Consider the following 57,332-nt stretch of genomic DNA (forward strand, 5'->3'; position numbering starts at 1 on the left):
CAAAAAGGGGGGAGAAAATGGGATAAAATTTAAAAAAATTAATAAAAAAAAAGGAAAGGAGCATCAAGCTCATCACCTTCTACTTTCACCACCCTGTGAAGTTCATAACTTATTTTATCTGTAGCCTAATGAACTGCATGCTTTTCCGAGTTGTAGTGGGTGAACCACACTACAAATTTACTTCGAGATGGTTATTTTATCAATATTTGCGCATTTACACTGCCATTTCTCGCATAATTAGTTTTACAGATACAAAAAGATTCCACCTTGTCAGACGAACAAATTGTCAAACTGTCTGTCTGCATTTATAAAAGTGTTCCAGCATTTCATGTTTCCATTAACCCGGTCGTTGGTTATTGGTTTAAATGAACAGAATCTCACACTTAGAGAATTCACACCCTCCCATCAACACCTTCAGAAGGTCAACTTCCTGTAAATTACTGGCCTCTGTTCCGTTGAAGTCCACATAGAAAGTCCCCACACTAGGAAATGTCCTCCTACACTTATTGAGCAGAGAAAAATGAATTCATAAGGGAGATTAATACTATATTTCATATATGGAGTAATACAGTCAGAATAATAGTCAGAATAAAAAAGGACCAACATTACAGATACAAAGCTTAGTGAAATAATGTACAGGAATTCTCAATTACCCACAATCCTCAAGCAAACTTGCTACAATATTGTTTGTTTTACAGAGCATGCTCATCCATAAAACCAGTCAACATTGCAGTCTGAGCTCGGACTGGGCTGTGCCAACTAGTAACCATGAATTCCAGCCTGGTCTCATAGACTAGACGTATAACATGGTAAAAGTAAATCCGGGAAACTCAAATTAGTATAATATGTTATGTTTGGTATGGTTACATAAGACAGGTAACTTGAGGCAAAATCGAAAGGAGGGTGGTTGTTCGGAGTGGATTGGTGGGCGTATAACACGAACATCTAGCAAATCAAAGGTTGCGTGTTCGAATCTCATCAAGGACTACTTTAGAATTGTAGCTAATTCGCTACTTTAACCATCAGTCATTGTTCTTCATGAATCTTTGCCACACTTGATGTTCTGACTAATTTTCTGTGTTCTGACACGTTATGTTCTGAGTTCATCTTCTGTCTCACTTTGTAAAAAAAGCAATTCTGCAATCCAGAGACGTCTAGAGACGTCGCTCGTCTTTTCAGTTCGCTGCAGCTAGCGACTGGAACGAGCTGCAACAAACACTCAAACTGGACAGTTTTTTCTCAATCTCTTCATTCAAAGACTCAATCATGGATACTCTTACTGACAGTTGTGGCTGCTTTGTGTGATGTGTTGTTGTTTCTACCTTCTTTCCCTTTGTGCTGTTGACTTTGCCCAATAATGTTTCTACCATGTTTTGTGCTGCTACCATGTTGTGTTGCTACAATGCTGTGTTGTCATGTGTTGCTGCCTTGCTATGTTGTTGTCTTAGGTCTCTCTTTATGTAGTGTTGTGTTGTCTCTCTTGTTGTGATGTGTGTTTTGTCCTATATTTATATTGTATATTTATTTTATTTTTAATCCCAGGGCCCGTCCCCGCAGGAGGCCTTTTCGCCTTTTGGTAGGCCGTCATTGTAAATAAGAATTTGTTCTTAACTGACTTGCCTAGTTATATAAAGGTTAAATAAACATTTAAATTAAAAAAAATAATAAGCAACATATACTGCCTGTCATACAATACGGAAACTATAGCCATACAGCCTGTCATACTATACATAACCTATAGCCATACAGCCTGTCATACTATACATAACCTATAGCCATACTGCCTGTCATACTATACGTAACCTATAGCCATACAGCCTGTCATACTATACATAACCTATAGCCATACTGCCTGTCATACTATACGTAACCTATAGCCATACTGCCTGTCATACTATAGGTAACCTATAGCCATACTGCCTGTCATACTATACGTAACCTATAGCCATACTGCCTGTCATACTATACGTAGCCTATAGCCATACTGCCTGTCCTACTATGCATAACCTATAGCCATACTGCCTGTCATACTATGCATAACCTATAGCCATACTGCCTGTCATACTATGCATAACCTATAGCCATACTGCCTGTCATACTATACGTAACCTATAGCCATACTGCCTGTCATACTATCCATAACCTATAGCCATACTGCCTGTCATACTATACGTAACCTATAGCCATACTGCCTGTCATACTATACGTAACCTATAGCCATACTGCCTGTCATACTATACGTAACCTATAGCCATACTGCCTGTCATACTATACGTAACCTATAGCCATACTGCCTGTCATACTATACGTAACCTATAGCCATACTGCCTGTCATACTATACGTAACCTATAGCCATACTGCCTGTCATACTATACCTAACCTATAGCCATACTGCCTGTCATACTATACGTAACCTATAGCCATACTGCCTGTCATACTATACGTAACCTATAGCCATACTGCCTGTCATACTATACGTAGCCTATAGCCATACTGCCTGTCCTACTATGCATAACCTATAGCCATACTGCCTGTCATACTATACGTAGCCTATAGCCATACTGCCTGTCCTACTATGCATAACCTATAGCCATACTGCCTGTCATACTATGCATAACCTATAGCCATACTGCCTGTCATACTATGCATAACCTATAGCCATACTGCCTGTCATACTATACGTAACCTATAGCCATACTGCCTGTCATACTATCCATAACCTATAGCCATACTGCCTGTCATACTATACGTAACCTATAGCCATACTGCCTGTCATACTATACGTAACCTATAGCCATACTGCCTGTCATACTATATGTAACCTATAGCCATACTGCCTGTCATACTATACGTAACCTATAGCCATACTGCCTGTCATACTATACGTAACCTATAGCCATACTGCCTGTCATACTATAGGTAACCTATAGCCATACTGCCTGTCATACTATGCATAACATATAGCCATACTGCCTGTCATACTATACATAACCTATAGCCATACTGCCTGGCATACTATACATAACATAACCTATAGCCATACTGCCTGTCATACTATGCATAACCTATGGCCATACTGCCTGTCATACTATATATAACCTATAGCCATACTGCCTGTCATACTATACATAACATAACCTATAGCCATACTGCCTGTCATACTATACATAACATAACCTATAGCCATACTGCCTGTCATACTATGCATAACCTATAGCCATACTGCCTGTCATACTATACGTAACCTATAGCCATACTGCCTGTCATACTATACGTAACCTATAGCCATACTGCCTGTCATACTATGCATAACCTATAGCCATACTGCCTGTCATACTATACATAACCTATAGCCATACTGCCTGTCATACTATACGTAACCTATACCCATACTGCCTGTCATACTATAGGTAACCTATAGCCATACTGCCTGTCATACTATGCATAACATATAGCCATACTGCCTGTCATACTATACATAACCTATAGCCATACTGCCTGGCATACTATACATAACATAACCTATAGCCAGACTGCCTGTCATACTATGCATAACATAACCTATAGCCATACTGCCTGTCATACTATACATAACATAACCTATAGCCATACTGCCTGTCATACTATGCATAACCTATAGCCTTACTGCCTGTCATACTATACGTAACCTATAGCCATACTGCCTGTCATACTATACGTAACCTATAGCCATACTGCCTGTCATACTATACGTAACCTATAGCCATACTGCCTGTCATACTATGCATAACATAACCTATAGCCATACTGCCTGTCATACTATATGTAACCTATAGCCATACTGCCTGTCATACTATGCATAACCTATAGCCATACTGCCTGTCATACTATAAGTAACCTATAGCCATACTGCCTGTCATACTATACGTAACCTATAGCCATACTGCCTGTCATCCTATACGTAACCTATAGCCATACTGCCTGTCATACTATAAGTAACCTATAGCCATACTGCCTGTCATACTATACGTAACCTATAGCCATACTGCCTGTCATCCTATACGTAACCTATAGCCATACTGCCTGTCATACTATAAGTAACCTATAGCCATACTGCCTGTCATACTATACGTAACCTATAGCCATACTGCCTGGCATACTATACATAACATAACCTATAGCCATACTGCCTGTCATACTATACATAACATAACCTATAGCCATACTGCCTGTCATACTATACATAACCTATAGCCATACTGCCTGTCATACTATACGTAACCTATAGCCATACTGCCTGTCATACTATACATAACCTATAGCCATACTGCCTGTCATACTATACATAAACTATAGCCATACTGCCTGTCATACTATAAGTAACCTATAGCCATACTGCCTGTCATACTATACGTAACCTATAGCCATACTGCCTGTCATCCTATACGTAACCTATAGCCATACTGCCTGTCATACTATAGGTAACCTATAGCCATACTGCCTGTCATACTATGCATAACCTATAGCCATACTGCCTGTCATACTATACATAACCTATAGCCATACTGCCTGTCATACTATACGTCACCTATAGCCATACTGCCTGTCATACTATACGTAACCTATAGCCATACTGCCTGTCATACTATAGGTAACCTATACCCATACTGCCTGTCATACTATGCATAACATATAGCCATACTGCCTGTCATACTATACATAACCTAAAGCCATACTGCCTGGCATACTATACATAACATAACCTATAGCCATACTGCCTGTCATACTATGCATAACCTATGGCCATACTGCCTGTCATACTATACATAACCTATAGCCGTACTGCCTGTCATACTAAACATAACATAACCTATAGCCATACTGCCTGTCATACTATACATAACCTATAGCCATACTGCCTGTCATACTATACATAACCTATAGCCATACTGCCTGTCATACTATGCATAACCTATAGCCATACTGCCTGTCATACTATACGTAACCTATAGCCATACTGCCTGTCATACTATAAGTAACCTATAGCCATACTGCCTGTCATACTATACGTAACCTATAGCCATACTGCCTGTCATACTATACGTAACCTATAGCCATACTGCCTGTCATACTATACGTAGCCTATAGCCATACTGCCTGTCCTACTATGCATAACCTATAGCCATACTGCCTGTCATACTATGCATAACCTATAGCCATACTGCCTGTCATACTATGCATAACCTATAGCCATACTGCCTGTCATACTATACGTAACCTATAGCCATACTGCCTGTCATACTATCCATAACCTATAGCCATACTGCCTGTCATACTATACGTAACCTATAGCCATACTGCCTGTCATACTATACGTAACCTATAGCCATACTGCCTGTCATACTATACGTAACCTATAGCCATACTGCCTGTCATACTATACGTAACCTATAGCCATACTGCCTGTCATACTATACGTAACCTATAGCCATACTGCCTGTCATACTATAGGTAACCTATAGCCATACTGCCTGTCATACTATGCATAACATATAGCCATACTGCCTGTCATACTATACATAACCTATAGCCATACTGCCTGGCATACTATACATAACATAACCTATAGCCATACTGCCTGTCATACTATGCATAACCTATGGCCATACTGCCTGTCATACTATACATAACATAACCTATAGCCATACTGCCTGTCATACTATGCATAACCTATAGCCATACTGCCTGTCATACTATACGTAACCTATAGCCATACTGCCTGTCATACTATACGTAACCTATAGCCATACTGCCTGTCATACTATGCATAACCTATAGCCATACTGCCTGTCATACTATACGTAACCTATAGCCATACTGCCTGTCATACTATACGTAACCTATAGCCATACTGCCTGTCATCCTATACGTAACCTATAGCCATACTGCCTGTCATACTATAGGTAACCTATAGCCATACTGCCTGTCATACTATGCATAACCTATAGCCATACTGCCTGTCATACTATACATAACCTATAGCCATACTGCCTGTCATACTATACGTAACCTATAGCCATACTGCCTGTCATACTATAGGTAACCTATACCCATACTGCCTGTCATACTATGCATAACATATAGCCATACTGCCTGTCATACTATACATAACCTATAGCCATACTGCCTGGCATACTATACATAACATAACCTATAGCCATACTGCCTGTCATACTATGCATAACCTATGGCCATACTGCCTGTCATACTATACATAACCTATAGCCATACTGCCTGTCATACTATACATAACATAACCTATAGCCATACTGCCTGTCATACTATACATAACATATAGCCATACTGCCTGTCATACTATAGGTAACCTATACCCATACTGCCTGTCATACTATGCATAACATATAGCCATACTGCCTGTCATACTATACATAACCTATAGCCATACTGCCTGGCATACTATACATAACATAACCTATAGCCATACTGCCTGTCATACTATGCATAACCTATGGCCATACTGCCTGTCATACTATACATAACCTATAGCCGTACTGCCTGTCATACTAAACATAACATAACCTATAGCCATACTGCCTGTCATACTATACGTAACCTATAGCCATACTGCCTGTCATACTATACGTAACCTATAGCCATACTGCCTGTCATACTATACATAACCTATAGCCATACTGCCTGTCATACTATGCATAACCTATAGCCATACTGCCTGTCATACTATACGTAACCTATAGCCATACTGCCTGTCATACTATACGTAACCTATAGCCATACTGCCTGTCATACTATACGTAACCTATAGCCATACTGCCTGTCATACTATACGTAACCTATAGCCATACTGCCTGTCATACTATACGTAGCCTATAGCCATACTGCCTGTCCTACTATGCATAACCTATAGCCATACTGCCTGTCATACTATGCATAACCTATAGCCATACTGCCTGTCATACTATGCATAACCTATAGCCATACTGCCTGTCATACTATACGTAACCTATAGCCATACTGCCTGTCATACTATCCATAACCTATAGCCATACTGCCTGTCATACTATACGTAACCTATAGCCATACTGCCTGTCATACTATACGTAACCTATAGCCATACTGCCTGTCATACTATACGTAACCTATAGCCATACTGCCTGTCATACTATACGTAACCTATAGCCATACTGCCTGTCATACTATACGTAACCTATAGCCATACTGCTTGTCATACTATAGGTAACCTATAGCCATACTGCCTGTCATACTATGCATAACATATAGCCATACTGCCTGTCATACTATACATAACCTATAGCCATACTGCCTGGCATACTATACATAACATAACCTATAGCCATACTGCCTGTCATACTATGCATAACCTATAGCCATACTGCCTGTCATACTATACGTAACCTATAGCCATACTGCCTGTCATACTATACGTAACCTATAGCCATACTGCCTGTCATACTATGCATAACCTATAGCCATACTGCCTGTCATACTATACGTAACCTATAGCCATACTGCCTGTCATACTATACGTAACCTATAGCCATACTGCCTGTCATCCTATACGTAACCTATAGCCATACTGCCTGTCATACTATAGGTAACCTATAGCCATACTGCCTGTCATACTATGCATAACCTATAGCCATACTGCCTGTCATACTATACATAACCTATAGCCATACTGCCTGTCATACTATACGTAACCTATAGCCATACTGCCTGTCATACTATAGGTAACCTATACCCATACTGCCTGTCATACTATGCATAACATATAGCCATACTGCCTGTCATACTATACATAACCTATAGCCATACTGCCTGGCATACTATACATAACATAACCTATAGCCATACTGCCTGTCATACTATGCATAACCTATGGCCATACTGCCTGTCATACTATACATAACCTATAGCCATACTGCCTGTCATACTATACATAACATAACCTATAGCCATACTGCCTGTCATACTATACATAACCTATAGCCATACTGCCTGTCATACTATACATAACCTATAGCCATACTGCCTGTCATACTATGCATAACCTATAGCCATACTGCCTGTCATACTATACGTAACCTATAGCCATACTGCCTGTCATACTATACGTAACCTATAGCCATACTGCCTGTCATACTATACGTAACCTATAGCCATACTGCCTGTCATACTATGCATAACCTATAGCCATACTGCCTGTCATACTATACGTAACCTATAGCCATACTGCCTGGCATACTATACGTAACCTATAGCCATACTGCCTGTCATACTATACATAACCTATTGCCATACTGCCTGTCATACTATACGTAACCTATAGCCATACTGCCTGTCCTACTATAGGTAACCTATAGCCATACTGCCTGTCATACTATACATAACCTATAGCCATACTGCCTGTCATACTATGCATAACCTATAGCCATACTGCCTGTCATACTATACGTAACCTATAGCCATACTGCCTGTCATACTATACGTAACCTATAGCCATACTGCCTCATACTATCCTTTCAAAATATCCCAGGTTTCCCATCTCATCTTTTATTTTATTTTATTTCTTTATTTAACCTTTATTTAACCAGGTAGGCCAGTTGAGAACAAGTTCTCATTTACAACTGCGACCTGGCCAAGATAAAGCAAAGCAGTGCGACAAAAACAACAACACAGAGTTACATGGCGAGGTTTGTAAATGTCTAACCAAGATGCCTGGACAAGTGAATACATTATGGCTCCTATAAATGGTGTCTGAGGGAAGCGGTGTTGGCAGATAAAAACAAATGACAGGACTCTAATGGAGGCCTATCCTTCCAACTGTTGCAATGACGTTGAAAGCTGAATGGAAAAGAGAGACGGGGAGGAGGAGGGAGGGGTGAGTGATTAGATGGGGAGAGTGGGTGAAAGAGACTCAACGCAATTGTTAAAATTCTATAAATAAAAAATGTAATTCATGATTTCCGAAAATAAAAGTTTGCTCAGCCACAAATAGGACAGGCTGCCTTCTCTTGCCTTCTCATACAATGAGAAGATTTAGTTGAAAAGTTTGTTTTTAAATACCTCACCAACGTCTCTCTACCTCACTGTCCATACCCTGACACAGGAAGCAGCAGATTTTACAGCGTTCCTAAAACAGCTGCCAGGAAATGGAACCTATGATGTCACCATCAGGGTATCTATTCAATAGCCAGGTCCCAGATCTGTTTGCGCTGTCTTGCCAACCCCTATGGTCATTGTCACGCCATTGGCACAAACAGATCTGGGACCAGGCTATCTATTCAGGGGCTGGTTAACAGTGGGACCAGGGTCGGTACCCTTTTGCCTACATACTGTATAGCCAACAGTACCACGTTGTTCACACACTAGTGAAAGTTCTGAAGCTGTGATCAACCACCTCAGACTGGTGTTAGAGTGTCACTTTCCATTGTGGACAGGCAAGGAGCTCTCATTGTAAGATATTTTTTCCATCAAGAAAGTCATCAAAACATAATCTATGCAGTGCAGTTTATCAGCTATATGATGGTGCTGCTGTAATGCTTGACATGATGCAACAGTTCTGTTTATGTTTGCAACGCAACACTTCATTGGTTGCAAAGCAACAGCTTGTGTTTTATAAAGGGATGTGGTTATGAGAGGGTGGTTTTCAGGGTTGAGTTAAATATATTCTGCTTTATAAAAGGCTGGCGTAGAGTAAAAGAGCAAGGAAGTCACAGAGCGAGCTGTGAAGAGATGATCTACACTAGATATTAGATCATTTTGATATCTTGTAATGACTTTTGATTGATTCTGCTCCAACTAAAACAGTTTGCGTATGTTATGTTATTGGAACAGTATGTCATATTCTTTATATTTTATGTGACTATGTGGGTCAAAAACACTTGTTTTCATTTTCCGTTTGCAAAAGGTTTTCATGGGGTGTGCCCTAATGAACACAACCATTTCCTCTCCCAATGCTGCGCCGGCTCCAGTCAGGCCTCTGGTCTGGTCCAGGTCAGGTAGTAGTTGAGACAGGCAGCCCATGTTTGAGGGTTGTCTCGATTGTTTGAGCCTTTAGAAGAAACACAATAAAAAATAAATAGATCCGAAATAAAGCCCAAACATTTGTCTAATATATTCATCCTCTGCATGAACAGGAAAAGGGGTGAGGAGACAACAGGATGAGCTGGAACCGTGCCAAGATCATATCTATTGGCCTGTGATTGGCTCGCTAGCATATAAAGGGACTGTGTGGAATTGTGTGTGTTGAATGGCTAGAGGAGGAACTTCGGGACAGAATGAACTGGTCTGTGAAGTGAATGTACATTGACCCATAAAAACCACTCCAAGATCAGTGACAAACCACTTACACACTGGGCAAAAACTGGTTGAATCAACGCTGTTTCCATGTCATTTCAACCAAAAAAACAGATTAGGTTTGCAAAAATTAATCAACGTAAGGGATTTTTTTTATTTTTTCCACCTAACTTTTAACCTAAATCCGATGACAGGGTGACATTTGTGGTTGATTTCATGTTGAATTCACATTCAATTCAAGTTAGTTGACAGCTCAACCAAATGTAAATCCAAACTAGACGTTGAACTGATGTCTGTGCCCAATGGTTATGCATTACAATCAGTCAGGCTATTATGGTGAACAAGCCCATTTTTCTAAGTTTGGGATAATATGATGAAGCAAGAAGTGTAAACTCAAAGGGTGAAACAGAAGGGTAAACGTTAATCTGACATGGCATCTGATATAACTTTTGACATGAATTAGGGTTTTCGTGTATTTAGTGAAAAGGTTGATTTTCCTTGGTACTGTAGCCCAGTTGATAGGCCAACCAGGGTAGGCCCAGCACCACGGGAAACGCAGGAGAATCAATAAGGAAGAAACTGATTCTCTCCTCATGACCCTCCTGCGTGATCATGCTTAGTGAAGCGGTGGCCTCCCTAATCAGCCCCGACCCTAATGGTCGACTATCTAAGGCGTGCACAGGGAAGGGCATATCAACAGGAACAATGGGGATACCTAAACTATGGGCAAATGAACGGTCAATAAAGTTCCCAGCTGCGCCTGAATCTACTAGTGCCTTATGCTGGGAATGCGGGGGAAAACTCCGGAAATTCTATAAACACAAACATGTGAGCAACAGGGGGCTCTGGGTGAGTCTGCTGCCTACTCACCTGGGGTGACACGACAGTGCCCTGCCTGCTGCCTCGACTCCCGGAGGAACCCCCCCAGCACCGATTAGCAGTGTGCCCTCTGCGGCCACAGATGGTGCAGGGAATGGCCCCCCCTCCGGTCACCCTAAGAGCAGCACCTCCTAGCTTCATGGGTGTCAGAGCGGAGGTGCTGGGGGATGGAACTGACGGACCCCGATCTGGCCGTCCGCGGGTGGCCAGCAGGTTATCCAGCCGGATGGACAGGTCCACCAGCTGGTCGAAAGGTAGGGGTGGTGTCCCTGCAGGTCAGCTCCCGATGGACGTCCTCGCGCAGACTGCACCGGTAATGGTTGATCAGGGCCCTGTCATTCCATCCTGCGCCGGCGGCCAGGGTTCGGAAGTCCAAAGCAAAGTCTTGCGCGCTCCTCGTCCCCTGCCTTAGGTGAAACAAGCGCTCCCCCGCCGCTCTACCCTCAGGCGGATGGTGGGGACACACAGTCAGTGTCACGACTTTCGCCGAAGTTGGTCCCTCTCCTTGTTCGGGCGGCGTTCGGCAGTTGACGTCACCGGTTTTCTAGCCGCCACCAATCCACTTTTCATTTTCTATTTTTTTTGTCTTCATTGTACACACCTGGTTTCCATTCCCATAATTATGTTCCTTATTTAACCCTCTGGTTCCCCCATGGTTTTGTGCATGTTTGTTCATTGTAAGTTGGTCTGTATTTGTGAGCTTGTATATTTTCCTTCTTGGAATATTTGTTGTTTTGAGTAAAGTTACGTGAATTACTCATCTCTGTGTCCTGCGCCTGACTCCGCCTTACCTGCTACACCTAGACGCCTTACAGAAACACGCACCCTGAAAATGGAGTCAGCAGGTGCACAAAGCCCTCCTTTGTTAGCAGAGGAGCGCGTCCAGCAGCACTGCAAACAATGGAGCGATGGGAGAGAGGATGTTTTCCAGCGCCCCCATCATCATCACAACAACCCACACCGCTGTCCACCCCTCCTTCACCTGGTCCCAGTGGGATTCGGCTCGCGCTCCTGAGGGAATATGATGGGACGGCTGCCGGGTGCCAGGGGTTCCTACTCCAGCTGGAGCTCTACCTGGCAACCGTCCACTCGGCTCCTTTGGGACGCGAGAGAGTGTCCGCCCTCGTCTCCTGTCTATCCGGGAAGGCTCTGGAGTGGGCCAACGCCGTTTGGGGAGAGGGCGATGCGCTTCCGGGCGGTTTTCGACCATCCGCCTGAGGGTAGAGCGGCGGGGGAGTGCTTGTTTCACCTAAGGCAGGGGACGAGGAGCGCACAAGACTTTGCTTTGGACTTCCGAACCCTGGCCGCCGGCGCGGGATGGAATGACAGGGCCCTGATCGACCATTACCGGTGCAGTCTGCGCGAGGACGTCCATCGGGAGCTGACCTGCAGGGACACCACCCCTACCTTTCGACCAGCTGGTGGACCTGTCCATCCGGCTGGATAACCTGCTGGCCACCCGCGGACGGCCAGATCGGGGTCCGTCAGTTCCATCCCCCAGCACCTCCGCTCTGACACCCATGAAGCTAGGAGGTGCTGCTCTTAGGGTGACCGGAGGGGGGGCCATTCCCTGCACCATCTGTGGCCGCAGAGGGCACACTGCTAATCGGTGCTGGGGGGGTTCCTCCCGGAGTCGAGGCAGCAGGCAGGGCACTGTCGTGTCACCCCAGGTGAGTAGGCAGCAGACTCACCCAGAGCCCCCTGTTGCTCACATGTTTGTGTTTATAGAATTTCCGGAGTTTTCCCCCGTATTCCCAGCATAAGGCACTAGTAGATTCAGGCGCAGCTGGGAACTTTATTGACCGTTCATTTGCCCATAGTTTAGGTATCCCCATTGTTCCTGTTGATATGCCCTTCCCTGTGCACGCCTTAGATAGTCGACCATTAGGGTCGGGGCTGATTAGGGAGGCCACCGCTCCACTAAGCATGATCACGCAGGAGGGTCATGAGGAGAGAATCAGTTTCTTCCTTATTGATTCTCCTGCGTTTCCCGTGGTGCTGGGCCTACCCTGGTTGGCCTATCATGACCCCACTATTTCGTGGCAACAGAGGTCTCTCAAGGGATTGTCACGAAAGTGCTCGGGGAGGTGTGTAAGTGTTTCCATCGGTGCGACTACGGTGGAGAGTCCAGACCAGGTCTCCACCGTCCACATCCCCTCAGAATATGCCGATTTGGCTTCGCCTTCTGTAAGAAGAAGGCGACTCATCTACCACCCCATCGACGGGGGGATTGTGCAATAAATCTCCTGGTAGACGCAGCACTTCCCAAGAATCATGTGTATCCTCTGTCACAGGAAGAGACGGCGGCTATGGAAACATATGTCTCCGAATCTCTGGGGCAGGGATACATTCGGCCTTCCACTTCACCTGCCTCCTCGAGTTTCTTTTTTGTGAAAAAAAGGATGGAGGTCTGCGCCCGTGTATTGACTTTTGAGGTATCAATCAGATCACTGTGAGGGACAGCTACCCGCTGCCTCTCATAGCCAGTGCAATAGAGTCAATGCACAGGGCGCGCTTCTTCACAAAATTGGATCTCAGGAGCGCTTACAATCTGGTGCGTATCTGGGAGGGTGACGAGTGGAAGATGGCATTTAGTACCACCTCTGCACACTATGAGTACCTCGTCATGCCGTACGGGTTGATGAATGCTCCATCAGTCTTCCGGGCATTTGTAGACAAGATTTTCCGCGGCCTGCACGGGCAGGGTGTAGTGGTGTATATCGACGACATTCTGATATACTTCGCTACACGCGCTGAGCATGTGTCCCTGGTGCGCAAGGTGCTTGGTCGACTGTTGGAGCAGGACCTGTACGTCAAGGCTGAGAAATGTCTGTTCTTTCAACAGTCCGTCTCCTTCTTAGGGTACCGCATTTCCACGTCAGGGGTGGAGATGGAAACACTAAGGCAGACGCACTGTCCCGGATGTATGACACAGAGGAGCGGCCCATGGATCCCACTCCCATACTTCCGGCTTCTTGCCTGGTGGCACTGGTGGTGTGGGAGCTGGACGCGGACATCGAGCGGGTGTTACGTACAGAGCCCACTCCCACCCAGTGTCCAGCTGGGCGTCTGTACGTTCCGTCTGCTGTCCGCGACCGTCTGATCTATTGGGCCCACACGTCACCCTCCTCTGGTCATCCTGGCATCGATCTTCCTCCGTCACAAGGAAACACTACGATCCTGGTTGTTGTGGATCGGTTTTCTAAGTCCTGCCGTCTCCTTCCTTTGCCCGGTCTCCCTACGGCCCTACAGACTGCAGAGGCCCTGTTCACCCACGTCTTTCGGCACTACGGGGTGCCTGAGGACATAGTTTCTGATCGGGGTCCCCAGTTCACGTCCAGGGTCTGGAGGGCGTTCATGGAACGTCTGGGGGTCTCGGTCAGCCTCACCTCAGGTTTTCACCCCGAGAGTAACGGGCAGGTGGAAAGAGTTAACCAGGATGTGGGTAGGTTTCTGCGGTCCTATTGCCAGGACCGGCCGGGGGAGTGGGCGGCTTTCATCCCCTGGTAAGATATGGCCCAAAACTCACTCCGCCACTCCGCCACTCCTCCTCTAACCTATCTCCCTTCCAGTGCGTACTAGGTTATCAGCCGGTTCTGGCACCATGGCATCAGAGCCAGATCGAGGCACCTGTGGTGGATGAATGGTTTAGGCGCTCGGAGGAGACCTGGGACGCCGCCCATTTGCATTTGCAACGGGCCATAAGGCGGCAGAAGGCGAGCGCCGACCGCCACCGCAGTGAGGACCGGTCTGGCTCTCGACCCGAAATCTGCCCCTCTGCCTGCCCTGCCGGAAGCTGGGTCCGCGGTTTGTGGGGCCATTTAAAGTCCTGAGGAGACTGAACAAGGTTTGTTACAGGTTACAGCTCCCCCTTGATTACCGTATTAACCCCTCGTTCCATGTGTCTCCCTGGTGGTGGCTGGTCCACTCCAGGAATCTGAGGCGCGGGAGGTTCCTCCGCCCCCTCTGCACATCGAGGGGACCCCGGCGTATGCTTTTCGAGCCATCATGGACTCAAGGCGTCGGGCGAGAGGCCTTCGGTACCTCGTGGAGTGGGAGGGGTACGGTCCGGAGGAGAGATGCTGGGTGCCGGTGGAGGATATCCTGGACCCTTCGTTGCTGCGGGAGTTTCACCGTCTCCACCCGGATCGCCCTGCGCCTCGTCCGCCGGGTGTTCCTGCTGCTGGAGCCGAGCGTCAAGGGGGGGGGGGGTACTGTCACGACTTTCGCCGAAGTTGGTCCCTCTTCTTGTTCGGGCGGCGTTCAGCGGTTTTCTATCCGCCACCGATCCACTTTTCATTTTCCATTTGTTTTGTCTTCATTGTACACACCTGGCTTCCATTCCCATAATTATGTTCCTTATTTATCCCTCTGGTTCCTCCATGGTTTTGTGCGTGTTTGTACGTTGTAAGTTGGTCTGTATTTGTGAGCTTGTATATTTTCCTTCTTGGAATATTTGTTGTTTTGAGTAAAGTTACGTGATTCACTCATCTCTCTGTCCTGCACCCTACTCCACCTTACCTGCTACACCTAGATGCCTTACAGACTGGCTTTAACGTCAGCTCTGAATAAAGTCTGTGGTGGACCATTTATACATCTGTGCTCCACTTCTTCTCTAGTAGCATCCAGAACATGTACAGCAGGCTAAATACTATTGTAATCCTATGTATAAGAACTACATTATCTAAAACAAAGGCTTTGTGTACATACTCATTGTAGGTGTGAGGAAATACATCTGCCCACTAAGCTATTCTTTTTGTTTTTATGTATTGTAAGAAAGTTATGTGGGGAAATGAGCTACACTAGATTAATTATTGGCAGTGATTATTTTGTAAGGGATAAATGGTAGGTTATCAAAATGTTTTTCAGGCCCCACCTGCTCAAATATCTCAAAACTGCATCTCTTTAATCACATTCCTTTTCTCTGCATTAGTTCACAGTATCATTTGACGGTGTAACTTAGCCAGAGTTCACTCATCACTACCATAAGAATCCTTGGCGCCTAAGGGCAGTACGTACTACTTTTATTTTATTTATTTTACCGTTATTTTACCAGGTAAGTTGACTGAGAACACGTTCTCATTTGCAGCAACGACCTGGGGAATAGTTACAGGGGAGAGGAGGGGGATGAATGAGCCAATTATAAACTGGGGATTATTAGGTGACCATGATGGTTTGAGGGCCAGATTGGGAATTTAGCCAGGACACCGGGGTTAACACCCCTACTCTTACGATAAGTGCCATGGGATCTTTAATGACCTCAGAGAGTCAGGACACCCGTTTAACGTCCCATCCGAAAGACGGCACCCTACACAGGGCAGTGTCCCCAATCACTGCCCTGGGGCATTGGGATATTTTTTTTTTAGACCAGAGGAAAGAGTGCCTCCTACTGGCCCTCCAACACCACTTCCAGCAGCATCTGGTCTCCCATCCAGGGACTGACCAGGACCAGGACTACAGACCCACACTAGGAATCTTGATGAATTCTTTGATCCATTGTTGGCACCATTAGTCTTGCCCAGGTCAGATTCTAGTCACACCAAGGTCACAGTACAGTAAAACTGCTGCTCCTCCCTAGACACCAGAATGAAACCAGTCAAGGCCATGCCATGTCAGTTGTCTGTCACCACTAGGTCCACAGGTCACCAGAGCTCCATGCCTGTGCTATTGTTTAGGAGCGAGGGACACTGACGTATTCCAGATGGCCGTCCCCACCCATCACCCAAATGTCCTCACCCCAAGACCCAAATTAAAAAGAGCTATACTTTTATGAAGAGACCCTATTGGGAGCTAAGAGTTATAAGATGGGAGGTAAGGACCCATTAGCATTAGTTAGTATATACACTGAATGTACAAAACATTAGGAACACCTGCTCTTTCTATGACATAGACTGACCAGGTGAATCCAGCTGAAAGCTATGCTCCCTTATTGATGCCACCTGTTAAATCCACTTCAATCAGTGTAGATGAAGGGGAGGAGACAGGTTCATGAATGATTTTAGGCCTTGAGACAATTGAGACATGTATTGTGTATGTGTGTCATTCAGAAGGTGAATGTGCAAGACAAAAGATTTAAGTGCCTTTGAATGGGGTACGGTAGTAGGTGCCAGGTGCACCAGTTTGAGTGTGTCAAGAACTGCAACGCTGCTGGGTTTTTCACGCTGATTAGTTTCCTGTGTGTATCAAGAATGGTCCACCACCCAAAGGACATCCAGCCAACTTGACCCAACTGTGGGAAGCATTGGATCAAGATTGGCCAGCACCCCTGTGGAATGCTTTCTACACATTGTAGAGTCCATGCCCTGACGAATTCAGGCTGTTCTGAGAGCAAAACGGGGTGCAAATCAAGATTAGGAAGGTGTGTAAAATAATTATTTAGTATGGTTTTTTATTTTTTACAACACAAAACATACACATACAAACAACAACATTACAAAACATCCATTACATCACACCTGCCCAGACACACATGCTCACAGCCCCATCTCCAGCGCGCATCACTCTCTCGCATCACTCTCGCCTCACTCTCGCCTCAAACTGCACCACTTTGTTTCTCTCCGTCGCCCACGCACTTTCAACATTTAAATAATAAAGCATTTCACCTTTCCATTGTGTTAACAATGGAGGATTGGTTGATTTCCAGTTTTTAAATATATGTTTTTTCAAGATGATTGACCAAAAAAGTATAGTCCAACCCATTGAGTACCTCATTGCACCCTCATATGCCATGTCTTGAAATATGCAGACTGAAAACTTTAGGACTTTAGAGCATTCCCAGAAGGCATGTATTATTGAGTCATTGTTAGATTTACAAGACTCTGCCATTGAGCTGTAGAATTTGTGAATGTTGTCTCTTAATACATTCTATACATTAGTTTAGTTTATACTGGATTAAGCATACATTTTTGTTAACGGTAATGTAGTTAGTTATGTTCCAACATTTCCTCCAACTTGTGCCAATATCAGTTCTTTTTAAGTCTTGGATCCAATAGTTTTTTTTTTTTTAAAGAGATTGGATAGTTGGAAAGGCTCTCTGCAAGGTTTTGTATATCACAAATAGGATTCCCTCAACATTACTCTGACGTCCAAAAGATTCGGTAAAATATACATTTTAAGTTGCATGTTTTTGAAAATATCTACATTGGTCAATCCAAAATTGCTTTTAATGCTGTCATGGAAATAAATGTATTTTCTAGTCATTTTGTTGATCACTGCTCTTTAGGGTTCCATGACAACTACATGACCTCTCTCTCTCTCTCTCTCTCTCTCTCTCTCTCTCTCTCTCTCTCTCTCTCTCTCTCTCTCTCTCTCTCTCTCTCTCTCTCTCTCTCTCTCTCTCTCTCTCTCTCTCTCTCTCTCTCTCTCTCTCTCTCTCTCTCTCTCTCTCTCTCTCTCTCTCTCTCTCTCTCTCTCTCTCTCTCTCTCTCTCTCTCTCTCTCAGGAAGATTTTTTTTGCTTTAGGACATTTATATATAACCCTTCTTACAGGTTTAGGATCTTCATCTGACCTGTTGGTGGAGCATGGGGTTTGCCATGCCAGTGTTGTGTGTTCGATTCGCACGGGGACCAGTACTGGATAAGAGTAAAAAAATGTATCCACTCACTACTGTAAATTGCTCTGGATAAGATGTAAAATAATCCTGCAGCAACAGGATTTAGTTCCGTGCTTCTGCTTTTTCTATTCTCTCTTTTGCTAGTCATCCCGGTTTTGACCCTTGCATGCCCTGACTCTGAACCCGCCTGCCTGACCATACTGCCTGCCCTGACCTTGAGCCTGCCTGCCACTCTGTACCTCCTGGACTCTGACCTTGTTATGATCTTTTTGCCTGTCCACGACCATTCTCTTGCCTGCCCCTTGGATACTAATAAATATCAGAGACTCAAACCATCTGCCTCCCGTGTCTGCATCTGGGTCTCGCCCTGTGCCCTTATAGGTTGATCAAAATGAGGCTACATGAAAAGTGGAATACTGTTAATATAACCGTGTGTTAGTGTGGGTTTTCAATGAATTTATGTCAATTACAAAGCTCATCTGTATTTCCTCATCTGCATTTCCTGTGATCAAATGAAGTGCCTACAGTGCTGAGGTCTGCCACTAAGAAGGTGTTGACAACAGCATAACCAAAAAGAACACTGTGTCTCTATAACGTTGTCAGAAACGCCACGTTGCACTCGGCTTCTTTGCTCTCAGCACTCCTTCTTCCTCTTCTAAGACAAGTCGTAACTGTACTAGCAAGAGTAGCAGAAGTACAATTGATATACTGTTGAAGATGTGTTACAGTATGACAACGAATGTTTAAGAAATAGAATAGTGGCATTAATAGTTAAAATCCTAAAGAAATTGATTATGATTGTGACACAACAGCAATGATGATGATATTGTTCCTTTGAGTAAAAATGTTGAATGTGCATTTTCTGTGTAGACCAAATAAACCACACGTTCTAAACTTGTGGTAATCCTGTGGCTTGTGTGGATGACTATTCTGTTTTCTGTCATTCAAAAGCTATATTCTGCTGTCCGATACTTTTTTTAAAACTTTTAAATAAAATGTTCACTTTAAATCATAACATTTGATTTACGCACAGAAAGAAAATGACTTGTTTTTAATGTCCATTGTTAGTGGATTCCACTGGGAGTTTTGTATATTACACTACATTGTTACATTGTTATCAGTATGAACAGACGCCATCTGCTCAAAGACGAAAAGGAGAGAACCATATATTTGTCATCACCACCATTAATAGACAACCACAGCCTATGGGAGTGTGTCCAAGCAGTGTTCTGTATAACAATGAACAGTCTCACAACCCAGACTCCTTCATGTCTGATTCAATTTAGGCCACACAGTTTGATAGAGTGGAGGAAGTGGAAAACAAGGTTGTAGATAGAAAGAAAGACATAGAGAGGGGGAGGAAACTATTTGCACATCATTACAACACAGTATATATCCATAATATGACATTTGAAATGTCTTTATTCCTTTAGAGAGAGAGAGAGAGAGGGGAGAGAGAGAGAGAGAGAGAGAGAGAGAGAGAGAGAGAGAGAGAGAGAGAGAGAGAGAGAGAGAGAGAGAGAGAGAGAGAGAGAGAGAGAGGCCAGTTAGGTCGTGTTGTTGTCATGGAACCCTAAAGAGCAGAGATCAAAAAAATAAAATGAAACCGCAGCAGTTGCTAAACCCCCCTCCTCGTCCTCCAACCTCATTTCCCTCCCTCACTGTCTCAGAGGCGTGACTCAACACCAGCGGCTCAACTGAAACTCTGCCCAGAAACCTCTTAGTATGTCAGTGAGCCAGGCACAGCCCAGACCACCACAGCCAAACACACAGGGTGGAAGAGAAGGAGAGTGAGTCAGAGACACAGAGTTCTAGGCAAGTGATGAGAGCACAGTGACTACTTGTCAGTTTATCTCTCATTTGGTGATGTCAGCAGAGCTCAATCTACTAGACAGAAGATTGACAGAGTTGATGGATACGGGTGCCATTTTTCTTCAGTAAAACAACCCTGAGAAGTTTGGAGAAACTCCTGAGAAAAAAGAGAAGACGGATCTTTATCACACTTTTGAATAGACCGTTCAGATAGGGGCAGAGTTTCAGCCCTGGTCTAATCTTGTGCGTTGTGATTCTCATAGTGAGATTATTCTTCACCATGACAGGCAGACTGCATCTCCTGATTCTGGGTGAGTCCTTTTTGTAAACTGTTTACACAGAAGTCATGTTGCCATGGAGAAGGTTGTGTGTTTGGGAGAGAAAGCACTAAATCAGACAGTGTTTATGTTTGGTTGGGGATGGTTAGATGAAGAGTAAAGTAAAAGACATGTGGCTGTTGAACTTGAAGAGGCAAATCCTAACTTTAATTGAATTTTCACTTAGTCTCCCATTGATATCAAAGCATAACTAAGTGATAATTTGACTTAAATTAGGATTTGCCTGAAATGCTAACGTGCAAATTCATTGGCAGGTCATCATGATCAGGGTCCCACAGGAGGTCACTACAGGGTTGAACACCTCTCAGCTTAGCCTGCTCCAAGATCTGTTCTTACTGTCTTGACAACCCCTATGGTCATGATCACATGCCAAACACAAACAGATCTGGGATCAGGCTACTCTCAGATTGCATTAGACATAATTTCTGACATAAGCTGAAACTACATTTAGGAACAACTGAAAAATGTTATTAAGTAAAGCGGAATGGTGGATTTATCAGTGGTGGAAAAAGTACCCAATTGTCATACTTAAGGAAAATTAAAGGTACCTTTATAGAATATTACTCAAGTAAAAGTGAAAGTCACCCAGTAAAATACTACTTGAGTAAAAGTCTAAAAGTATTTGGTTTTAAATGTACTTAAGTATCAAAAGTAAATGTATACATCCTTTCACATTCCTTATATTATGCAAACCAGACGGCACAATTTTCTTGTTTTAAGAATGTATGGTTAGCCAGGGGCACACTCCAACACTCAGACATCATGTACAAACAAAGCATTTGTGCTTAGTGAGTCCGCCAGGCAGTAGGGATGACCAGGGATGTTCTCTTGATAAGGGTGTAAATTGGACCATTTTCCTGTCCTGCTAAGCATTCAAAATGCAAAGAGTACTTGAGGGTGTGAAGGAAAATGTATGGAGTAAAAATTACATTATTTTCTTTAGGAATGTAGTGAAGTAAAAGTAAAAGTTGTCAAAAATATACATAGTGAAGTACAGATACACCAAAAATCTACTTAAGTAGTACTTTAAAGTATTTTTACTTAAGTACTTTACACCAGTGTGAGTTATTTGAATCCTTTGTATTGAAATGAGTCAGATGACAGCAGAAATGTATCTCGTTCTTCTCAGTAATTGCAGGTTTAATGATATAGTGGTTTAATCACAACAATTGAGAACATCTCTAAGACATACGGTGGGGGGAGAGCACAGCAAGTCCCTTTGAGATATTTGAGATGACAACGTGCCATTGTGTGTGCCAAGGTTGGAATCCATTTAAAATCCTGTTAATAGCCTGTTGAAATTGTTCAGTTGTTCAGTTTATTGCAACTATTTTACATGTGGCTAATAGATCTGTCTTGCTTCCTTGTGGAATCCCTTTTACGGCATTAGCGTTTATAACTTATTTCCAGTAAATGGAAAATCAGCAAGTACTTTTTACTGGTTCATTGAGTAAGACAGAGCAATAGGGACACAGCTCTTAATATGGAAACAATGACACTCATCAGAACTGAATGGAACCTAAAGGACAGACCGTTGTCATAACACTGAATGACTTCTGGGAATCTGAGGACTAAAAGCCTGAAGGAGCACATTCAGAGGAATTAGCAGTAGACAGAGAGACAGCCAGAGAGAGACACTCTCCCTATCTTCATCCTAGACTCTGGGTCCCTCTCCCTAAAGAGACCCTCTGTTCCTCGGCCTTTAACAGTGGTATTTATACTCTGTGATCTCCCCTGAAGCACCCCACAGTCTGATAACAGTCACACCCACTCCGCCTCACCCATATTGTCTTTGAAACGCACACATGTGCATGCACACACACGCTCACACACACACACACAAACACAAAAACATGCACACGTATGCACACACATACACTGTATATCCTTGTTGCCATGACATCACAGCAAGGTGATAACATTCAGTGTGATGTCTCGCTGCCGTGAAGAAGACAGGAAGTCTTTGATGACACGTTGCAAGGGGTGGCTAATTGAGGTGAGGCGACTATCCCTCTTTAGGTGCATTTGGTTAGTTAGTGTCTCAATGGCTGAAACCTTTTCTGTCAAATTCTTTAGAATTTAGAAGTATCAAATAAAATAAAATGTTATTGGTCGCGTACATATTTTTTGCAGATGTTATTGGGGGTGTAGCGAAATGCTTGCAGTAATATCTAACAATACACAACAATTCACACAAATCAAAAAAGTAAAATAATTAAGAAATATAGAAATATTAGGACGAGCAATGTTGGAGTACGGAGTATATGTATATAAAACAGTATGTAAAGTGACCAGTGTTCCATTATTAAGAGAGAACAAAGCTACTGTATCAGACAACATTGTTTGACAGATGATTCCTCAATGAAATGTTACACTATTTAAAAACGTTTTGTCTTCATATTTTTTACTAGTTAGAGTGAAACAGAGAGCACCATCAATGTGGAACTTAAACAGTGCCTACACATCGTTTTAGAAGACTCTCTCTGTGACCACAACATTCCACACTACTGCTGCCTCTTCTCTCTACTCATCACCACAATGGACTGACTACCCATTCACTATCATACAGACTCAGGAGGTTTACAGTCATTATCACATAGTCCCATGCCAGGTGATGGCTTCCTGGTAAAGAGGAAATGGTCACCTCCGGACAGCCGTGTGCAATTCAGGGGTTATTATGGGCATATCCTGTGAGCACAGTTGCCATAGGAACAATCTGCTGAAATCCAGATAGGGGGTATACCTTTTTGAACAGAGAGAGATAAACCTTTAAACCTTTACAAACTATTGCTGTAAGTTTCTGTTCCTGAAACCTCTCCAACTGATTAATGTTACAACCTTACAATCATAGTCAAAGGTTGGTTCTACAAAAGTAGTTTTGTCATGTACTTGTCAATATTACACATGTTCCCGGGCATTCCCCCAATACCATTAATGTTCTGTGCTATCCAGGATCCTTGGGACGTTCCTACCATATTGAATTTGAAATGTAAAAAGGTAAGGGGGAAGGTTAGGGTAAGGTGAGGGTTACGGTTAGGGTTAGGCTTTAGGGTAGGGATGTTCCAAGTATCCAGGATAGCACTGACCATATGATAATGGGACAACTTATTGGAGAATCTGCCTGTTGCTTACTCTGCAGCTCTTCACCTTGCCCCGCTGATGGAACATGTATCAGGCTGTCTACCAGGATTCTCTAAAAATGGGAAAGCTTGCATCGGTATGTACATGTCTGTCTTGTATTATATCTTCTATATACAGTTGAAGTCGAATGTTTACATACACTTAGGTTGGAGTCATTAAAAATCGTTTTTCAACCACTCCATAAATTTCTTGTTAACAAACTATTGTTTTGGCAAGTCAGTTAGGACATCTACTTTATGCATGACACAAGTAATTTTTCCAACAACAGTTTACAGATTATTTCACTTATAATTCACTGTATCACAATTCCAGTGGGTGAGAAGTTTACATACACTAAGTTGACTGTGCCTTTAAACAGCTTGGAAAATTCCAGAAAATGTTGTCATGGCTTTAGAAGCTTCTGATAGACTAATTGACATATTTTGAGTCAATTGGAGGTGTACCTGCGGATGTATTTCAAGGCCTACCTTCAAACTCAGTGCCTCTTTGCTTGACATCATGGGAAAATCAAAAGAAATCAGCCAAGACCTCAGAAAAAAAACTTGTAGACCTCCACAAGTCTGGTTCATCCTTGGGAGCAATTTCCAAATGCCTGAAGGTGCCACGTTCATCTGTACAAACAATAGTACGCAAGTATAAACATCATGGGACAACACAGCCGTCATACCGCTCAGGAAGGAGACGAGTTCTGTCTCCTAGAGATGAATGTACTTTGGTGCGAAAAGTGCAAATCAATTTCAGAACAACAGCAAAGGACCTTGTGAAGATGCTGGAGGAAACAGGTACAAAAGTATCTATATGCACAGTAAAAACAAGTTCTATATCGGCATAACCTCAAAGGCCGCTCAGCAAGGAAGAAGCCACTGCTCCAAAACCATCATAAAAAAGCCAGACTACCATTTGCAACTGCACATGGGGACAAACATTGTACTTTTTGGAGAAATGGCCTCTGGTCTGATGAAACAAAAATAGAACTGTTGGCCATAATGACCATCGTTACGTTTGGAGGAAAAAGGGGGATGTTTGCAAGCCGAAGATCACCATCCCAACCTTGAAGCACGGGGGTGGCAGCATCATGTTGTGTTGGTGCTTTGCTGCAGGAGGGACTGGTGCACTTCACAAAATAGATGGCATCATGCGGTAGGAAAATTATGTGGATATATTGAAGCAACATCTCAAGACATCAGTCAGGAAGTTAAAGCTTGGTTGCAAATGGGTCTTCCAAATGGACAATGACCCCAAGCATACTTCCAAAGTTGTGGCAAAATGGCTTACAAAGTCAAGGTATTGGAGTGGCCATCACAAAGCCCTGACCTCAATGCCATAGAAAATTTGTGGGCAGAATTGAAAAAAGCGAGTGCGAGCAAGGCCTACAAACCTGACTCAGTTACACCAGCTCTGTCAGGAGGAATGGGCGAAAATTCACCCAACTTATTGTGGGAAGCTTGTGGAAGGCTACCTGAAACATTTGACCCAAGTTAAACAATTTTAAAGGCAACGCTACCAAATACTATTTGAGTGTATGTAAACTTCTGACCCACTGAGAATGTGATGTAAGAAATAAAAGCTGAAATAAATCATTCTCTCTACTATTATTCTGACATTTCACATTCTTAAAATAAAGTGGTGATCCTAACTGACCTAAGACAGGGAATTTTTAATTGGATTAAATGTCAGGAATTGTGAAAACTGAGTTTAAATGTATTTCCCTGAGGTGTATCTAAACTTCCAACTCTATTATATTTTGAATGACCATTCCCATTCCCCAACCATTCTACCTCTCATCACACTTTCTCAATGCCTCTGTTTTTGACCCCAGATGAGGATGAGTGTAATCCTCCTAGTGATTACTATAACAATGACCGTGAAACACCACAAATCTGTGGTGAGAATGCAACATGCATCAACACTGAAGGAAGCTTCTACTGTCAATGTGCTCTTGGGTTCAGATCATCATCACAGCGGATGAACTTCACAGCTGCCACACCTGAAAGATGTATAGGTAAACAACTCTCTTTTTTAGTTACCTTATAGCATTTCTATACATTGCAGTCCTGGCCAGAGAACACAGCACTGCTGCAATTTTGGAATCCATACACTTATTCACTAAAGTGACTATACTGTACTGAACAAAATATAAACGCAACATGCAACAATTTAAAATAATTTACTGAGTTACAGTTCATATAAGGAAATCAATCAATTGAAATAAATAAATTAGGCCATTATCTATGGATTTCACATGACTGGGAATACAGATATGAATCTGTTGGTCACAGATACCTTTAAAAAAGGTAGGGGTGTGGATCAGAAAACCAGTCAGTATCTGGTGTGACCACCATTTGCCTCATGCAGCGCAATACATCTCCTTCACATAGAGTTGATCAGGCTGTTGATTGTGGCCTGTGGAATGTTGTCCCACTCCTCTTCAATGGCTGTGTGAAGTTGCTGAATATTGATCGGAACTGGAACACGCTGTCGCACACGTCGATCCAGAGCATTCCAAACATGCTCAACATGTCTGGTGAGTATGCAGGCCATGAAAGAACTGGGACATTTTCAGCTTCAAGGATTGTGTACAGATCCTTGCAACATGGGGCTGTGCATTATTATGCTGAAACATGAGGTGATGGCGGCTGATGAAGGGCACGTCAATGGGTCTCTGGATCTCGTCACGGTATCTCTGTGCATTCAAATTGTCATAGATTAAATGCAATTGTGTTCCTTGTCCATAGCTTATGCCTGCCCATACAATAACCCCACCGCCACCATCGGGTCACTCTGTTCACAACGTTGACATTAGCAAACCACTCGCCCACACAACGGCCTAGCGGTCTGCGATCGCTAGGCCGGTTTGAAGTACTGCCAAATTCTCTAAAACAACATTGGAGGTGGATTTTGGTAGAGAAATTAACAACAGCTCTGGTGGACATTCCTGAAGTCAATTGCACGCTCCCTCAAAACTTGAGAAATCTGTGGCATTGTGTTGTGTGAAAAAACTGCACATTTTAGAGTGGCCTTTTATTGTCCGCAGTACAAGGTGCACCTGTGTAATGATCATGCTGTACAATCAGCTTCTTGATATGCCGGATTATCTTGGCAAAGGAGAAATGCTCACTAACAAGGATGTAAACAAATTTGTACACAACATTTCAGCTCATGAAACATGGGACCAACAGTTTACATGTTGCGTTTATATTTTTGTCCAGTGTATATTCTACGTTTGCATTTGAGGTGTGACTGACTATTCCTTTCTCTGTGCCTCAAGACATCAACGAGTGTTTGGAGAATAAGGACACCTGTGGTCCCAATGCCGAGTGTCACAATACGTTAGGGTCCTACTCCTGCATCTGCAATGAGGGGTTTATATCTTACCAAGGAGTTGCGTGTGAAGGTAAGATGCCAAAGAGAACTGGTAATAACACTAAATATCAAAAGATGGGTACAGTACATCCAGAGAGCATATCAGGCATATACAGGATGTCATCATGCATGAAATGGTGAGAGTTTCCTTTTCCTAATGGTGTCTTTTACCCACATGTAGATAGAAACAAGTGTGTGGACGACATCACAATTTGCGGGAAGCATACACAGTGCGTCAACACAACAGGCAACTACTCCTGTATCTGCAATCCAGGGTTTGGCCTGAAGTCTGGCAAAGCTCAATTCACAGGGAATGGAGAATCATGCGAGGAAATAACAGATCAGAAAGCCACCACAGACCAGACAGCAACCACAGACAGTGAGGATGCTCAAGGTGCTAAAGGTATGGGAGGAATTGTATTATCACCCTGGATGGGTTTTCTAGAAATCCTGGTTGGAGGCCTCCAGATTTCCTGATAATTCCAAGAATCTTCCAACCGGGATTTGGGGAAAACCTGGGAATTTTGAGAAAGTTAAATAATTCTTTATCTATACCCCTTGATGTATTTTGCTCAATTGATCTTCTTCCTCATGAAGCACCAGATACTAATTTCTTTATGACCAGAATGTGTAATTAATATTATGTGAATTGATTGGTTTTAGGTAGATCTGAACATCTTATGAAAATGTCACCTGTGCTTTCTGTCATTCCTTTGTAGACTTGTGTAAAATAAATATGTTTATCTGTGGAGGGAATGGAACGTGCCATAATGCCACCAACAGTGGCCATCGGTGTGCGTGCCATGCAGGATTCACCAACTACGGAGACCCGCAGGGGAGATGTACTGGTGAGAATCACATTTATAGATCATCATTCTCATTGAGATGGAGCTGTTTCCACATTCAAATTTCAATACTTCCGCTGCATGATCAAGTTGTCATCACTTCATCAATAATTTCATAAAAAAATATATTTTCATTTAAGATGCCTTATTCACTCATCTCTTCTCTTTCCACAGAGTTGAACTGTGACACGTTTGCGAGTGAGAAGCATCTTAAAATGGTAAGCCACATGAGTATACAGTGTAATGATTCACACCTACAGATATCTGCAGAACAAAATACAGACTAACCTCCTCCTCTCTCTACCTACCCCCCCCCCCCCCCTCCCACCTGCTCTCTCTCTCTCCTCACTTTCTCTCCTCATCCCTCGTTCTCAGGTCATCCCAGGTCTGCAGGATGCTGTGGCCCTGATGAGGACCAGTTGTCTGGAGTTGAGTGAGAGTAATACGGCAAAACAAGTCGATGGAGAGGCCCTGCTAGAGGTACTACTGCTTATTTATATATTTATACTTGAGGCCCTTACTTATATTTGAGGCCCTTATTTCTATTTGAGGCTCATTATAAACCAGGCATCCATCATAGAGAGGTTGACATATGCATGTTCAGACTCAGCCCACACACATTAAGGAAAGGATACATGCAGTGAAACAACGACTGATGACCAGCACTGTTGGTACATCTAGTTTATAATGGAAACTAGCCTCCTTTCGATGTATGACTTCTAAACATAGCATTGTGGTTAGTGTATGCCAAATATATAGTCATGTACATTTCGGAATTGGCCCTGACCCTGCTGTATATAACGTTCTTCTTCTTTTTTTCTTCTTCTCTTATTTCTTGTGTTTTTATTTCATTTATTTATTTGATCAGTTATACTATTTTGAAATTGAATACTGCAATGTTGCGTAGGGCTTGCAAGTTAAGAATTTCACTGTACTTGTGCATGTGACAAATAAAAGTCTCAGCCTGTCTGACTGTGTCTATGTAACCCCTCCTCCCCCACCTCTCTCTGTGTCTCTGAAGACTCTGTTGTCTGCTATAGACAGGCTCCTGTCTCGCGGGCCTCTGAATAATAACAAGGAAGTGAGTGTCTTGCTGGACCTGGTAGAGACTGCTCTGAGAATAATCGGACCTCTGCTGAAACACCCCGAGACCAGGAGGTTCAAAACTCACACCGGTAGGAGAACATCCTGAACTCAGCCATGAGTCCAGACAACATAAACTCAGCCATGATTGTTTTGGCTTTTGAAGCCACCTAACGGAAGACAAGTTGTTATAACTTCCTTCGTAGAATATGTTCATTTGTGGCCATTTTTGAATAGCTTACAAAGTTTTTCATTAGGTTATATGGGTCACATTTCATTGCATAATTTGCTGCGCACAAGTCTGCCTTTCTAGCAGATAACCATTCTGAGAGTTGTAACATCTCACCTACTGTAGGCCTGTTTGTGAAGATGTGAATGTATTTGCTTCCAGAGGTGGAGCTGTTGGTGCAGAGAAATGCCTCCTCACCCAAGGGACCCCTCACCTTGTCCTCTACACACGCTCAGCTAGACAGCCACTGGGAGACTGCTGCTGGAGACACCTCCTACCCAGGTTACCATCTTCATCATCCTCATCTTCATGATAAGCTTCAACACTGCCATCATAATCCCACCACAATCATCAGAACCAATCTTTATAATGTAATGATATAATGTGAAATGAATGTACACAGTGTACAAACTCCTAGACTTAAACATTTGCTTTCTCAGGATTTGCAACGGTGTCCCTGCTCAGCTACAAGGGTCTGGAGACATCCACCAACCATTCCTTCTCAGGGCTGAAGGCACAGGAGGGCCACAGCTTCCAGATCAACTCCAAAGTGGTGACGGCCACCATTAGTAACAAGAACACATCCTTTCTCAAGGAGCCAGTCACATTCACCTTCTCCCATTTGAAGGAGGTGAGGAGCAAAAACATTACCCCTCTATCCCATTATGATGGTCTATGTGAATGTGGCAGTATCAAATCTTCTTCATATGCTGCACTATATTTCAAGATCTATGCAGACATCTGAATGAACCTGCTTTGCTTTTTCTGGGATGGTCACTATGTGAAGTGTCCTGGAGTAACATTGTTTTTCTACTTCTCTTCTATGGTAATTGTGAATGTTGTTTCCCAGTCAGATGAAGGGAACTACACCTGTGTGTACTGGGATGCTGAGTTGGGAGAAGGGACCTGGTCTGATCGAGGCTGTTTCCTGGTGCAGTCCAATGCCACCCACACTGTGTGCTCCTGCTACCATCTCAGCAGCTTTGCTGTTCTTATGGCTCTCTATGAGTTCAAGGTGAGGGGGATTTCTCTTTTAGTCTAGCTGTACTTCTGCTGTAAGATAGAGCAGGAACAATGCCTTTTCTAATAGTTTCATTTCACTTTCTATGTACTTGTGCAAAAGGAGATCGTTTGGCTTTTAAAAGTTTGCATTCATTTGAGAACAGTGAATCCATTAAGATTTGTTTTGTTTTAAATTTGTTCTGTGTCTTGCCTGGCTAGATAGGGCTCCATTATTATTTCTCCAGTGGCATGTTGTTTAAGACACATCCATGAAAGTTGTGTCAGTTACTGTGACTCACAGGAGGTTGGTGACACATTAACTGGGGCTCGTGGTAATGGAGTGGAATAAGTGGAATGGTATCAAACATATGGTTTCCATGTGTTTGGTACCATTACATTTACTCCGTTCCAGCCATTATTATGAGCCATCCTCCCCTCAGCAGCCTCCACTTCTGTGACTATATGGTGACGTGTCTTCGCCTCCATTCCTCCCTCCAGGACACATTCCAGCTGCAGCTGATCACCTGGGTGGGCCTGTCCCTGTCCCTGCTGTGTCTCTTCATCTGCATCCTCACCTTCTCCCTGATCCGCTCCATCCAGAGCACCCGCAATACCATCCACCTCCACCTCTGCCTCAGCCTCTTCATCGCCAACCTGATCTTCCTCGTCGGCATCTCACGCACCGAGAGCCAGGTAAGCTTGCATCCAACCAATCACATACGCTCAGCCCTTGAGTCAGAATTGCCCTCGGAACAAGATTGAATAAGGAAAACTCCACTGAGCTTTTCTGGGCGTGAGAGGTCAGAGGAGGTGACAATGTGTGTAACATTTACATGTGGCGTAGGTACTCTGTCTATGTGGGTGGTGAGAACAATGTTTAAGTAGGAAGAAATGTTAATGTATGCAGCGATTGTGTGTTCAGTTGTGGGTAACTTATTGTATTGTGAACCTTATCACTATCTACAGTATATGTCATTTCGCTCACATTTAGTTTTCTCGATCACTCTCACCCCCTTACTTCCTTTCTCTTCATCCCTCTCTCCTCTCTTCCTCAGGCTGGTTGTGCGGTGGTGGCTGGGCTGCTTCACTTCTTCTTTCTGGCAGCGTTCTGCTGGATGTGTCTGGAGGGAGTGCAGCTCTTCAGGATGGTGGTCCTGGTCTTCAACACCACCTTCAGGCCCCTCTACATGATGGCGGGGGGCTACGGCGTTCCTGCTGTCATCGTCGCCATCTCTGCCCTCGCCAACGCCAAAGGATACGGAACAGAGCGCCAGTGAGTGACCACTGCATTGATCCCTGACAGTGTCATCTCCTGACTGGATTCCCTATATATATTTGTCTGACTCGCTGTCCTTCTGTCTGTTGTGTACTATAGAGATCAGGTATTCATGTGTGCGTTGTGTGTTTTAGCTGCTGGCTCAACCTTGAGGATGGATTCATCTGGAGCTTCTTTGGCCCTGTCTGTATCATCATCATGGTGCGTATCACAGATGAAAGGTGCAATAGTTTCATCACTCCTACTTACAATGTTTTGTGTCATGTTAGAGTTCTACTTATCTCCCTCTCCCCTCCTAGGTGAACGTGTTTTTCTTCCTCATCACAGTGTGGAAGTTGGCCCAGAAGTTCTCCAGCCTGAACCCTGACCTTGACAAACTCCGCAAAATCAAGTGAGCCGGCAAAGAAACGGACATTCTCACACAGGCTGTGTTATAGCCCATAACAAAGGACCACTGTTTTTCCTGGCCAGAACATGTGGGAAAAAAACAGGCCTTACTGTAAGATGACATGTTGTGACCCATGCTTTTGATCTAACTTTATGTGTGTTTGTCACCTCCTGCAGGGCATTCACCATAACTGCAGTGGCTCAGCTGTGTGTGTTGGGCACCATGTGGATCTTTGGCTGTTTCCAGTTTGAGGAAAGCACGCTGGCCATGTCGTACCTGTTCACCATCCTCAACAGTCTGCAGGGGGTCCTCGTGTTCCTCATGCACTGCCTGCTCTCTAAACAGGTACGTCACGACTCAAGACTCTGTCAACCAGGGGCCTTGAAGAAGTTCTAATATGGACATCGTACAGATGAGTCCAAACTGTTGGGCTTGGTGGGATGAAATGTAATCTCAGTATTGGGCCTCGAACCAAAAAACATTAAATAACATTGTTCATCAATACATAAGTTCATTCTGGAAGCTTCTGGCGGGCCAAACCAAATGTCATGGACCAAGTAGGGCCTTTGGGCCTCACAAAAGCCTAGAGGGAGGGATTCAGCATTGTTTAAATATTCCCCATGTAATGTTAATGGGGAGATAACATGGCTGTCATAGAATGTTGTAGTGTCATGTACATGCGCCATTATGCTCCTTCTGTATAGTATTTTTTAGGAGCTAACAGTGTCATGTAAATGCATCATAATGCAAGAACCACATAGGTCCAACTCTCAAAATAAATGGCTTTGGGCTATACTACTTTGGCTGAATTCCAAATTAGTTGTTAAGTGTTTAAATAATACTGATTGGGTTTAGTTTACTGTAGGGCCTACAGTGAAAGGGTAGGCAAATATGTGCTTGTTGGACTCATAACAAATATGGTGGATAATAAAGATGATGCATAAAAGCGGTTTACCATTGAAATAAATGGTCAAGGTTTTGTCTATGTAAATGAGCGTTCCCGCTCTCTCATGAGCATGCTTTACCGCATGCTCAAACATTGTCACACTAGAGAAGGAACGCCCACTTACAGAGACAGGAAAAATGACAATTTTTTTAAATTGGAAACTGCCCAATAACAGCTGGTTCTGGTCTACTTATTCCCTTCCCCCCACCCTTGCTCGACCAGGTTTTTCTACCGTCTTTGCTCATAGTGCTCTCTTTTGCACCTTGTAGGTGAGAGAGGAGTATGGCAAGATCCTGGACAGCGTCTGTGCACTACAGAAGAAGAAGTACTCAGAGTTTTCCTCCAACCAGTCAAGCAACAGCAAATCACAGGTATTAACTCTTACTAATTGAGTAGCCAACATCTAAAAGAGCAGAAAGGCCTTCAATATGATGTACTTATGCCCCCAACACTGTTGAGTTTGAGTGACACCGAACACTAGGTAAAGTTCTGCGAGGCAAAGTTCTGCGAGTAAAAGTTATACCATATTTATTGTGTACAGGAAAGTCATTAAATGTATTCTGACGAACTGCCCTTGGAAAAAGAATGGGATGGTAAAATCTATTTCTGTCATGTACTAAGAAATTCTAGATCTTGAGGTGCAATACTTTTAAATCCTCAATGAAGATGGATTGCTTTGATTATACTACTTGATGATAAACACATTGCTCATACATTTATATGGACCGAATAATGACCATCCAAACTTCTTTGAAAATATTTATATTAATCTAATTAGATGCAAATAACACTTACAGTTTTAAGTAAGTCAGTAGACCGTAAAGAAAATCACACTACCAACTATCACCCTGTGGCGCTCATAGAGATTATGAATATTATGGTCACGTTGGAATTGACTGCCATTGGCTCAGAAACCCGGATCTCGTAAGATATACATGTAGGAGGCTTAATCAAGCTAGTCGGATTGATTATTTTCTTGTATCCTTTTCTATGGTGCCAAAAGTGAAATATGTATTGATTGAGGATCGAATGCGATCATATCATCAACTTATATCCCTCCATATAACTATGACAGACTTTCTTAACAAAAACTAGGCACATACTACTTTTTCTTGCACAATACAGGTTAAATTGAATCTTCATCCCCAAAAATTGGTCAACAGAGAAAAGGAAAATAATAATTAAAAATAATAAATAACAGTATGTGACAAAACAAGCACATATAGTGTAGGGCATCCTTGAATCATCAAACCACTGTGAAATATATGTTCCATAACCAAAAATATTGTACTTTCAGCTGGTGTACAAAACTGAAATTAAAAGACGCAAAAACTAAACTTAAGAATGGAAAGCATAGAAATAACTCACAGAACAGATCTACCGCTTCTTAGACTTGCTTTCAATGACAATGGCAGATCTATAACTCACCTTTTTGTGAATTTGGTCGCCCAAAAAGTTGCATATTGCAGCTTTAAGGGGCAAAACATTAACTTTGCCATGTGGCCTCCCGATTAAATGGGTGGAAGGTGAAGTTTATGTGCTTGGTGTACATATACCAGAAAAGTTGAACGATCTTGGAACTATTAACTTTGATAGAAAACAAAATAGATAGGATCCTTAAATCATAGAGAGGGAAACACCTGTGCATCTACGGGAAAGTTACCCTGATTCATTCTCTATTGATATCTGTTTCTATATTTACTAATGGCTCTACCGGCTTCAGGAGAATCCTTTTTCAAATCATGCGAGAAAAAAAGATTTAATTTGAATGGCAAACCAGATAAAGTTATATTTATATAATGAACAGGAGTTGGGATTTTAAGGCATTAAACCTCTCTCTTAAAGCCTCTATTATACCAAAATTATATCTAAATCCAAACTGGTTTTCCAGATGGATACTAAGAGGCACATCCAATTTCAAAAGTGAGCTTTTTGCTTTTATACTGATTAAAACAAACCATTTCCGGTGGATTGATAACTTAACCCTGTTTAAAGTATTCTTCTTTTAAAATGAAGCCATACAGAGCTGGTCAAAATTCAAATGTCATCCTCCAGAAGAGGCAGAACAAATATTACAGCAAATAATATGTCTAAACTCCAATGTACTGATTTTTTGGGGGAAGAAATGTAGAAGGAAGGTATCATGTTTATGAATGACAATGTAAATAAGGATGGTAAAATTATGTCACAAGAAATGAACAAATGTGTATGGAGATAAATACAGAAGTATAACCAACTCATTGCAGCTCTGCCACAAAAATAGAAGAGGCAATTACTCAAAACAGAAACAAATTAATTAGTTTGTCTGCCTCCAACGAAAAACCATGCATAGCTTAAAATGACCGGTATAAATCATGAAATGTACCAGTTTCAATATAGGGTTGAGAGGTTTGACAACTATAAAGCATAAAATGAAAGATAGCTGGAACAGGTTTTGATGTCCCAATACCTTTGAATCAGGTTTATGAACTGATATACAAAACAAAAAATGGACATATCAATCCGATCTTTTCAATGTAAACTACAGTATCAAATTCTCGCCACAAACATAATCCTCAATATATGGCACAATGAACAGTCAGCCCTGTGCAGACTCTGTTATGAGGAAACACAATAAACAGATTATCTCTTTTGGTACTGTCTGTCACGTTCCTGACCTGTTTTCTGTTGTTTTGTATGTGTTTAGTCGGTCAGGGCGTGAGTTGGGGTGGGCATTCTATGTTGGTTAATGGGTTACCTGATATGGTTCTCAATTAGAGGCAGGTGGTTTACGTTTCCTCTGATTGAGAACCATATTAAGGTAGGTTGTTTCACATTGTTTGTTGTGGGTGGTTGTCTTCCGTGTCTGTGTCTGTTTGCACCACATGGGACTGTTTCGTTTGTTCGTTCGGTTTTTGTGTAGTCTATTTTCCTGTTCGTGCGTTCTTCGTGTTATGTAAGTTCGTTTGTTCAGGTCTGTTGACTCCGTTTATTATTTTGTAAATTCTCAAGTGTTTTTCGTGTTCGTCTTTTATTCTTTATAAACATCGTTATGTCAAATTACCACGCTGCATATTGGTCATCTGATCCTTCTCGCCTCTCCTCGTCTGAGGAGGAGGACGATGTAGACGTTTGTTACACTGTCCTTTAGTGGCTCGATTTTGCAGTCAGGTCCAGGAGTATTCATCCCCCTTGGCATTTTTCCTATTTGTTGCATTACAAACTGCAATTTATATTGATTTTTATTTGTATTTCATCTAATGGACATACACAAAATAGTCCAAATTGGTGAAGGGAAATGTAAAAAATGAAAAAATAAAAAAAATTGAAAAGTTGTGCGTGCATATGTATTCACCCCCTTTGCTATGAAGCCCCTAAATAAGATCTGGTGCAACCAATTACCTTCAGAAGTCACATAATTAGTTAAATAAAGTCCACCTGTGTGCAATCTAAGTGTCACATGATCTGTCACATGATCTCAGTATATACGTATACACCTGTTCTAAAAGGCCCCAGGGTCTACAACACCACCACCAAGCAAGCGGCACTATGAAGACCAAGCAGCTCTCCAAACAGGTCAGGGACAAAGTTGTGGAGAAGTACAGATCAGGGTTGGGTTATAAAAAAATATCAGAAACTTTGAACATCCTACAGAGCACCATTAAATCCATTAAAAAAATGAAAGAATATGCCACCACAACAAACCTGCCAAGAGACGGCCGCTCACCAAAACTCATGAACCAGGCAAGGAGGGCACATCAGAGAGGCAACAAAGAGACCAAAGATAACCTGTCAAGCTCCACAGCAGAGATTGGAGCATCTGTCCATAGGACTACTTTAAGCCGTACACTCCACAGAGCTGGGCTTTATGGAAGAGCGGCCAGAAAAAAGACATTGCTTAAAAAAAATAAGCCAACACGTTTGGTGTTCACCAAAAGGCATATGGAAGAAGATACTCTGGTCAGATGAGACAAAAATGTAGATTTTGGCCATCAAGTCTGGTGCAAACCCAACACCCCCATCACCCCGAGAATACCATCCCCACAGTGGAGCATGGTGGTGGCAGTATCATGCTGTGGGGATGTTTTTCATCGGCAGAGTCTGGGAAACTGGTCAGAATTGAAGGAATGATGGATGGGGCTAAATACAGGGAAATTCTTGAAGGAAACCTGTTTCAGTCTTCCAGAGATTTGAGACTGGGACGGAGGTTCACCTTCCAGCAGGACAATAACCATAAGCATACTGTTAAAGCAACACTCGAGTGATTTATGGGGAAACATTTAAATGTCTTGGAATTGCCTAGTCAAAGCCCAGACCTCAATCCAATTGAGATTCTGTGGTATGACTTAAAGATTGCTCTACACCAGCGGAACCCATCCAACTTGAAGGAGCTGGAGCAGTTTTGCCTTGAAGAATGGGCAAAAATCCCAGTGGCTAGATGTGCCAAGCTTATAGAGACATACCCCAAGAGACTTGCAGCTGTAATTTCTGCAAAAGGGGGCTCTACAAAGTATTGACTTGAGGGGGGGGATAGTTATGCACACTCAAGTTATCTTTTTTTACTTATTTCTAGTTTGTTTCACAATAAAAAATATTTTGCATCTTCAAAATGGTAGGCATGTTGTGTAAATCAAATGATACAAACCCCCAACAAATCAATTTTAATTCCAGGTTGTAAGGCAACAAAATATGAACAATTCCAGGGTGGTGAATACTTTCGCAAGCCACTGTAAGTCATATCTCTGTTCAGATGGACCTACAAACAGTACTGTTAGGAGATCTGAAAAACCACGATCAATCGATGGGAAATATGATTACACTCTTCGGTAAAGTATTTATCTTTAGGGTAATCTTGGTACAAATGGTACAAATAGAGAGGTTCAAGACGCTTGTAAGACATCACAGTAAAATAGAAGGATGTATTGCAAAAGGTAATAGTAAAATGGTAGTGTACTAGGAAAGATGGGTTAGTCTGTAGACATCGGAGGGTTGGAATTAAGATTAGAGTGTACTGTATATGTGAGGGAAGATACATGTGAGTAGCAGTAGAATAAGTATTGTTGGCCGTTAGTTTTCTCCAATCAGGGGAGGATTGATAGTGCTGAAAAACAATATATAATAATAATAATAGGGGCATTAGAAATTAGACAAATTTGCTTGATAGAATCTGTAATATTATTAAGGCTGATCTGCAAGTTAAAGTTCTACATTACATATTACATGTACTGAATTATACAAAGGATATAAGCATATTAGAATATTTAGATACAAGTCAAATGTGCATTCATCCAAACTTCAGAGTACTTCAATCTCAATTTCTCAGAGGGCACACTCTTATCAGGTTAACGGCCAATTTGGAACATTTGTTTTACAGCGCATTGTAAAATTCTCACTTCTTTCCCCATCCAGAGACATCTTTAATTAATCAGTCCATTCATTTAATCGTTAATCATTACTGACCGTAGTTTGGGACATCATGTTCAGGCCTGAGCAGAGGTGTGATCAGTCTAGTCATTTCCTTCAAGTGAGATTGCTCAAAGGCAATTTTAAAAAACCTTTCAAAGCACAACAAAGGAGGAAAAGAACTGTAATTTGTGATTTCCATAAAATAGGCAAACGTGTGATTCTGGGCCAGAGCCGAAGCTCCCTAAAGATAATGAGGTGGGTGAGGAAGGTGTTAAGTGAAGCATTTTGTCTGGCGGGTGAAAGAGAGAGAAAGCAGAGCCACTTGTGCATTAATAATCAAGGACTGTGATGACGGAGTCTGATCAAAAAGCAACTGATTGACGTTGTTGTCTGTCTTTCCCCTCTCTCTGTCTGTGTCCCCCAGACATCCAAGAGCGCCCAGAACACGGGAGAGTCTCAGATCTAAGGGGCTGGACGCTAGTTGCTGGACATGACCCCATGATGCCTGACCTCGTGACCTAGCAACATCTGGGAGTTTTATAAAACCATAATCACCCTGGTTTAATGACAGGCATAAGTTAATGCTTGCCTGGTCCGAGATCTGTTTGCGCTGTCTTGCCAAAAGAGCACAAAAGGACCAGGATAGATTGATGGGATGGTTGTTGTCCGTTTTTTTGTGACAACTATATTTCGCTTTAAGCAGTATTGTGCACATTTTTTAAAGATTCTGTAAATTTTACTGTACTTTCTCGTTGGGCTGGCCTGAATATTATTTTAAGCTAAAACTCCAAAGAGTAACGATAACAAAGTTATTTATTGTTTTACACTGATTTTCCTATTGACAGTTTCATGTGTCTTTTTCCAACCTTGATATTCTTTGGATTATATAATGCTGATGAGAAACCCCCTCCTACTGTAGAAGAGTGGACTAGTCCTGCATGGTTTAACCAGGGACAACTCATCATGGATTATTACATTATGCATTATCCAGGTACTTTCTCTGATCTTAAAATACATAACAGATGAAAGCAACAAATTATAAAAATAGTCATAAACTATCATGGTTTTATTTTTTAAAATCATTGTTTAAAACATAACCATCAAAGGTCGAGTTGTGAGAGTCAGATTGAAATGTATATTTTGTGTATATAGTTTTATAATTGTATCTCAAATTTAAAAGAGGTCAACCAAAAAAATTACAAGAATCATGATCATGACTGTTATTGTTTCTAGTAAGGTGTGCATCCTGTCAAATAAGGATAAATTAAAATCATTGTAAATATTTTCTTTGTAAAGATCATTTGTATGACTGTTTTTTTACTGGGAAATGGCATGCTTTTATCACTGTACTGTAACTTCTCTGTTTTTAGACCTTTATTTGCCATGCGATATTTTAATTGTATAAAATATAAAAATATTTTGTATCTGTGTAGCTTGATTTTATTTTGTTAAATGTGGTTCAAGATACTGTATATCTAAGAAATGTTTTTCTGTCTCCGTTTTAGATTAAGGCAACTGCATTTGTAGTCTACCTGAATCTGATGTGGAATTGTTTTGAAAAGGTTTCTGATTGGTTCAGAACTGTTTGTCTTAGTACAGATGTCAAACTCTGAATGGGTGGGGATAGTCTCTATCAGATTGTCTCTCATCTCAGAAGATGCAAACTGACAAAGGCAATTTCAGCCGGTTATTTAGGGCCTCAATGGGTTTGCGAGTCAGAGTCACACGGTATGAAAACAAGAAATTTGAAATGTTTGCCTTGAAGTACCTTGTGTCACGTTCGTCGTAACATTTAAGTGAGGAGGACCAAGGCGCAGCGTGATAACAATACATTCTTCTTTAATGATGAAAACGAAACGAACACTATATAAACTAATCAAAACAACAAACAGACGAACGTGAAGCTATACAAACAATAAGTGCAGGTCCTGGCTGACTGACGGCTCTGGCAGGTCCTGGCTGACTGACGACTCTGGCAGGTCCTGGCTGACTGACGACTCTGGCAGGTCCTGGCTGACTGACGACTCTGGCAGGTCCTGGCTGACTGACGACTCTGGCAGGTCCTGGCTGACTGACGACTCTGGCAGGTCCTGGCTGACTGGCGGCTCTGGCAGCTCCTGGCTGACTGGCGACTCTGGCAGGTCCTGGCTGACTGGCGACTCTGGCAGGTCCTGGCTGACTGATGACTCTGGCAGCTCCTGGCTGACTGGCGGCTCTGGCAGCTCCTGGCTGACTGGCGGCTCTGGCAGGTCCTGACTGCCAGGCGGCACTGGCGGCTCCTGACTGACGTACGGCTCTAGCGGCTCAGGACAGACGGGCGGCTCAGACGGCATTGGGGAGACGGGCAACGCAGGCGGCGCTGGGCAGACGGACAGCTCAGATGGCGCTTGGCAGACGGGCATCGCAGGCGGCGCTGGGCAGACGGGTAGCTCAGACGGCGCTGGGCAGACGGACAGAGCAGACGGCGCTGGTCAGACGGCAGACTCTGGCCGGCTGAGGCGCACAGTAGGCCTGGTGCGTGGTGCCGGAACTGGTGGTACCGGGCTAAGGACACGCACCTCAAGGCTAGTGCGGGGAGCAGCAACAGGGCGCACAGGGCTCTGGAGTCGCACAGGAGGCTTGGTGCGTGGTGCCGGAACTGGTGGTACCGGTCTGGAGACAGGCACCACAGGGCGAGTGCGTGGAGGAGGAACAGGGCTCTGGAGATGCACTGGAAGCCTGGTGCGTGGTGTAGGCACTGGTGGTACTGGGCTGGGGCGAGGAGGTGGCGCCGGATATACCGGAGCGTGAAGGCGTACTGGCTCCCTTGAGCACCGAGCCTGCCCAACCTTATCTGGTTGAATGCTCCCCGTAGCCCGACCAGTGCGGGTAGGTGGAATAACCCGCACTGGGCTGTGCTGGCGAACCGGGAACACCATGCGTAAGGCTGGTGCCATGTACACCGGCCCGAGGAGACGCACTGGAGACCAGATGCGTTGAGCCGGCTTCATGGCACCTGGCTCAATGCCCACTCTAGCCCGGGCCGATACGAGGAGCTGGGATGTACCGCACCGGGCTATGCACACGTACAGGAGACACCGTGCGCTCTTCCGCATAACACGGTGTCTGCCCGTACTCTCGCTCTCCACGGTAAGCCCGGGAAGTTGGAGCAGACCAAATAAATTTTTGGGGCTGACTCTCAGGCTTCCAGCCTCGCTTCCGTGCTGCCTCCTCATACCACCGCCTCTCGGCTTTAGCTGCCTCCAGCTCTTCACGAGGGTGGTGGCGATATTCTCCAGGTTGTGCCCAGGGTCCTCCGCTGTCCAGAATTTCCTCCCAATTCCATGAGTCCTGCGATCGCTGCTGCTGCTTTTTCCCACGCTGCTTGGTCCTAGGTTGGTGGGTGATTCTGTCACGTTCGTCGTAACATTTAAGTGAGGAGGACCAAGGCGTAGCGTGATAACAATACATTCTTCTTTAATGATGAAGACGAAAACGAAACGAACACTATATAAACTAATCAAAACAACAAACAGACGAACGTGAAGCTATACAAACAATAAATGCAGACACTGGCAACTTACACATAGACATAGACAATCACCCACAAACTACCTAATGACTATGGCTGCCTAAATATGTCTCCCAATCAGAGACAACGATAGACAGCTGTCTCTAATTGAGAACCAATCTAGGCAACCAGAGACATACATACACCTAGACTAAACACTGCCCCATAAACATACAAAAAACCCTAGACAATACAAAACACATACATCCCCCATGTCACACCCTGGCCTAACTAAAATAATAAAGAAAACAAAGATAACTAAGGCCAGGGCGTGACACCTTGATTTATTATAATTGCTTATAAACAGTCACCTCCAAAATTATTGGAACCCTTGATAAAGATGAATAAAACAGACTGCATAAAATAAATAATACAAATAATGAGCTATAATGTATGCTAAAAAAAATAGAAAATTATATTGTTTTATAAAAATAAATTGCTCAGAGAAAAATATGTTAAAGAAACAATTGTTAAATACTTTGTGCACTTTGTGCACACTTTGGTTATTCTTTAAAAGTGCTTTCCTCACCATCTTAAATAAGCATGCCCCATTCAAATGTAACTTGAACAGATATAGCCCTTGGTTCACTCCAGACTTGACTGCACAAAAACATCCTGTGGTGTACTGCATTAGCATCAAATAGCCCCTGTGATATGCAGTTAGGAAAGCAAAGGCTAGCTTTTTCTAACAGAAATTTGCATTCTGTAGCACAAACTCCAAAAGGTTCTGGGATACTGTAAAGTCCATGGAGAATATGAGAATATCCCAGCTGCCCACTGCACTGAGGCTAGGAAACACTGTCACCACCGATAAATCTACAGTAATCGAGAATTTCAATAAGCATTTTTCCACGGCTGGCCTTGCTTTCCACCTGGCTACCCCTACCCCAGCCAACAGCTCTGCACCCCCCACAGCAACTTGCAAAAGCCTCCCACATTTCTCCTTCACCCAAATCCAGATAGCTGATGTTCTGAAAGAGCTGCAAAATCTGTACACCTACAAATCAGCTGGGCTAGACAATCTGGACCCTCTCTTTCTAAAATTATCCTCCTCAATTGCTGCAACCCCTATTACTAGCCTGTTCAACCTCTCTTTCGCATCGTCTGAGATCCCTAAAGATTGGAAAGCTGCCACAGTCATCCCCCTCTGTGGACACTCTAGACCCAAACTGTTACAGACCTATATCTATCCTACCCTGCCTTTCTAAAGTCTTCGAAAGCCAAGTTAATAACTTCTTGTCAATAGGGGAGCACTGTTTTCACTTTGGAAAAAATCGTGCCCAAATGAAACGGCCTCGTACTCTTTTCTAGATCATACAATATGCATATTATTATTACTATTGGATAGAAAACACTCTCAAGTTTCTAAAACTGTTTGAATTATATCTGTGAGTAAAACAGAACTCATTTTGCAGCAAACTTCCATACAGGAAGTGAAAAATCTGAAAACGAGGCTCTGTTTCAGGGCCTGCCTATTCAACTGGCTTTTATTTATCGATATGCATGCACTTCATACGCCTTCCACTAGATGTCAACAGGCAGTGGAAGGTGGAATGGGGTGTCTAGCTTGATCTGAGGCCGAACAAGAGCTTTTGGAGTGACAGGTCCGGAATTTTCTTTGTCTTCTCAGGCGCGCGGCGGAGCTCGACATTGTGTTCTGAAAAGCGTTCGGTTTACACGGCGAATATCTCCGGCTCTGATTTTATTTGATACATATGATAATAACATCATAAAGTAGTTTTTTTCAACCGAGTTTTATCAGTTTATTCAACGTTTATTGGGACTTTTGGAGTTTTCCGTTCTTTGCGTCAAGAGAGGATGGGAATGTTAGCAACCTTGGCTAGCATTGTGGCGCGAATTCGACAGATGAAATGGACATTCTAAAACCAAACAACGATTTATTCTGGACCAAGGACTCCTTGTACAACATTCTGATGGAAGAACATCAAAAGTAAGAAAACATTTATGATGTTATTTCGTATTTATGTGTAAAATGTTGAGTCCTATTCTCCGCCGTTTTGGGGAGCGCTGTCTCGCAATAACGCAAGCTGTATGTTATGGTAAAGTTATTTTAAAAAATCTAACACAGCGGTTGCATTAAGAACCAGTTGTCACGCCCTGGCCTTAGTTATCTTTGTTTTCTTTATTATTTTAGTTAGGTCAGGGTGTGACATGGGGAATGTATGTGTTTTTGTAGTGTCTATGGGTGTTGTATGTGTATGGGGCCGTGTCTAGTGTAGTTGTCTAGGTAAGTCTATGGTTGCCTGAAGGGTTCTCAATCAGAGACAGCTGTCATTCATTGTCTCTGATTGGGAGCCATATTTAAGGCAGCCATAGGCATTAGGTTAATGTGGGTAATTGTCTATGTTGAACGTAAGTAGCTTGTGTGTGCACTTTCGTTTGTAGCTTCACGGTCGTTTGTTGTTTTGTATAGTTTGTATAAGTGTTTCGTTTCGTGTTCATCTTCGTCGTCTAATAAAAGAAGATGTATTCATATCACGCTGCGCCTTGGTCCATTCATTCACCCATAGACGATCGTGACACCAGTGTATCTTTCATTTGCCATACAACAAGAATTTTTATGTAAAGTTTATGATAAGTTCTTTGGTCAGATTAGGTGAGTGTCCAAAATATCTCCGGAGATTCTGGTGAATCGATGCTACAGGATTTGTAGCTCTAAATATGCACATTTTCGAACAAAACATAGTTGTATTGTATAACATGATGTTATAAGACCGTCATCTGATGAATTTGTTCAAGGTTAGTGATTAATTTTATCTCTATTTTGTCGGTTTTGTGCAAGCTATTTTTTTGCGGGGAGTAAATTGCGTTGTGTGTTTGGCTACTGTAGTGAGCTAATAGAAATATATATATATTGTGTTTTCGCTGTAAAACACTTAAAAAATCTGAAATATTGGCTGGATTCACAAGATGTTTATCTTTCATTTGCTGTACACCATGTATTTCTCATAAATGTTTTATGATGAGTATTTATGTATTTCACGTTGCTCTCTGTAATTATTCTGGCTGCTTTGGTGCTATTTTTGATGGTGGCTGCAATGTAAAACTATGATTTATACCTCAAATATGCACATTTTCGAACAAAACATAAATGTATTGTATAACATGTTATAAGACTGTCATCTGATTAAGTTGTTTCTTGGTTAGTGACTAATTTTATCTCTATTTTGTCGGTTTTGTGAAAGCTACCTATGCGGTGGAAACATGGTGAAAATATGCAGTTGTGTGTTGGCTATTGTGGTTAGCTAATAGAAATACATATTGTGTTTTCGCTGTAAAACATTTAAAAAATCGGAAATGATGGCTGGATTCACAAGATGTTTATCTTTCATTTGCTGTATTGGACTTGTGATTTCATGAAAATTATATTATATGATATCACTGTCCCGTTAGGCTAGGCTATGCTAGTCAGCTTTTTTGATGAGGAGGATCCCGGATCCGGGATGGGTCAAACAGATCACCGACCATTTCGAATCCCACCGTACCTTCTCCGCTATGCAATCTGATTTCCGAGCGGGTCATGGGTGCACCTCAGCCACGCTCAAGGTCCTAAACGATATCATAACCGCCATCGATAAAAGACAATACTGTACAGCCGTCTTCATCAACCTGGCCAAGGCTTTTGACTCTGTCAATCACTGCATTCTTATCGGCAGACTCAACAGCCTTTGTTTCTCAAATTACTGCCTCGCCTGGTTCACCAACTACTAGAGTTCAGTGTGTCAAATCGGAGGGTCTGTTGTCCGGACCTCTGGCAGTCTCTATGGGGGTGCCACAGGGTTCAATTCTTGGGCCGACTCTTTTCTCTGTATATATCAATGATGTCGCTCTTGCTGCTGGTGATTCTCTGATCCACCTCTATGCAGACAACACCATTCTGTATACTTCTGGCCCTTCTTTGGACACTGTGTTAACAAACCTCTAGACAAATTAAATCTAGAATCGGCTTCCTATTTTACAACAAAGCATCCTTCACTCATGCTGCCAAACATACCCTCGTAAAACTGACTATCCTACCGATCCTTGACTTAGGCGATGTCATTTACAAAATAGCCTCCAACACTCTACTCAGCAAATTGGATGTAGTCTATCACAGTGCCATCTGTTTTGTCACCAAAGCCCCATATACTACCCACAACTGCGACCTGTATGCTCTCGTTGGCTGGCCCTCATTTCATATAGGTCGCCAAACCCACTGGCTCCAGGTCATCTATAAGTCTTTGCTAGGTAATGCCCCGCCTTATCTCAGCTCACTGATCACCATAGCAGCACCGCCCGTAGCACGCGCTCCAGCAGGTATATTTCACTGGTCATCCCCAAAGCCAACTCCTCCTTTCGCCGCCTTTCCTTCCAGTTCTCTGCTACCAATGACTGGAACAAATTGGTGACTAACGTTACGCACCAGCTGTCAGAGCAGCTTACTGATCATTGCACCTGTACACAGCCCATCTGTAAATAGCCAACCCAACTACCTTATCCCCATATTGTTATTTATTTTTGCTCCTTTGCACCCCAGTGTCTCTACTTGCACATCATCTTCTGCACATCTATCACTCCAGTGTTAATGCTAAATTGTAATTATTTCGCCACTATGGCCTATATATTGCCTTACCTCCCTAATCTTACTACATTTGCACACACTGTATATAGATTTTTCTATTGTGTTATTGACTGTATGTTTGTTTATCCCATGTGTAACTCTGTTGTTTGTGTCACACTGCTTTCCTTTATCTTGGCCAGGCCACAGTTGTAAATGAGAACTTGTTCTCAACTGGCCTACCTGGTTAAATAAAGGTGAAATACATTTTTTTAAATCCCCTTGCGAGGATATTGACACTTAGCCTTTTTCTATAATGTTTTATGAGATTGGAGAACACATTGGGAGGGATCTCCCAATCCATACAGAATCTTTCCAGATCCTTGATATCCTTCGGTCTGCACTTATGGACTGCCCTCTTCTATTCAAAACACAGGTTCATTGTGGTTCAAGTCCGGAGACTGAGATGGCCATTGCAAAATGTTGATTTTGTGGCCAATTTCTTTGTAGATTTTGATGTGTGCTTGGGGTCATCGTCTTGCTGGAAGATCAACTTGCTGCCAAGTTTCAGCCTGTTGGCAGAGGCAACTAGGTTTTTGACTTAAATGTCCTGGTACTTGTAGAGTTCATGATGCCGTTGACCTTAACAAGGGCCCCAGGACCAGCGGAAGCAAAACAGCCCCAAAATGTGTGGTAGCCTTAACCAGCCCTAAGACAGATCGGCCTAACATTATCACAGCAACTTGTTTCCAATCAAATATGCTTCAAACTGCTTATGCTATTGAACAATTCACATTGAACAGGCCGAAATAAACATATTTTTTGTTTTTATGACAGTGGACAGGGAATGGAAAGTAGTCGATAGAAGATTCTCCGACTTGTGCGAGCTAGACTAAATAGAAAATCATGATACTCAACTTTTACTCAAAATAAGATTACTTCCAGTGACTTCTGCCTGAATCTTCATTGCGCAAGCGCAATTTACAGGAAGTGATGGAATTGCTAGTTGAGTCTCTTGGCAGACTAGCATCTCTAGCATCTCAATTTTCTCCGGCGATAAAGTTATACATAAAATAAATGTCATAAACAGAGCTGACAGAATTCCATATTTACATGTCAGACGCATTTTGTTATATAATATATTTCAATCTGAACTTTGTGTTCGCATTATAATGTGTTTTATGTTACCGGCTACAATGGCATTCTATGAATCCTGAATGCACTATGTAACTAACATTTATAGCAATAACTACACATTGTAGCTATAACAATAACACCAATAACACCAATAATCAATAAACATATCCAATGGTGCTACTTACAAGTGTGACCCAGCAGAATAAGGCCATGCCTTGCTTGAATGCGTCTTCCACCAAAACAAGCCTCCATGCTGAACAGCAACTGTCAGGGTCAAATCATTTTGGTGGGGGATGGGCAATACAGGCCATGTATATGTGACTGAAATACTATAAGGATAGACAGAATATGCCGCTGTTGAATGACAAAGACCTATCCAATTGTTTACCAGATAGATACAAAAGCACAGCGTACAAGCCTTGTGCAATATTGTGTTGTGTGAGGGGCACATGCTAAATCACTGCATAGGGAGGGATACGCATACATGCTATGTCTGTTATGTCGTAATACTTCAACCGAATAGAACATGTTGTACATTGTTGTAAAGGTCAAAGGCTGTAGAAACTGAATGTGCGTGCATATGTTCTGCGCAGAATATTTGCAAAATGTTAAAACAATGACATAGAAACACCGGATTTTCAGGCGGGACTTTTAAAATAATGTTTATTCATTATTAAATCATGAAAAATATGAATAACTTTCCACGCACAAGGCCACTAGAGGGCGCTTTTGGTCATTGACTGCAGGAAAATATTTTAAGTATTTGTGTTGTTGTAGTGGGGACAGTAAGTACAGTACTTTCTAAAAAGGATACTGTAAGGAAAATGTATTATCATATTTTACAATTTTAAATGTTTATGTTTAGCTCACAAAATATAATTTAAAATTATGCATTAATATAATAAACATGGCAAAAACAAGACATAAATAAATACATTTTTTAGACATAAATAAATGCATTTCTTTAGCTTACAAAATATTTGTAACAATGGTGGGGGAGTGCCAAGATGGAGGCATGTAGGCTCAAAACAGCGCCCCCTGTTAGTCATCTAGAGTGTATATATAAATCATTGAATGAAGGTCATTATCAAAGACTGCAACCCCAACTTTCTCTCTTCTCCTCTCCCTGTATTTACCCTTCTCTCCAATCCTCCTCTATCCCTCTCTCCAACTCCAACTGCCCTTTGTGTTAGTGCTATTCACCTGGCCAGGGGTCCCATACAGAGCAGAAGATGGATAGGAATACAGAAGCACTTACTTCCCTCTCTCTGCTGTTAATTTTCTTCATCTGCTCAGATGGAACACAATCACCCCAATGAGCATACCTTCATAATTTCAACGTGGAAATGTGTGTAATATTTGGTTGAAACGTTGCTCCATGAGATTTCAACCTTTATTCACCCACTCAAAAAGACAGCCAGAAGTGTGTGGAATTCCCAATGTGTTATCAACCATCTAAAAACCATCTAAAAGCACAACAAAATTCCAATTGAAAAACAATGTTTGATTTTTGGTGTAGTTGTCATCAAAATCTGTTATCAATGTGGTTTCAACCATTTAAATAACAACAAAGTTCAAATTGGAATACAATGTCAGATATTTTCTATTTATAAAACAACGTGTTATCACTGTTATCACTGATTTATTTCAGCTTTTATTTCTTACATCACATTCCCAGTGGGTCAGAAGTTTACATACACTCAGTTAGTATTTGGTAGATTGCCATTAAATTGTTTAACTTGGGTCAAATGTTTCGGGTAGCCTTCCACAAGCTTCCCACAATAAGTTGGGTTAATTTCGGCCCATTCCTCCTGACAGAGCTGGTGTATCTGAGTCCTTGCTCGCACACGCTTTTTCAATTCTGCCCACAAATTTTCTATGGGATTGGGGTCAGGGCTTTGTGATGGCCACTCCAATACCTTGACTTTGTTGTCCATAAGCCATTTGGCCAAAACTTTGGAAGTATGCTTGGGGTCATTGTCCATTTGGAAGACCCATTTGCGACCAAGCTTTAACTTCCTGAATGATGTCTTGAGATGTTGCTTCAATATATCCAACTAATTTTCCTCTCATGATGCCATTTATTTTGTGAAGTGCACCAGTCCCTCCTGCAGCAAAGCACCCCCACAACATGATGCTGCCACCACCGTTCTTCACGGTTGGGATGGTGATCTTCAGCTTGCAAGCCTCCCCCTTTTTCCTCCAAACATAACGATGGTCATTATGGCCAAAGAGTTAAATTTTTGTTTCATCAGACCAGAGGACATTTCTCCAAAAAGTACGATGTTTGTCCCTATGTATTATGGCGGTTTTGGAGCAGTGGCTTCTTCCTTGCTGAGCGGCCTTTCAGGTTATGTCGATATAGGACTCGTTTTACTGTGGATATAGGTACTTTTGTACCTGATTCCTCCAGCATCTTCACAAGGTCCTTAACTGTTGTTCTGGGATTGATTGGTATTTTTCGCACCAAAGTACGTTCACCTCTAGGAGACAGAACGCGTTTCCTTCCTGAGCAGTATGACGGCTGCGTGGTTCCATGGTGTTTATACTTGCGTACTATTGTTTGTACAGATGAACGTGGTACCTTCAGGCGTTTGGAAATTGCTCCCAAGGATGGACCAGACTTGTGGAGGTCTACAAATTTTTTCGGGGGTCTTGGCTGATTTCTTTTGATTTTCCCACGACGTCTAGCAAAGAGGCACTGAGTTTGAAGGTAGGCCTTGAAATACATCCACAGGTACACCTCCAATTGACTAAAACGACTGTCATTTAGCCTATCAGAAGCTTCTAAAGCCATGACATAATTTTCTGGAATTTTCCAAGCTGTTTATAGGCACAGTCAACTTAGCGTATGTAAACTTCTGGCCCACTGGAATTGTGATACAGTGAATTATAAGTGAAAAACGAGTTTTAATGACTCCAACCTAAGTGTATGTAAACTTCCGACTTCAACTGTACATCACAGAAGACTGAAATATAACAAAACGGTTCGACAAAGAAACTCCGGATTTTCGGACTTTAAAAATGGTTTATGTTGATTAACATATCAATAACATTCCACCCATGAGGCCACTAGAGGGTGATTTGGTCGTTTGGCTGCAGGAAAGGGCTACCTTAGATTTTTGGTTGAGATGAAGACATGAATCCAACATGTTTATTATTAACTCGTAGATTAAATTTGAAATCAACCAATGCTTGAAACCTTATGCCTATTTGTATTGTATAGTTTTAGTTGAACCCTGGTTTGAATTCAAACAATAGTTGTTGATGACTTCACAAATGCTATAGGCCTAAATAGTATCATTGATGATTATGCTTTATGAAGTATGGTTACATTTAATTTGCTCTGTTAAACCCACCCTTTGGAATGACTTTGATCGCATCAGTGAATCTATTTAGTTGTTAAGAGATCTCTCAATAATCATTCTCATGATAGCACATTGGTGGTAGTCAGTGACAAATATCAAATCTAAGCAGGGCTCTGTTAAAACTCTGGAAAGGAGACCAAAGGGATAGCTGTAGAAATGTCCAGTAGGTGGTGCTTTCCAGCCTATTTTTTTCTGATATTGGATATAACATTGAAGATCTAACGTTGTTTCAAAAGTAGAAATGCAACATATTTTATACAAGGATTGAGTAAAAACGGTTGGCTGGTATTTCCTCACCCGTCTGAGCGGTTGGCTGTGAATGCCCTTACCCGCTATGTACTTATAACTGATTGGTTTGGTTTTGCCCACTATAGTGCTGTCCGGTCAGAACATGATGTTGAGGCCCATACTGAACACTTGGTAATCAACACAATCACACAGACACAGCTGATACCCTCAAAGTTCTTTATGTGTGGTAATCCAAATTACTTCAAATCTTACTGTTGTGGTTCTATAAGGGAAATATATGCACACATGTAAACAGTATTAGTTAAGTGTTATAACTATGCAATATACACATGTACATGAATAATAGGGAAATGGCATTACACTTACAACATGGGGTCATACCCCAAACAGAAGCCATGGATTACAGGCAACATCCGCACTGAGCTAAAGGGTAGAGCTGCCGCTTTCAAGGAGCGGGACTCTAACCCGGAAGCTTATAAGAAATCCCTCTATGCCCTCCGACAAACCATCAAACAGTTAAAGCGTCAATACAGGACTAAGATTGAATCGTACTACACCGGCTCCGACGCTCGCCGGATGTGGCAGGGCTTGCAAACTATTACAGACTACAAAGGGAAGCACAGCCGAGAGCTGCCCAGTGACAAGACAGCCTATAGAGAGGAGGTCAGAGACCTGGCCGTGTGGTGCAAGGACAACAACCTCTCCTTCAACGTGATCAAGACAAAGGAGATAATTGTGGACTACAGGAAAAGGAGGACCGAGCATGCCTCCATTCTCATCGACTGGGCTGTAGTAGAGCAGGTTGAGAGTTCCTTGGCGTCCACATCAACAACAAACTAACATGGTCCAAGCACAACAAGAGAGTTGTGAAGAGGGCACGACAAAACCTATCCCCCCTCAGGAAACTGAAAAGATTTGGCATGGGTCCTCAGATCCTCAAAAGGTTCTACAACTGCACCATCGAGAGCATCCTGACGGGTTGCATCACTGCCTGGTATGGCAACTGCTCGGCCTCCGACCGCAAGGCACTACAGAGGGTAATGCGTACGGCCCAGTACATCACCAGGGCCAAGCTTCCTGCCATCCAGGACGGTGTCAGAGGAAGGCCCTAAAAATCGTCAAAGACTCCAGCCAGCCTAGTCACAGACTGTTCTCTCTGCTACCGCAAGGTAAGCGGTACTGGACCGTCAAGCCTTGGTCCAAGAGGCTTCTAAACAGCTTCTACCCCCAAGCCATAAGACTCCTGAACATCTAATCAAATGGCTACCCAGACTATTTGCATTCCCCCCCCCCCTTCTACACTGCTGCTACTCTGTTATTATCTATGCATAGTCACTTTAATAACTCTACCTACATGTACATATTACCTCAATTACCTTGACTAACCGGTGCCCCTGCACATTGACTCTGTACCGGTACCACCTGTATAACCCCCCTTTGGATGATGATAACACCCCCCCCCCCCCCCCCCCCCCCTTTCCCTTGGATGATGACAACACTCTGACCCGAATGGGCGGGTGAAGTGTCCAGATGCGCATTTCCAAGTGCTCTGATTGGTTGGGAATGGCAGGGCTTTGATAAGTGAGGAATAATTAGGCTGAACAGCCAAACTAAAGAGACTGAAGGGAAATTGAAGGGACTGTGAGGGGAAGTTAGTTAGAAGTAGAGAGGAGAGGAGCAGGATGGCCTTTTTCTACAGATTGTCTATGTAGAAAATTCGGTACCATGATGACATACCGTTTAAATGAATGGTTTTAACTAACTTTCAATTATATTACTTTTATTTTCTAGATCCTACTAATGAAGCCACAAGGCATCCCATCGAAGAGGCTTTAATAAAACCCATTAGACTACAAGACTTATTCTCTGTCTCCAAATGGGTCCAATAATTGCTAATGGAGTGGATGTGGAGACAGGCCAATAGACATCTCATGATCTCATTCCCTTTTCACAGGAATAATAGCCTAATCTTATCAGGCTCAAAACCCTTGTTTTTTCGTCAATGGTCTAGTAGAAATAATTTCTTTGACAATTCAGGTCTTCAAACTTTTCAAGACCTCAAAGAATGATATTATCTCCCAGGGACTTCTTGTTTTAACCTTAAGCTCCACTCTGCTCTAAAAGACTACGGAGTAGCTGGGATTCCCTTATCGCCACACATCCCCTGGATGAGACTCTTTGGAATACTCCCAAATCTGTTGGCCTGGTCTCCACTCTCTCCTTCAAAATTAACTAGACCGAAAAATGTGCACCTGCGGTTACTTCCATCTGGAACAGTTAGCTCCTACAATTTGGAGAACAAGTGAACTGGAAGGTGATGTGGAACAATGTTTTCTCATAATTATACACCATATTGTCACTTCTGAATAAAACTTGGATGATAATATCTTCAACGGTTGCACTCTTGATTCAGTATTCATACTCCTTGACTTATTCCAGATTTAGTTGTGTTACAGTCTGAATTCAAAATGGATTACATAGATTTTTTTCTCACCCATCTACACACAATTTTTGCAAATGTATTGAAAATGAAATACAGAAATATGTAATTTACATAAGTATTCACACCCCTGATTCAATAGTTTGTAGAAGCACATTTGGCAGTGATTACAGCTGTGAGTCTTTCAGGGTAACTCTAAGCGCTTTCCACGCTTGGACTGTGCAATATTTGTTGATCATTGCTAGACAACCATTTTCAGGTCTTGCCATAGATTTTCAAGTAGATTTAGGTCAAAAATGTAACTCGGCCACACAGGAACATTCACTGTCTTCTTGGTAAGGATCTCCAGTGTAGATTTGGCCTTGTCTTTTAAGTTATTGTCCTGCTGAAAGGTGAATTCATCTCCCAGTGTCTGGTGGAAAGCAGAACGAACCAGGTTTTCCTCTAGGATTTTCCCTGTGCCATTCCATTTCTTTTTTATCCTGAAACACCCATAACATGATGCAGCCACCACTATGCTTGAAAATATGTTTTATTGGATTTGCCCCAAACATAACAATTTGTATTCAGGACAAAAGGTGAATTGCTTTGCCAATTTTTTTGCAGTATTACTTTAGTGCCATGTTACAAACAGGATTCATTTTTGGATAATTTTTTATTCTGTACAGGCTTTTTTCTTTTCACTCTGTCAGTAACTACAATGTTGTTGATCCATCCTCAGTTTTCTATCACAGCCGTTAAATTCTGTAACTGTTCTAAAGTCACCATCAGCCTCATGGTGAAATCCCTGAGCGGTTTCCCTCCTGTCCGGCAACAGAGTTAGGAAGGACGCCTGTATCTTTGTAGTGACTGGGTGTTTTAATACACCATCCAAAGTGTAATTAATAACTTCCCCATGTTGAAAGGGATATTCAATGTCTGCTTTTTTTAACCCATGAACAATAAGTTCCTTCTTTGCGAGGCATTGGAAAACTTCCCTGGTCTTTGTGGTTGAATATGTGTTTGAAATGCACTGCTCGACTGAGGGACCTTAGAGATAATTGTATGTGTGGGGTACAGAGATGAGGTAGTCATTCAAAAAATCATGTTTAACACTATTATTGCACACAGAGTGAATCCATGCAACTTATTATGTGACTTGTTAAGCAGATTTTTACTCCTGTACTTATTTAGGCTTGCCATAACAAAGGGGTGAAATACGTATTGACTCAATACTTCTCAGCTTTTCATTTTTAATTAATTTGTTTAAAAAAATTGAAAACATAATTCCACTTTGACAATATGGGATACTATGTGTAGGCCAGTGACAAAAAATATATTTTTAATTCAAGCTCTAACACAACTAAATGTGGAAAAAAAGAAGGGTTTGAAAACTGAGATACTGTACATGTGTTTTTGGGAATGCTCAGTGGTCTCTGACCTCTGGACATACATTAAATACCTTCATCAAACCTTGATAGAAGTAAATATATATATGTTGCCCGGTCTGTTTTACTAGGAAATCATTTTGACATTCTATTGGATTCGATGAAATTGTTAATGTGTGCCATAACTGCTGCCAAAAATGCAATTCAAAAAAAGTGGTTTGATCCAAATACTTATTTTCAATGTTCCTGGAAAGTATAATTTTTTGACATTCCACAGCTAAGCTGCATAGCTCAGCTACATAAGCTTTAGTGCATCTCCACCATCAAAGACCTTTGTTAGGTAGTAATATTATCTTTCAATTGTTGTATCTTGAACTGCTGTTTCAATCCCTCCCTACTTGCTCATGTTGTTTTGCTGTGCAAATCATGTGACTGTTATATCTTGTTTGATTGACACAATACGTTGACAAATGACAGTGAAACAACGTTGATTCAACCAGTTGGTGCCCAGTGGGACAGACCTTTTCAAAAAGTCATTGTGCTGTATTGTGGGTGAACAGCTCAAGGGCAGGACTGAATGGAATGGATGTCTCTTATACACTACAAGTTTCTGGATGAATACTGCCAGAGATTTGGGCAAGTGACTCCTTGCATCAAGGATTTCAGCAGCGCCAGCAACAACAACCACAGGGCACCAACAAGATAGAATCACATTTCCATTAAAAAAGCGTCAGTGTGTAGAAAATAGATGGGTTGCTTTTTAAGCCAGTCATGAAGCCAGCAGAAATTGGATACACCTATTTGATTTATATACCCCAAACCGCAGGGCAATCCTTAGTTAACCTCTACAGGATTAGTGTGTGTGTGTGTCCCCCACACCCCCACGGGACGGTTAATCTAACGTAGACTAATATGAATAGCATGAGGTTGTAAGTTACATGAACATTTCCCAGGACATTGACATATCTGATATGGGGAGAAAGCTTTAATTCTTGTTAATCTAACTGCACTGTCCAATTTACAGTAGCTATTACAGTGAAATAATACCATGCTATTGTTTGAGGAGAGTGGACAGTTATGAACTTGAAAATGTATTAATAAACCGATTAGGCACATTTGGGTTGTCTTGATAGAACATTTTGAACAGATATGCAATGGTTCATTGGATCAATCTAAAACTTTGCACGTACACTGTTGTTATCTAGTGGACAAAATCTAAATTGCGCCTGGGCTGGAATAATACATTATGGCCTTTTCTCTTGCATTTCAAAGATGATGGTACAAAAGAAATACAAAAGAATGCATTGTTTTTTTCCTTTGTATAATCTCTTACCAGATCTAATGTGTGATATTCTCCTACATTCATTTCACATTTCCACAAACTTCAAAGTGTTTCTTTTCAAATGGTATCAAGAATATGCATATACTTGTTTCAGGTCCTGAGCTACAGGCAGTTAGATTTGGGTATGTCATTTAAGGCGAAAATTGTAAAATAAAGTTGGATCCTTAAGAGGTTTTAAAACATTAACAAAGCGGTTTGTTCATTTACAGCTTGCTCCAGATTGCTCCTTTAAGGTTGAACATTCAAGGTGACTGCTTATTTCTAAACTTCACGGAAGGAGGTAGGATAATTAAATGTAAATTCAAATGAGAACCCCAGTCAGGAGTTGACTGAAGCGAGTGGCTCTCTCTGCTGCTCTGTCTTTTGTTGCTATGCTACCTGGTTTTGTTTTGTTGTTCTTTCTCAGGATTCCCCACAGGTGCCTTGGAGACTGATGGAGAATATGGAACCGCTGCGTCTCACCCAAAATCCTCTCAGGCACAGCCAATTGAAGTGCATGCAGGAGGAGACAGCATCACGTTCCTCTGAGGTTAGACTGCTACTCAGGGACAGAAAACAACAAGAAATTAAATGGCTTTATCACCAAGAGATTCAGCTGGAATGTAGAGGAACTGTCCCGTTTTGTTTACCTTGCCTTATCTTTGTGTTACCTACCAGACCTGTAAAGAAATTAACAAAACATTTAAAGATTTTATGTGGAAAAAATAAATACAAATAAATCTGTTCTGTCTAGTAAATGGTC

At 42.3% G+C, this 57,332-nt stretch overlaps 1 protein-coding gene across 2 annotated transcripts; it reads left to right on the forward strand.

Moving 5' to 3' along the window:
* The first annotated feature begins 20,477 nt into the window (after window positions 1-20,477).
* LOC139573622 (adhesion G protein-coupled receptor E5-like) lies at window positions 20,478-40,011 on the forward strand. 2 transcript variants are annotated; one of them, XM_071397298.1, is made up of 19 exons: window positions 20,478-20,894; window positions 24,061-24,138; window positions 25,882-26,064; window positions 27,331-27,456; window positions 27,607-27,828; window positions 28,178-28,273; window positions 28,445-28,488; window positions 28,646-28,750; window positions 29,292-29,445; window positions 29,745-29,864; window positions 30,023-30,213; window positions 30,433-30,597; window positions 31,083-31,277; window positions 31,640-31,857; window positions 31,995-32,061; window positions 32,160-32,251; window positions 32,425-32,593; window positions 33,464-33,565; window positions 39,004-40,011. In XM_071397298.1, exons 1-19 carry the CDS (start codon window positions 20,864-20,866, stop codon window positions 39,043-39,045), a joined length of 2,400 nt encoding a protein of 799 aa, XP_071253399.1. In that variant the 5' UTR covers window positions 20,478-20,863; the 3' UTR covers window positions 39,046-40,011. The 2 variants fall into 2 exon arrangements, with proteins under 2 accessions (XP_071253399.1, XP_071253390.1); XM_071397289.1 differs by having other exon boundaries at window positions 20,479-20,894; window positions 28,145-28,273.
* The last annotated feature ends 17,321 nt before the right edge of the window (window positions 40,012-57,332 follow it).

The sequence above is a fragment of the Salvelinus alpinus genome, chromosome 1 (genome assembly GCF_045679555.1).
Source record: "Salvelinus alpinus chromosome 1, SLU_Salpinus.1, whole genome shotgun sequence".
Taxonomy (NCBI): domain Eukaryota; kingdom Metazoa; phylum Chordata; class Actinopteri; order Salmoniformes; family Salmonidae; genus Salvelinus; species Salvelinus alpinus.

Excerpts from the sequence above, each read along its gene's own strand:
- LOC139573622 (XM_071397289.1), top strand. The coding sequence starts at position 20,864 with ATGACAGGCAGACTGCATCTCCTGATTCTGG. Across the intron at positions 29,446-29,744 it reads GAGGTTCAAAACTCACACCG|AGGTGGAGCTGTTGGTGCAG; the intron begins GTAGGAGAACAT and ends ATTTGCTTCCAG. Across the intron at positions 30,598-31,082 it reads TGGCTCTCTATGAGTTCAAG|GACACATTCCAGCTGCAGCT; the intron begins GTGAGGGGGATT and ends TCCTCCCTCCAG.